The 54,577-nt window shown below is 42.7% G+C and overlaps 2 protein-coding genes across 3 annotated transcripts; both read right to left on the reverse strand.

Moving 5' to 3' along the window:
- Positions 1-258: 258 nt before the first annotated feature.
- Positions 259-21,039, reverse strand: LOC130267315 (ganglioside GM2 activator-like). The gene is made up of 4 exons (XM_056516856.1): positions 20,764-21,039; positions 16,522-16,674; positions 5,736-5,918; positions 259-3,137 (listed from the first exon to the last, which is right to left on the reverse strand). The coding sequence occupies exons 1-4, from the start codon at positions 20,866-20,868 to the stop codon at positions 2,976-2,978; spliced, it is 603 nt and encodes a 200-aa protein (XP_056372831.1). The 5' UTR covers positions 20,869-21,039; the 3' UTR covers positions 259-2,975.
- A 12,988-nt stretch (positions 21,040-34,027) lies between these two features.
- LOC130367089 (ganglioside GM2 activator-like) lies at positions 34,028-44,532 on the reverse strand. Of its 2 annotated transcripts, none has more exons than XM_056569476.1 (4): positions 44,413-44,532; positions 36,315-36,470; positions 36,024-36,206; positions 34,028-34,641 (listed from the first exon to the last, which is right to left on the reverse strand). In XM_056569476.1, the coding sequence occupies exons 1-4, from the start codon at positions 44,500-44,502 to the stop codon at positions 34,471-34,473; spliced, it is 600 nt and encodes a 199-aa protein (XP_056425451.1). In that variant the 5' UTR covers positions 44,503-44,532; the 3' UTR covers positions 34,028-34,470. The 2 variants fall into 2 exon arrangements, with proteins under 2 accessions (XP_056425451.1, XP_056425450.1); XM_056569475.1 differs by lacking the exon at positions 44,413-44,532 and adding an exon at positions 39,311-39,688 and having other exon boundaries at positions 34,029-34,641.
- Positions 44,533-54,577: the final 10,045 nt, after the last annotated feature.

Here is a 54,577-nt window from a genome sequence, read left to right on the forward strand (position 1 = left end):
TGGTGGTGCACCATCTTGCTGGAAAAACTCAGGGAACGTGCCAGCTTCAGTGCATAAAGAGGGAAATACATCATCATGTAGCAATTTCGCATATCCAGTGGCCTACATGATGATGTGTTTCCCTCTTTATATAGTTTTGGTAGCAGTAGGACTATAATTAAATGGTATTCAGGATTATCACACATCGAAATTTTATATTTTGTAGGGAACAGCTTACACGGTGGGGTCGGCAATGACAGTATTCTCAAAGACAGTAGGTTTCAAATGTCCAAGATGATGTTTATTTAAATGAATTTTAGGCACAAAGCATAGTGCAAACAAAACAACAACAAAAAAACTAAGCCTGTCTGGCTCTAACTAAACATCGGGATACCTCTCTATCCTACTGTGGGCCTAATGTCTGGCCCCAAGCAAACTCACAAAATGTCCGTAGAGGAAGGTTCAGACCTGGTAGGTTTCAGCTGCAGCTCTGGCTGTGGTTGTTTCTCCTCTGTCTCTCCAGCAATCAGCAGCCACCCAACCTCACCTGAGGACACCTTGAAATAGGGAAACCCATAGTGGACTAGGGGTGTGGACTGGAGCCCTCCCACATCCAACCTGTCCTCCAGTCCAGGAAATCCAGCCCATGACGTTTAAACAAAAGAGCCCTAGCAGACTAGTTCTGCTAAAGCAGCATATCCTTCTGGATTTCCTTTATTGTGCCTGGCTGGGGAAACCAGGCGAAATATACACCCCATCCACCACTTTCCCATACACTTTACCACAATATATATATACTCACAAGACTAGTCCTACTGCAGTCAGGCGCTTCAGCACAATGTAAGACAATGTAAGGTAGATGATCTTTTAAAAAGAAAGAAGCATCACATTCATAGTAGATCACATGAATGATCACAGAAAAGCATATGAGGAGATTTTATTACCATACAGGTTGGTGCCATATAAAAAGAATCCACCCTCCAGGCTTCTTCCCCTCTGCAAAAGTAATAAAATTATATTTTTCCAATGCTTTAAGGGATTGCATTTCTTCTCTCTTCCCTTACCAAAAAGTCATTAAATAGAACCTCTCATGATCCTGTTAAATTTTATAATCCTCACAGTTCACTGCTCCCATCATGATAAACCACCCCCTGCCTTTATTTTTTATTATATTTTAGTTTTCTACCTTGATATTGCTCTGTATTTTCTGCTCAGTCTCATTTTCAGTCTCAGATTCACAGACTGGGAAGGGGTGTTCCCCAACAGGCGTGACATCACCTGAAGCCATACAGGGGAGAACTCCCTCCCTCACTCTGCTACACACAGCCCAGAGAAGTTCAGTGTATGAGCTATGATTGGATAAGGCTGCACACACACCACCCTCAGCATTTCCTGCTTTTGGACTTCTGCCAGGCCAGCAGGAAAATGTGCTCTGGACAAGTAGGGAGACACCTAGTGGCAGATTTGAAAAACAAATAAAACATAGAAAACTTCATGTTTTTTAAACAAAGTACATTAGAAAGGTTTTTTATTTACCATAAGGAGTGCAATAGCAAAAATGAGTTTTAATGACCGTGCCCATTTAAGTTTTCCCAGATTCCTAAATGGTAATTTGGCATAGTTCTGACAATGAACAGATAGGCGTTATCTAGTCTGCTACAGTACTTCAATAGTAAGAGTAGTTGTGAAGCAAAAAACAAACCCACTACTGCGATGGAGTAAAAATGTAACTTGCATGTTAATATAAGTAGAATTCATCTCAGCCAGCCGGAGATTTTTTTTTAAATTTGAGTAAATAAAAAAGTAAGTAAATAAGTAAATTTCAACTTACAGAAAAACATAGGTTTAGATATTATCAAATTTACAATGTGTATAGATCCACAGTAGATAAAAAGATATTGGATGTTAAATCACATAGAATAATAGATTGCAATGGGGTGTATGGGGAAAAAGAATGTTTTATCGATTAAATATAATGTTTAGCTTGGAAATAAATTGAGATTTACCATTGAGAAAAGGGGAAAAATTAAAGGAGTTTGAAAATGTTCAGGCGATGAATTGGGACTTGATCATTAAAAATATGAACTTTTTTTAACACAAATTAGTCCATAAAACCCTTTACTCCCCATTGAGCTTGGTTAAGTTTCGTTATAGGAAGAATTCTGAAAGCTCTAGATGTCATCAAGATCAAGCGGGCCTAGTCCATATTATTTAGGGCTGTCAGGTTATCCAAGAATATTGGAAATATTCTGGGTGAATTGGATAGCCAGGGACAAACTGGAAATAAATAAATCTTTCTAAAAAAATTAATAAAAAAAGGGCTGTTATGTTTCAGGACCTCTGGAGAGGGAAAGACACTCTTTGTAGTTTCTTTAGCTAGTAGATGAAGGTCCTGTACCCCCCTCTATTAACACAGAATTTTCTAAGAATGAAAACTCCAGATATGGGTAATAAAAAGCATCCCATGTGTATTAGCCCCTGTCACTGTATATTTAGCATTTTTTTTTTTTATGCCACCAAATGGACCTTTTGAGCTTCCTCAACCTGACAAGGGCCTCTGTAGTAGCTGTGATGGCAACTATTCTGTAACTCAACTTTCTCAGAATCACAAAATAACTAGATAATGACAGAATTTGACATCTTATGGGCTGCAAAGACTTGACATGGCCAAAAGTGACTGGAATAGTATATTATTCTTAGTTTAATTCAACCCTAATTTGGTAATATTCTGCTTTCTGCTGTATAATCTCCTATTTTACAGATTATTACAATAAAAGTATCCAGAACACTTGGCATTGTGTCCATATTCTTTACACATACATAATAAAAGTTAAAAAACAGCAAGTTAATAACTTTAGGATAAAACATATGATATAAGTAGAATTATTTTGTTAGAATTAAGCCCTTGACACATCCTGTTCCATGTATAACATGGGATTGTTGCCAAAAGCAGGCATCACAGCGCTATGTCCATAGTTAACTGTCCCCAATTTCCTTCAGAGATAAGAACCGGCCAGAGAAAAGGTGATTTTGCCGCAACCAATTTCTTGGCCTTCATGGCTGACGACAACTTTTACGCGATAATTGCCTTTAGAGAACCAAGATGGGATCGACAGACTTGGAACTTCAAACATGGAGACAGGAAGATAGTAAGAACCCTTAAAAATAAGGAGGAAATATAATTAGATGTTACACTATTGCAGATCATAACATTGTACAATGAGGGCAAATACAATGTCGCAAAACCTCTGCACAGATAAGGCTCTTTTTGGAGCAAAAACAAAATGTATATTTTTATGTATTCTATCTAAGAAACTAGTTCAGAGGTGATAGTCAATATGGCTGCACTTCCTGGGTCATTTTTTCCCATGTAGTTTGCTTACCACCAGACCTACGCACTCAGAGACATTGCACCACGTGGTCGCAACGCCCAGCGGCCATAAACCTCTATGGAAGGAACCTCACTGCAGTGAATGGCGCTTAAGACTATAGACATAAACAATGCGGTAAAGTGATACAATGTCCATGGATACAACATCTCTGAGGCCTGTTGGGAGTGCCAGAGACTGGAGAGAAATATAAAGAGTAAACATTTTACAGATCTTTCTTTTTATGGTTCGAAAAAGGGAAAACATATCATATGTAGGGGTCATAGCTGTATTTTTCTGTTATAGTGCCTTTAATACCCTTCGTAACTTTACAAAGCCATGGAGCCAAAGGGATTGTTTGGGATTAAAATTATGTAATCCTCCGCCATTCCATGACCACTCCTTCAGTAGTCCCTGCTAGTGCTGTAGTAATAATGTAACTTACAATGTATCACTGCCACCATAATAACTGGCCCTAGCATTGGAGCTTGCAATGGTCAAGGGAATATTAGATGACATCATTGCTGCAAAACCACGGGTTGCCGCTTAGTGGTGTCTATAGGATGGCAGAATTTTATGATTTTAGCAGGTTTTTGGTGTATAAACTAAAGATATGGCTGTTTAGGACTTTTGACCCTATGCAAACCTTTGTTTTTATAATTGACCCCTCGAGCTCTGAGATCTCAGGCTTTTATATTTATATGCAAATTCTCCTCAGAAACATATAATGTGTCGGCAGATAAGAACCATTTGGTCCATCTAGTCTGCCCAATAATCTGAATCCTATCACTAGTCCCTGGCCCTATTTTATATGAAGGACAGCCTTATGCTTATCCCATGCATGTTTGAACTCCTTCATTGTACTTGGAGCGACCACTTCTGCAGGAAGGCTATTCCATGCATCCACTACTCTCCCAGTAAAGTAATACTTCCTGATATTATATATAAAACTATTATAATATAAAACTATGTCCTCTTGTGGTAGTTTTGCTTCTTTTAAATATTCTCTTCTCCTTTACCTTGTTGATTCCCTTTATGTATTTAAAATTATCTTTCATATCCCCTCTGTCTCCTCTTTCTTCTATACATGTTAAGGTCCTTTAACCCTTTCTGGTAAGTTTTATCCTGTAATCCATGTACTAGTTTAGTGATCTTTTCTGATCTCTTTAAAAATTTTTTATATCCTTCTGGAGATATGGCCTCCACACAATACTCCAAGTCATGTGTCACCAGTGCTCTGTACAGTGGCAGGAGCACTTTCCTCTCTTCTGCTAACACTTCTCCCTATACACATATGAGCACTTCCCTCTTTCTACAGCTGATACCTCTCCCTATACATCCAAGCATTCTGCTAGCATCTCCTGCTGCACTATTACATATTGTATACCTACCTTTATTGTATACCTACCTTTAAAGGGGTTCCCCAGAGGGAGGGACCTTTGGCCATTGCACAGTATATTAAAAAAACAAAACAAAAACACAAACCTTTACTTACCTCCAGCATTCCTGTGGTGCCTCTGGTGGCTGTGATTGTCCTCATGTTAGAAATTGTGACGCCTAGGCCTGGAGTAACTTCGGGGCTTAGAAAGTCATACTACTGCTCAGCCAATCACTGGTGAAGGGGATGTCCTGCTTTAATCAGTGATTGGCTATGGGGCAGTATGACACTCTGGTTCCCAATGTCACGATTTCTGACATAAAGAGGATCACAGCCAGAGAACGGAGCAGGACACTGTAAGCACCACAGGAATGCTGGAGGTAAGTAAAGTTTTTATTTTTATGTATATATATATATATATATATATATATATATATATATACACTGTGCAATGGACAAAGGTCCCTCCCGCAGGATAACCCCTTAAAGTCCTCTAAAATATTTTCTCCTAAATTCCTTTCCTTAGATAATGAGGTTAGGACTGTATCAAATATTCTATATTCTGACCTTGGGTTTTTACCCCCCTAGGTGCATTATCTTGCACTTATCCACATTAAATGTTAGTTTCTGACCATTGTTCTGACCATTTTTCTAGTTTACCTAAATTATTTGCCATTTGGTGTGTCTCTTCAAGAACATCAACCCTGGTGCAAATTTTGGAATCATCAGCAAAAATGTTCTTCCCATTCACTTGTTAGCAATGCCTCTTAGGCTCCATGTAACCTCCTCATAGAAGCATTGCTGATAAGTGGATGGGATGAACTAGTTAGTTTATACACCAAAAAGCTAGTGCCAGGTCTGCTTTTACTATGTCCTTGCACAATGTTCGCTGGCCAAAATAGTCAGTAATAAAAGATTGCATTAACAGATAGATAGATAGTCACACAAACAGACAACAGATAGATATTGTTCCAGTGTAACTCCATACAGCAGCTGCAGCTGGGACTTACCTCTTGGAATGGACAGTGACAAGGTAGCCCATACGTGTGCAGAGGTTCCGGACATGACTGCCCCGGCTGAATTAACTGATCCAGAAGATCACAAAAATCATCATAGGTGCAGCTTCCTACATTTTCCATGCAGGGGATCTTCAGCCACTCTCCCATGATTTCTTTCTCTGCAGTGACCACGATCTATGGAAAACAAGAAAACAAAAGCATTTACACATCTGTCACGTATTGTGTCATCTAGTGGCCAGATCTTCAGAAGGGTGCTAAGACTTGTGCCACTGAGTGACATCCTCAGCCCCGATCATTCACCAGACCGCAGTCATAGTGGTAACATTCTTCTGCTCAGAGACCGACATGTCCCTGAGCTAGGAAACGCTGTGGTATAGGCTGACAACCTATCTTCCTGGGATGCTGACATATACCACTGAAATTTACATTGAATAGGTGTGAACCCTAAGACTCTTTATACACGCTCGCCAGCACATATCATTGTAGGTGTAAGTGAAGCATTTATCATTGTAGGTGTAAGTGAAGCATTTATCATTGTAGGTGTAAGTGAAGCATTTTTCTACACTTTTTTGTGTGCTGGTGATGTGTAGGAGCGGCAAATTTATAAAATGGCTACAGGGCATTTAATACATTTTGTGCAGGTCACATTTTCTGAAATTTTACTCTTCACATACACCAAAAAGCTAAGCTAAATCTTGGCTGGTGTAGTTTTAGAGACTTTTCAGTGGCTTTGCGCCTTTTTTGCGCCTTTTTACAAAAAGGCTCAGTTGATAAAACCCTTCCATATCATATATATTGCCAAAATCAGTGGATTGCAACTCATAATCAGCAGAAATGTGTAAACAAAAAGGAGCAAAAGAGGTGCAAATAAACCCTGCTTGCTCCTTTTTTGTGCCTTTTGTAGACACAAAAAACAGTCTAAAGACAATGATAAATGTCGGCCCATATGTTTGGTGTAAATTTGCTATCTGCCTCTGTAAATCGTCCAACACATCTGGCAAATGCATCCATAGACCCCCCCCCCCCCCCCCCCAATTACCTAAAAGAGGCCAAAAGAGCGTGGCTTTGACTTCCACTTAAGTGTTTTTCATTAGGGTTTTTTTTTTTTTTTTAATCATTGGAGTCTATGTATTACAGAAGACAGTAAGTGGCATTTATCATATTTGCACATAGGTGGTATATGTAAGCCAACAGATTGTAGCCTGCCAAGAGTTTGCCAGTCAAGGACAAGAAATTTTAAATTCTCAGCAACCCTATGCGTGTATTACTAAAACGTATTATCTGTGAAGGAGAGAGCCTTTTATAATAAGACATTATACAGGGGATGGTAGACTCTGCTGCAGAAATCTCATGCAATCACGCAAGCTATTCAAGCACTTACATAATCCTTGAAGTGTTTACACAGTCCGCTACTTATCTTAAGAGTATAAAGAGCAGAGAAGAAATGAACAAGGAACAATTGGCATGAAATACAGTTTACTTGGGAAATAGGTTTACCACAATCTCTAGGGATTTTTCCATAACCTTAGATTGGGGATTCAAAGCCCCACTTCTAAGTTATCTGCTTTCAATTTGCCCTGTTAGAATAAAGTGGTCCCTCAAGTTACAATATTAATGGGTTCCAGGACAGCCATTGTATGTTGAAACCATTGTATGTTGAGACCATAACTCTATGGAAACCTGGTAATAGGTTCTAAAAGCACCAAAATGTCATCCATAATTAGGAAAAAGTGAGGGTTAAAGATAAATAAGTAGATAACTAATATAGATAAAACAAATCCTTACATATAAAAGTAATAAAGATCTGCTGGGAGCTGTAAATCACTGTCTATGTCAATGTTTCCCAAGCAGGGAGCCTCCAGCTGTTGTAAAACTACAATTTCCAGCATGCCCAGACAGCCAAAGGCTGTCAGGGCATGCTGAGAGTTGTAGTTTTACAACAGCTGGTGGTACCCTGCTTGGGAAACACTGGTCTATGTAGAGGACAGAAGCTTCTTCGGGATCCTGTACAGTACACAAAGTGTCCCAAAAAGTAACATGGAGCCGCCCTTACCTGGTGTCCAAAGGAGCAGGTAACCCTGGGACAGGTAAAGTGTACAGAACATGTAATACCACCCTGTACTGTAGGGGGCGCTACCAGACACCAGTCAGTGCATACACTTCAGTAATACAGGGGTTTTATCAGTGAATGCCCGTTCTGATTGGTCAGTTCTTCCGGCCATTGACACGTATCACAGATCTGGACTGTCTGTACATTGTATGTTGAGTCTGGTTTCAACTTACAATGGTCCAGAATAGACCATTGTATGTTGAAACTATTGTATGTTGAGGCCATTGTAAGTTGAGGGATCATTGTATATGGGCGTCATAAAGGGGTGTCAGGTGCTTGGGACCTCTTACTACGCTACATGGCTGCAATATGTAAACACAGACCAAGGGTGCATTCACACCACGTTTTGGGGATATGGCTCCCGGACTCGGCGGGAGAACTTAAAAACCGTCCGCTGCCCTATCCCTGCTGGTCGCGCGCCACACCCCATTCACCTGAATGAGCCAGACGGAGTCAGATCAGTTTTATTGCCAGACTAAAAACGGTGCCACGGTTTTCAGTCTGACATCAAAACCTGACATAGTCCAGAGTTGACCTGAGTCACTATCTGACTCCACCCGGATCATTCAAATGAATGGGGTGTGGCACGGGTCCGGCTGGGATATGGCATCTTCCAGCTTTTAAATTCTTCCGCGGGATCTCGCTGCTATATACCCAAATCATGGTGTGAATGAGCCCCAACAATGCATGGCATTAATGCACATGATAAGTCATTGTGCCTCCACAGCACGTGGGCTTCAAGGACCACCAAGAGTATGGACGATGAAAATCTAATAAATCATCAAGAAAAGCGTAATAAAAAGTCTTGTTCTTGAATGAAGGGGCTGAAGTGCTGGATGTAGTTGGCCTCTGGTCATGCTGCCCGCACTTTTTTGCAGCTGTATGCTACAGAGGAAATTCTTTTCTTTTTTAATTTATTTTTTTGTCTTGTCCACAGCGCTCTCTGTCAGTGTCAGGAACTGTCCAGAGCAGCATAGGTTTGCAATGGGGATTTTCTCCTGCTCTGGACAGTTCCTGATAAGGGCATCAGGTGTCAGCAGAGAGCACTGTGGACAAGACAAAAAAGAAATTCTAAAATAAAAGAATTTCCTCTGTAGCATACAGCTGCTAAAAAGTACCGGAATGGTAAAGATTTTTTAATAGAAGTGATTTACAAATCTGTTTAACTTTCTGGCACCAGTTGATTTAAAAAAAAAAATCTTTTCCACCGGAGTACCCCTTTAAGAGTCTTTCCTCATTTTCATTTTGATATAACGTGAGACCAGAAAATCATTTCAGGATATTTTGCATTACTTCAGCCGACTGCATGACACTAGATCCTCACAAAGACTTTTTTTTCTCTCGGCTTGGCCTACATTTTCACTGTGCCGGTGCAGTCAGCTGTGCGGGCAGCATGGCCAGATGCCAACTACATCCAGCACTTCAGCCCCTTCATTCAAGAACAAGACTTTTTATTATGCTTTTCTTGATGATTTATTAGATTTTCATCATTGAGAAACATATCTCTGTGTGAAATTGTTGTAATTTTTAGCAGCTGTATGCAACAGAGGAAATTCTTTTCTTTTTGAATTTCTTTTTTGTCTCGTCCACAGTGCTCTCTGCTGACACCTGATGCCCGTATCAGGAACTGTCCCAGAGCAGGAGAAAATCCCCATTGCAAACCTATGCTGCTCTGAACAGTTCCTGACACGGACAGAGGTGTCAGCAGAGAGCACTGTGGACAAGACAAAAAAAGAAATTCAAAAAGAAAAGAATATCCTCTGTAGCATACTAGTGTTGCTCGCGAATATTCGCAATTCGAATATTATTCGCGAATATCGCATATTCGCTAATTCGCGAATTTCGCGAATATAGCGCTATATATTCGTAATTACGAATATTCGTTTTTTTTTTTTTTTTTTTTCTTCACAGTACACATCACAGTGATCATCCCTCTCTGCTTCCAGCTTGTGCAGCTTGTGTGGTGTAAAGAAGGCTGTAATACTACTGTGTGAGACTGACGTGCGAAAATTTGCATATACGAAAATTAGCATATGCTAATTTTCGCATATGCGAATTTACGCGCGTGTTAATTTTGTATATGCCAATATTCACATATGTTAATTTTCGCATACGCGAATATACGCATATGCGAAAATAAAACGAGAATATAACGAATATGCGAATATTCGCGAATATATGACGAATATTCGTCCATATATTCGCGAATATTCGCGAATTCGAATATGGCCTATGCTGCTCAACACTATAGCATACAGCTGCTAAAAAGTACTGGAAGGGTAAAGATTTTTTTTAATAGAAGTCATTTACAAATCTGTTTAACTTTCTGGCACCAGTTGATTTAAAAAAAATGTTTTCCACTGGAGTACCCCTTTAAAGACAGTCCCATAACTATGTGCAGACTTGTCATCTGACAACCGGGAACTCAAGCACCCCCTCCTTCCTCGTTTGGGTTGCGTTACAGTTGGCTGAGGTTTAGCTGATTCACTTTGCAGAAGTAAAAAGAATTGTAATAATGAACTAAATCAGGAAGTAAAAAAAAAAAAAAATAAAGATAGAAAAAAAATCAGAAAATCCAGTTTATCAGGAAAATTCAGTTTATTTGATGTCGGTAAAAACATGTCTGTACTCCTGAATGTCCAGTCGTGTAGTAAGGTTCATAGGTCGGAGAAGCTTCTAGGGCACAACTTATAGTTATTGCCAACTATGTTATTGTCTATGAGAATGCTTCTTTCTGTCTTATGGCCACCTAAAAGACCTACCTTGTATCCCTTTGTCAGCCATATCCCTTCCTGCACAGACATGTATACTTAAATCTATGGCACTACAGTGACAAACATGATGGATATCAGTGACTAAAGCTTATCATACATCAGGGATGTGTCAGGCAGGCGAGCGGCCTCACCCTAATGCACGGTTTTCCAACTTGGGTGCCTTCAGTTGTTGCAAAACTACAACTCCCAGCATGCACGGACAGCCAACGGCTGTCCGGGCATGCTGGGAGTTGTATTTTTGCAACAGCGGGAGGCACCCTGGTTGGGAAACAAAGCCCAAATGTGTAGATTAGAGTTGTTTTATGTTTATCTTTAAATGGGGTACTCCGGTGGAAAACTTTTTTTTTTTTTTGTAAATTACTTCTATTAAAAAAAATCTTAATCCTTCCAGTACTTATCAGCTGCTGTATACCACAGAGGAAGTTGAGTTGTTCTTTTCTGCCTGACCATATACTTTTGCACAAACCCGCAGATTTTGGCGGAACCAGTTGACCTTCAAATGTGTATGGAGAGGCTCGATTCTCAGGGAAAAGAAGGATCAGGCAGCTGGATTTCAACACCTCTGATCCTCTTGTTTTCAGGAAAGACAGGCCGCCTCTAGAGGAGTCTGGCAGCAGCCCACTCCCCTCTCCCTATGCTTAAAGGGGTTGTCCAGGAATAAAAAAACAGCCTTTTTTTTCCTTCTAAAAACCTCTCCCTGTCTGTCACCACTTTGGGTGTGGTTTTACAACTTGACTCCATTCACTTCAATGGAACTGAGCTCCAGAACCACACCCAACCTGGAGACAGACAGGGAGGAGGTCTTTGAAAGAAATAAAGCATGTTTTTTTTATTCCTGGACAACCCCTTTAAACCATGCTAAAGTACAAGTTCATGGGGTGGCTATTTGAAGAGTATGGCCAGCTGAAGATTACCGGGAAACATTGATCCATGGGCAGAAGGGGAAGGCAGAACAGGCTTTTAGGGGGTACCTCTAAATGTATGTCCCCTCAATTGGGCACCATGTATGCATTTAAAACCACAGGTGCCAGCTAAGGTGAGAGCTTTTCTTTGGTGCACTGGGGAAACAACCTTTATACGGAGGAGGCCTAATGAGTATTAAAGGGGTACTTCCGTGTAAAAAAATTTTTTTTTTTATGAACTGGTGCCAGAAAGTTAAACAGATTTGTAAATCACTTCTATTAAAAAATCTTAGTCCGGGCTGTATACTAAAGAGAAATCCAAAAAAGAAATACATTTCCTCTGATGTCATGACCACAGTGCTCTCTGCTGACCTCTGCTGTCCATTTTAGGAACTGTCCAGAGCAGGAAAAAATCCCCATAGCAAACATATGCTGCTCTGGACAGTTCCTAAAATGGACAGCAGAGGTCAGCAGAGAGCACTGTGGTCATGACATCAGAGGAAATGCATTTCTTTCTTGGATTTCTCTTTGGTATACAGCCCTGTTACATTTCACTATCCAGTTATTCCCTCATTATCCCAAAACATTGGCTGATCATACATATTGTTTATATTATGTAATACGTCTGCGCTACGTATACATATAGATCACGTAATAAATATGACAGAGTGCAGGTTAAAGGTAATAAATAAGTCCAGGTTAAAGATCTGTTCCACATCTAGAAGCAGTAGTGTTTTATTCTGTAGAACGAATAAAGCAGTATAGGACGGTACACCAGAAATGTTAGTCTTACAATGTACACAACCCCCTGTGGGAACTTCTCACCCTTATGGGTTGTGCTCGAGCACCGACAACTATATAGGCCTTAATATTAGAATCCATGTGGTGCTGCCTTCAGGTATCGGATAGGATAATTTTATCCTCTGATGTAGTATAAGGGATTTAAACTGTAAAGCAAACGGAAAACAAAGAGAGGGGGAAAACCTAATTCTAAATACCCCTGGGTCAATTTCCCAGACGGCACACTGAACTGAGGTAGATTTACGGAGGAGGACTTGGGGAGGTACCAATGATATTTTATGCTAAATGTCATCTGAAGAAAAGGGTTATGTTTGGCCTAGAAACGCGTTATAATGATAGCAATGAAATACTAAATAAGAAACAAGAAAAACAGTATTGAGACTACAGTGGTTTGAGCAACAGATCCAGGTTTCCCCCCCCCCTTCCCACTTTCCTTTATTTTTTGCTTTACAGTTGAAACCACTTGTAAAAAGTAATGGCGCTTGTGTGTGTTGTATATGATGCATATCATTATTTACTGTAAGTGCAATGATGTCAGATTATTGGTCAGTACACTAAAAAGTGGATGTTACCCATTGCGTGTTCATGACTCGTAGCTGCTATTGCAATGTGAACAGGGAGTGCAGAAGATGCAACTGCAATGCCTGAGTGCCTTATTACATCGGGCAATTATCCCATCCGCATTGACCAGTATCACCCTGTGTAATAGGATCAACAATCAGCCAATGACCGAGCACATCTGGTTGGTTTTAACCTGTAAAAAAACATGGAATGATGGCAGCAAAGGGCAGAACGCATGAACCAACTATCATGACCGGTCAACGTTAAGCCATATAATGAGCTCTTTAAATGAGCATTGGCATGTGTAATAGGGCCCTATGCATCTGGTGAAACCCTACCAAAAAGAGAAGATCAGCAGAGTTAGGGTGCATTCACACCCCGTTTTGTACATACAGGTGCCGGATCTGGTGGGGGGAGGGGCAAACCGGGCGCTCCCGTACCCCGGCCGGATCAGCCCGTGACTCCATTTACTTTAATGATCCGACCAGAGTCAAATGGTGTCTCCGGTCGGCTCAGTTTTGACCCGTATGCAGTTTCCTGACCGGACCTAAAACCGTAGAATACTACGGTTTTAGGTCCGATCCAAAACTGCATACGGGTCAAAACTGAGCCGACCGGAGTCACTGTTTGACTCCAGTCGGATCATTAAAGTAAATGGAGTCACGGGCTGATCCGGCCGGGGTACGGGAGCGCCCGGTTTGCCCTTCCCCCCACCGGATCCGGCACCCGTATGTACAAAACGTGGTGTGAATGCAGCCTTATATGAATGATCACATCATTAGTTATGAGGCGCGGTATACCCTATGCTTTCTTCGGCCATTAGTGCAGATGTAGCAGAGCTAAATTAGTCATCTAAAGGGTATTTCCATGAATATACTGTCTCACATGAATGAGACAAGCTAAAAAGAACATCAGGGTTTCCATATGCTCCAGTTATTTTAATGGAATATTATGACCATTTTGTTTATTAGCCCCATAATTCCTTAATTTATATCACTATGCGGCTCCTAGAGCTTAGGTCTCCACCCATTGCTATCGCTTGTCTTTCATTTACTGGGGGCAAAGGTTCCATTTATTTCAACCAAGCTTTTGGTGCACCGCACCCCTGGCAGTCAGCACCCCTGGCAGTCAGCACCCCTGGCAGTCAGCACCCCTGGCAGTCAGCACCCCTGGCAGTCAGCACCCCTGGCAGTCAGTACCCCTGTTAACTTGAAGTCTTATGCAACAACAAAGTTAACAAACACATTGAAGTATTTCAAAACAGCAAACTCATATCTGCTATTGATATATGCCTTAAATTAACACATTTAAAACTGAAATATTAGTCAGACTTCTCTATGCTCCCGGATATAATTTTATATAATCAAAACCAATTTCCAAGAGAAATGACTGTGATAATATTAAATCTATAGCTGCCTATAGTCACATGCTAGAATACCATGTAAAAGTTTGAGACTACGCCTAGATCTGAAGGACGCGGCCAGATATATCCAGTGCTGAAGGTGATTTGTGTTGAGTAAGAATATTTTGTATACACAGGTATTGGGACATCAGCTGCTTGTGTTTGGAATCAGTATTATGCCACAGGGGGAACGTCGTTTCAGCAATGCTATTTCCAGGCAGGATAGTTTGCTTTCTGTGCGGCGGGAAAGCTGTCCGGGAGCCAAACCATTAGTAAAACTAATATTTCTTAAAGGACATGTCCACTTACTTATATAGCGATCTCAATGGCATCTCAACAAGTACAAAAGGATTGTGTTGCAACCATGTACAGACCACAATGACTTCTGGAGGCTATCAGCATACTGTATTGTAGCTCCAAAAAATGGAAATGAGTAGACAGCAATACACAGGTAACCATACTGTAGGCTGAACTACTAAAATAGGAGAATGTAACCTGTCACCTGAATGTTGTTGTGCTCAAGTGATTTGCATAGGGGTTCTATGATCTCTTTTGGTCACACAACATCCGTGGAATAATTGGGGGTTGCTATGACCTCATAGTTTTCCTATAAGCAAACCCCAAGAATTCTGATACCGTATACTAGTGCTGGGCGGTAAACCGGTTGATACCGAATACCGAAATTTTTGTGCTGCACGATATGAATTTTAACCCCTACCGCAATACCGGTTTGGTCCCTCCCCCTCGGGAATGAATTAATTTTCAGCCCAGCGCTTCCCCATCGGGGAACTAATCATATGTGACCCGCGAGCGCTGTTCTGCCCCCCCCCCCCCCAATTATCAGCCCAGCGCTGAGCTGTTCCCATCTGGGTACTACTCACATATCAACCGCAAGCGCTGCCCTCCTCGTCCTCCTGTTTGCTGCAGCCGCCGGCGCAGACACTCTATACTAGTGGTCTTCAACCTCCAGATGTTGCAAAACTACAACTCCCAGCATGCCTGGACAGCCGTTGGGCATGCTGGGAGTTGTAGTTTTGCAAAATCTGGAGGTCCGCAGGTTTAAGACCACTGCTCTATACTGTATCCCTATGCCCGGGCTGCAATAGGTAAACAAAATAAACTTTAACTCACCATCCCCGTCGGTCCGGGCCAGCTTCCTGGGGACAGGAACGTCGGACAGCCGTCAGCCTATCACCGGCCCCAGCGATGTTCCGCCTTGGCCAGTGATAGGCTGAGCGCACTGTCATGTATGATGCCGGCTTCTTACATGACAGTGGGCTCAGCCTATTACCGGCCGAGGTGAAACATCGCTGCGGCCAGTGATAGGCCGACGGCTGTCCGACGTTCACGTCCCCAGGAAGAGCGTAATGCCAATGTGGGAACATGCGTTAAAGTTTATTTTGTTTACCTTTTGCAGCCCGGGCATAGGGATACAGTATAGAGTGTCAGCGCCGGCAACCACAATAAACGGGGGAATACCGTTATATACCGTGGAACCGCCATAAGTTTCAAAAATACCGCAATACACATATTTGGCCATACCGCGCCCAGCCCTACCGTATACACTAAAATTCTTGCAAATGTCCCATGACTTTTCCTCCATACTGATACATTTCAGTCACAGTTTCGCTGTGACTGTAGTCAGGGAGTCCTTGCCAGCAGTAGTAGTAGTGGACTAAACTATGTAGAAATCCTGATGTTGACTTCTTCTCTCCTCCTTTTCCTTTCCTCCCCCTTTCTCTTCCCTTTTTCTCTCACTCTTTGCCCTACCCTAGGTGGCTGTTGCATGTTGTCCTTGTATGTCTAAAGTTAGTCTCCCCTCCCCCCTCTTTTGGTTTGTGGTTCTTGCAACCTTTATGCATGATATTGATGTTGCATGGGGTTACGTTGGCCCAGGCTGTTTTTTGACTACTATGGTGGTCCTAGTTGTCTCTTCTTTTGGCACCGGAGGCCTTCCATGAGCTTTAAACCTTTAGGGTCCTACCTTGGCCTTCCCTTATTCTTGTTCTCTCATTGTATTGTACTGATTACTACTGGGCCTCGGCCCCTGTGCATTTAATGTATTTTCCAGGTTGTGTTGGATAGCGGTCTTTGTGACTCCATTTTATTGTTTTTTTTTTACTTTGATTTTATGTTTCTGAAAAACCTTTAATAAACATTACAGTTTAAAAAAAAAAAAGAGAAATCCTGATGTACTTTCTATATATAGGAAGATAGAAGGACTTACCTTGACAGGAGCGGTCAGCGGTACACTTGTATTAAGGATGGTAGTCACTGTAATTTCCCCGGGAATCAATAAGGGGTCGGGTAGAATAGTAAGAGTCTTTATTTTGCCAGGGAGAGTCTCAGCATCACAGTTGGCCCATGAGAAACCATTAATCTGTAAAGGCATCAAAGATTAAATAAACATAAACATGCAAAAGGGAAGGGACCCAAAAAAATAAACCTACCCATATTTTTCGCCCTATATGACGCAAAATCTAAAAAAATAAAGATTCTGAACCCAACAGTGGTCTTCAACCTGCGGACCTCCAGATGTTGCAAAACTACAACTCCCAGCATGTCCGGACAGCCGTTGGCTGTCCGGGCATGCTGGGCGTTGTAGTTTTGCAACATCTGGAGGTCCGCAGGTTGAAGACCACTGGTATAGGAGGTAATACTCACGTGTCCCCGCCGCTCCGGACCATCACCGCTGCCCTGGATATCGCTCCATCGCTGTCGCCGCATCCCAGTGGTGTCCCCGACTCTCCGGATGTCTTCTTTTCCGGGATCCTCGCTCTCCGTCGCCGTCATCACGTCGCTACGCACGCCGCTCCTATTGGATGACGGGACGGCGTGCGCAACGACGTGATGACGTGGAAGGAGAGCGCCGGCCAAGCAGGGGATCCCGGCACGGAGCAGACACCGAGGAGGCAGGTAAGGTCCTGTAAGCTGTTCGGGATGCCGCGATTTCACCGCGGCGGTCCCGAACAGCCCGACTGAGCAGCCGGGTTAGTTTCACTTTCGCTTCAGACGCGGCGGTCAGCTTTGATCGCCGCTTCTGAAGGGTTAATACAGGGCATCACCGCGATCGGTGATGTCCTGTATTAGCCGCGGGTCCCGGCCGTTGATGGCCGCAGGGACCGACCCGATAGGTGTGTATTCGCCGCATAAGACGCACCAAATTTTCCCCCCCAGTTTTGGAGAAGAAAAAGTGCGTCTTATACGGCGAAAAATACGGTATATAAAGCTAAGTGCAAGTAGCACTTAGCACTCCTATGTGCATATGAAAAACAAAAAAGACAGAATGGAGCCACAAAATGATTCGAGAAATATCAACTAGGCATAGAAAAGGTGGCAATCCAAAGACAAAAAAAAAAAAAGAAAAATGGCGTACAAATGAACATCATAACGCAAAGGTGAAGAAGTAAAGAGGTGAAGTTTAATAAAACAACGGCATCCCAGGACTCACGCTATCTGTACTTACAGTGGTTGGTTATTTTTTGAGGATTTTGGTTGTCTACTCTATTTTCTATGCATGGTTTCTCCGGCTGCTGCACTTTGCATATTCTATTAGTACAGTTTTTGGGACATATACAGTATTGTGGCTGTGAGTCTCATTAATTAAGTACTATCGAGCTTCACCTCTTTACCACCCTCATATACACGTTATGGTGTTTATTTGTGCTCCATTGGGGAGATTTATCAAAACCTGTGCAGAGGAAGAGTGGTGTAGTTGCCCATAGCAACCAATCAGATTGCTTCTTTCATTTTCCACAGGCCTCTTTAGAGGCCTGTGGAAAATGAAAGAAGCAATCTGATTGGTTGCCATGGGCAACTGCACCACTCTTCCCTTGCACAGGTTTTGATATGTCTCCCGCCATGTGTTTTCCCAAGATTGCTACCTTTGCTCATTCCTCCTTTTTACAGGTTTTTATTGTGTATTGTGTTTTTATTGTGTAATAAAAAGTAATTTTTCTAACAAATTCCAGTAGTTATTAGTGGCTGTATACTACAGAGGAAATGCTTTTCTTTTTGGATTTCTCTTCTGTCACAACCACAGTGCTGTCTGCTGACCTCTGCTGTCCATTTTGGGAACTGTCCAGAGCAGGAGAAAATCCCCATAGCAAACATATTCTGCTCTGGACAGTTCCTAAAATGGACAGCAGAGGACATCAGAGGTCAGCAGAGAGCACTGTGCTCGTGACAGAAGAGAAATCCAAATAGAAAAGCATATAGTATACAGCCCCTAAAAAGTACTGGAAGGATTAAGATTTTTTTTTTATGGAAGTCATTTACAAATCTGTTTAACTTTCTGGCACCAGTTTATAAAAAAAAAAATATATATATATAGTTTTCCACCGGAGTACCCCTTTAAGGAGCCATTTTCTGCACATAAGCCAGTATACACTTGCAACCTGTCAAAATGGCATGCCAACATATACTTCGACATGTTCCTACTAGGGATTGACCGATATCGTTTTTTTACCGATACCGATAATCGGTGGAGGTTAGGGCCGATAGCCGATAACTTATACCGATATTCCGGTATAAGTTATCGGCTATTAATCCCCCCTCGACACCGCTCCAGATCATTGATTTAAAGCGGGCGGTTTAAATCAATGCACTGCGGTGGCTTTTGCGGTGCCGTAGGCCGCCACCGCCACCACCCGCTTCTCTCCCCCTACCTGTCAGGGTGGTCCGGGCCATCCATCCTCCCTTCCAGTAGTGTAGCGGCCTAGTACGCTGCATAGACGCCGCTGCGCAGTGATGCCCGTGCGCAGCGACGCACCTGACGTCACAGCGTAGCGGCGTCTATGCAGCGTACTAGGCCGGAGCCTGCCCGGAGTGGAGAAAAGGACCCCCGGAGAAGAAGGACAGCCCGGACCGGTTCACCCTCCACCCGGAATGCCGCCGGACACTACAGGATGGATGGCCCGGACCACCCCCATTGCGGGTAAGTTGCGGAGGGTGGGGGAGGGGCCCGACCGGTATAGCGGTATGGGCAAAAATCCATACCGGTATACCGCCCAGCACTACGGGGGGCGGTCGCAGTGCGGTGCAGCGGTCGCGGTGCGGTGGGGGCGGTGCGGGGTGCGGGGCATTATCGGCTTATCGGCAAGGTAATTGCCGATACCGATAATGCCCAAAATCGTGATTATCGGCCGATAATATCGGCCATACCGATAATCGGTCGATCCCTAGTTCCTACTAGACTAATTGACTTTGGAGAAAAAAAATGTTTTCAAATAAACTGGTGGCAGAAAGTTATACAGATTTGTAAATTACTTCTATTTGAAAATCTTAATCCTTCCAGTACTTATCAGCTGCTGTATACTACAGAGGAAGTTGTGTAGTTCTTTCCAGTCTGACCACAGTGCTCTCTGCTGACACCTCTGTCAGTGTCAGGGACTGTCTACATCCCCATAGCAATCAGCGATCAGACCCCTTCCAATCAGCATGTTAACATCTATCCTATGGATAAGGGATAGCTTATATTCTTGGGATAACCCCTTTAGAGCACCTGGGTTACGCACAGGCTTTTTCTACTTGAGGCATACATTTAAAAGCCACAATAAAAATATATATATATTTTTTAAAGTAACATTTTCTGACCATAATGTGACTGTTATGGGGTTAAAGGTTGTTTTTTTTTTTATATAAATAAAGTTTATTGAAAAGAAGTGTGCACACATAGGTCATGCTCTATACTTGTCCTGCAGCACTGTGACCTCAGGGACAGCTCTGCTTTGTTTACAAATGCTTGTTTCAATAAACCTTATTTATAAACAAAACAAAAAAACATAAACAAATAAAGAATCCCTTTACAAGTGTGTCACTTAAAAAAATCAATCGACAGCGAAACATTGTAACCATTTAAATTATTGTTTCCCAACCAGCGTGCCTCCAGCTGTTGCGAAACTACAACTCCCAGCATGCCCGGACAGCTTTTGGTTGTCCGGGCATGCTGGGAGTTTTAGTTTCGCAACAGCTGGAGGCACGCTGGTTGGGAAACAATAATTTAAAGGGTCTGATAAACTTACCGCTGTGATCCTTTTTTAAAACAGTGTTTCCCAACCAGCGTGCCTCCAGCTGTTGCAAAACTACAACGCCCAGCATGCCCGGACAGCCTTCGACAGCGAAACATTGTAACCATTTAAAGTAGTGTTTCCCAACCAGCGTGCCTCCAGCTGTTGCGAAACTACAACTCCCAGCATGCCCGGACAGCCTTTGGCTGTCCGGGCATGCTGGGAGTTGTAGTTTCTCAACAGCTGGAGGCACGCTGGTTGGGAAACAATAATTTAAAGGGTCTGATAAACTTACCGCTGTGATCCTTTTTTAAAACAGTGTTTCCCAACCAGCGTGCCTCCAGCGAAACTACAACTCCCAGCATGCCTTTGGCTGTCCGGGCATGCTGGGAGTTGTAGTTTTGCAACAGCTGGAGGCACGCTGATTGGGAAACACTGATCTAAAGGGTCTGATAACTTACCGCTGTGATCCTCCAGTGTAGTCGGTTCACTTGTATTCCTGAAGCTGTCACCAATGGCACTACAGCCAGGCAGGCAAAGACCAGACACTGATATATGAGTGCCATGGTGGAGGAATGCTGTGCCCAGTGCCAGAGGCTGCAGTGCAGGTGCCAGTTACCCTATAGGTGCTTCTCCTCCGCACAGTAAATACAGTCCTAAAATGCACCAGCCGAAAGAGGAAACGCTGCAGTAAACTCTCCCTCCTAGCCCTGAAGCTGACAGCAGGTCACATGACACAATGATAGGCTGCCTTGTGATGTGCTGTGTGACCAGCAGCATCATGGGAGGGACAGAGCCATGCAAATCCTAGGTGCTCTGCTGCCCTCTGCTGGTAGCAAATGCAAATGAACCTTCTAGTGAGCAGAGTGCATCAAAGCAGCAGAAAAAATACATACAATAGTTTCAACATGCAATGGTTTTCTAGACCACTGTAACTTGAAACCAGACTCAACATACAATGCTACAGACAGTCCAGATCCGTGAAAACATGTATTACTGAATTACTGTATTACTGAAGTGCATGCACTGACTGGTGTCTGGTACAGTGAAATCTCCCTTAGTGAACACCTCCCTATGTCAAGGATGGCTCGAGGAGAGGCTCTCAAGTGTGATTGACTGTGTTGTTATATACTGCTAAGTGTAAATACAAGAATTATACACCTAACAGGATGTTGGTATAAACTCTTTCTCAGCATACTCGCAGCTGCCCCAAAGGAGTTCTGTTTAATCCAGGAAGTACATTTAGTTTTTACATTTGACAAAGAAGGAGGTTTAGTCCTTATGTCAAAATCAGCATGTTACATTTTTATTGGTTGTTTGATTATTGTGTCCGTATATATTAGCATATATTGGGGGAGATTTATCATTGCTTTTAGAACATTTTTTTTTTGTCTATGTTTAGGCGCAGTTCAGGCGCAAGCAGCATATTTTGAGACTTTTCTGCACCTTTTGATATAGACAGTTTTACTCTTTTTGCCTACCCGTAGAACTTTTTCTTTTTGACCATGCAGTGGTCACGTATTTATCATTTGCGACTTTTGTCAAAAGTCGCTATTTTGTGCGCAAATGTACATATTTAGGCGCAAAGCTACACCACTTACCAGTAGGCGTGAGAATCACTTCTACCTTCCGCAATTCAACCTTTAACCCCTTCCCGCAGAATCCCGTCTATAGACGGCGAATTGCTCAGGTCCTTCGCGCATTCGCTGTCTATAGATGGCATTCAGTTAACCCGGTGATGCGCAAAATCGTACGGGTTAACTGGCCGAAGGCCAGCTGTTACCAGCCCGATAGCCGATAACTTATACCGATATTCCGTTATAAGTTATGGGCTATTTCTCCCCCCTCCCCCCCTCAGAAGCCGCTGCAGATCAATGATTTAAAGCGGGCGCTTTAAATCAATGAACTGCAGGGGCTTTAGCGGGGCCAGATAACGCCGCCGCCTGTTTCTCTCCCCCTGCCTGCCCTGGGGTCCTCCCTAGTCCAACCGCCGCCGCTGCCCCATTGCCTCCCCCATCCCCGGTTTTATAATTACCTGTTCCCGGGGCCCGGGTTCCGTGCTACTTCTTGCTCCGGCAGCGTCCTGAGCTGTCACTGAGCGCACTGACGGTGATGTCACGTTGAGGACGTCACTCATCATTGCGCAGCGTGCAGGATGATGCAGGAGCCAGAAGTCGCGCGGACCCCGGGAACAGGTAGTTATAAAACCGGGGATGGGGAGGCAATGGGGCAGCGGCGGCATCAGAGGCAGCAGTGAAGATTGTCACTAATCTTCGCTGCTGCTTCTAGGAGTTTCAAAACTACAACTCCCAGCATGCCCAGACAGCCTTTGGCTGTCTGGATATGCTGAGAGTTGTAGTTTTGCAACATCTGGAGGGCCACAGTTTGGAGACCACTGTGCAGTGGTCTCCAATCTCTGCTCTTCCAGATGTTGCAAAACTACAACTCTCAGCATGCCCAGACAGTCCAGGCATGCTGGGAGTTGTAGTTCAGTAACATCTGGCCCTGCAGATGTTGCCGAACTATAACTCCCAGCATGCCTAGGCAGTCTGGGCATGCTTGGAGTTGAAGTTTTGCAACATCTGGAGGGCTACAGTTTGGAGACCACTACACAGTGGTCCCCAATCTGTTCTCCTCCAGTTGTAGCAAAACTACAACTCCCAGCATGCCCTTCGGCTGTCTGGGCATACTGGGAGTTGTAGTTTTGCAACAACTGGAGGCACACTGTCTGGGAAACATTATTTGTTTTCTAACTCAGTGTTTCCCAACTCGTGTGCCTCCAGCTGTTGCAAAAGTATAACTCCCAGCATGCATTGACAGACCATGCATGCTGGGAGTTTTAGTTTTGCAAGAGCTGGAGGCATACGGGTTGGGAAACACTGAGTTATGTAACCAGTGCAACCAGTGTGCCTCCAGCTGTTGCATAACTACAAGTCCCAGCATGCCCTTCTGTCACTGCATGCTGAGAAGTGTAGTTTTGCAACAGCTGGAGGTTTGCCCGACTATGCGCTGACAAGTACTTGCCAGTGCATAGCCAGTATTTGTCGGCGCTTTCGCATACCAACGCTCAACCAGTGGTGTACCCCTATGGGTATGTGTACCATGGGTTGAGAACCCAGGCCTCTGGTTGTTGGTCTGACTCTTTTCTAGAAAAGGTGTAGGTTAGACAACTTTTCACACTAAAGGAGAGCTGCACCTTATTCATCATTATACTGCGCATTATTGATGAATAAGACGCACGCTAGTCAAAGTATAGACCAAAAAAAAGTGGAAATTTGATCTAAAATAAAAATTTCTTGCTAAATCTCCCCCATCGTGTCCATTCATTTCTTGGCAGAAGTTCCTCTACAGGGAAATTCCAGAGTTCTCTGTCCGTCAGATATTTTGTCTTTCACTTCTTATCTCGGCCGTTCCGGCGTCATGACAAGGCCTCCATCATAGTCACGAGCAGATTGCAAGCTGGTTTATTGGTTAAGGGGTAGGTAACAAATATATTTTCCCATCAGTAATGGCATATTAGGCTGCTTTCACACTACATGGGATTTTCTAACGGACGTATAGGATTTTGTTACTGCCGTTTTCAGCTGATTTTCACACGGATCTTCCAACGGATGTTTAAAAACGGAGGATTTTGTAGTGTGAAATGTGGTAGCCCTTGGGGGGTGTATGGTAGTTGGGGTGTTGTTTAGGTAGATGAGGGGTTAAGGTTAACCCTATAGTTCGTGACGCCAGGCTGAGGGCTAGTATGCTGAGGTAATTCTCCGGCCTATCGCCGCCCTTCCCAGTAACGATAGGTGCATACACAAAATGACTGAAGGTCCACAAGGTACTTGAACTTGGATAAACTTTACTGAAAGGCTTGCGGTATATCCAATGCACAATAACAGTCTCATGCAAACAGTCTCTATTTAGTTCAGTGACTGACAGTTGTTGCGGACCGTGAATAGTAAAACAAGTCTCTGAATTTAGGGTAATTTGCAAAGATCCGTCCGGATTTAGGGGATAGATAAGGTCCGGTGATCTTGCAGAGTGCTTAGGGATTGATACACTCACGATTCTGAATAGATCAGCCGTTGCCGCAAGGCTCGGGCCTAACTCACTGCGGAAGACAGCTGCGCAGATCCTACTCATTTGACAGCCCGGGAACAAGAGAGAGAAATCATGGCCGCCACTCCCTTATATGGGTAGGGGCGGGGTCGTTTCTATTGGTCCGAGTATCTGTCACTCACCGTCACAAAGCATGGTGGGTGCAATACGTCACAGGGACCTCCAAAGGTCCAAAAGCAAAAAACCATAGAGTTTACCTGATCACGTGACCCGCAGGTCCTGCTACGCTCCGGACAGGTAATTAACCAGTTATATACATTAGTACTATTATATTTACATAAATCCTGAATAAACTATTAGCTTAATGACTAGATGAGAGGTGACAAGGGGCAGACCAGACAAAAAAGGACCCGACGTCCTAGGGACTCAGGCTATGGGGACCTATATACACAGGTACCGGATAGGATGAGGTACCGGGACACCACAGAAAGAAGCCTTAGTATTAATATATTGATCAGTCATCAGAAACATAAGGGTCATCCCTATCACCTAGAGGGGACACCTCCCAATAGTGGACAGTTTTTTATTCCCTGGCAGATTCCCATAAGACTTAAAGTGTTTGCACCTTCTGAATAGGGGACATTCCCAATAGCGGACCCGGACACACCCGAAATGGGACAATAGGGGACAAAACACTCCCATTAGGGGAAAAAACACTCCCAATAGGGAACAATTGGGGATAAAACACTCTCAATAGGGGACAACCATTCTTATGTGCTGGCCCTTGTACATAGGACCGTCGTCAGGGTGTACAGCCAATACCCTAGTAAGATGCCCTGGCACCTGCTGCACCCCCTGCAGAAGCCCCAGCACAGAAGCTGAAGACCAGGGTTTAAACAGTTGTCCCCTGCTTCTATACGTCCGCCGACCACATCATTCATCCTTCTCCTTCCCTGATCCCCCTGTGCCACTTTATTTCCCCTGTGCCATATCCTCCCCCTTTTATTACCCCCTGTGCCACATCATTTCCTCTTGATCCCCCCCCCCCCCTGTACTATTTCATTCCCCCTTTATCCCCCCTGTGCCATTTCATAAAGGGGGGTGGGTGATGAATTTACACAGAGGTCATGAAGGGGGAATGAAATGGCACGGGGAGGGAGGGGGATCAAGGGGAAATTATGTGGCACAGGGGGTAAGGGGGGGGGGGACAATTTGGCACAAGGCACGGGGGAATAAGGTGGCACAGGGTATAAAGGAGGGTGAAATGATACAGGGGGAGGGATAAGGGGTAAATAAGCGGCACCAGGAGATTCTACTGTATTATTGCTTATTATCATGTTTTATAGGTAATTACACTCTGGAGTGAGTACAGGACAGAATTCCGTCATTTAGGAAGAATTTTGAGCTTTTTTCCCAGTAAGGGATATCTCTCAATAGCAAACACTTTTTTATTCCCTGTGAGTGTCCGCTATTGGGAGATTCTACTGTAGCGCCTCCCCACTGTACAGGGAGGTATTACACATTTCGTTCTACTCTTTACCTGTGCCAGGGTTAGCTGCTCCTTTGGACACCAGGTGAGGACGGCTCCATGTTACTTTTTTGGGACACTGTGTGTACTGTACAGGACCCTGAAGAAGTTCCTGTCCTCTAATAGGCAGTGATTACAGCTCCCAGCAGATTTTTCTTACTTTTATATGTAAGGATTTGCTTTATCTATATTAGTTATCTACTTGTTTTTCTTTAATCCTCACTTTTTCCTATTTTTGGAGGACATTTTGGGGCTTCAGTACCAATTACCAGGTTTCCATAGAGTTATGGTCTTAACATACAATGGTCGTCCTGGAACAAATTAATATTGTAACTTGAGGGACCACTGTATAAGTTTATCTTAGCATATATACAAAATTTATAAAATGACTTTAACCCCTTAAGGAGGCAGCCCTTTTTCGCAATTCTGACCACCGTCACGTTAAGCATTAATAACTCTAAAACGCTTTTACTGATTATTCTGATTCTGAGACAGTTTTTTCGTGACATATTCTACTTTATGTTAGTGGTAACTTTTTGTCATTACTTGCATCCTTTCTTGGTGAAAAATCCAAAAATGTAATGAAAATTTAGCATTTTTCTAACTTTGAAGCTCTCTGCTTGTAAGGAAAATGGATATAACAAATAAAAGTTATATTGATTGCCAAATACAATATGTCTACTTTATGTTGGCATCATAAAATGGACATATTTTTACTTTTTGAAAAAATGAGGAGGGCTTCAAAGTATAGCAGCAATTTTCAAAATTTTCATGAAAATTGCAAAATCTGAAGGGACAAATGTTACAGAACTACAACTCCCAGCATGCCTGGGCAGTCTAGGCATGCTGAGAGTTGTAGTTTGGCAACATCTGGAGGGCCACCATTTGGGCACCACTGTAATAGTGGTCGCCAAACTGTGACCCTCCAGATATTGCAAAACTTCAACTCCCAGCATGCCCAGACAGCCTTTGGCACCCATTAGAAGGGCAGCAGTAAAGATCGCTTTACTGCCCCCTTCTTGTCCGCCCCCCCCCCCCCCCCCACCGTCGCTTCCCTACCTGCGCCGCTGATCTCCGCAGTCTCCAACGATGATCGGCGGTCCCCACGTCATCTTCTGATCAGGTACCCGCCGCCATCTTCTCCCCCGTTCTGCCCGACATCCAGGGGTGGGCAGAGCGGGGGTTTCCATGGCAACCCCCTGTTGTGCGCTGCCATTGGTCAGAATTCATTTCTGACTAATGGCAGGGGATAGGAGGAGATTGCAGCGCTGCAATCTCGCTCCTATCCCTTAGGATGATCGGGGCTGTCACTGACAGCTCCGATGATCCCTATTTTCCGGGCGATCGGGTCACCAGAGACCCGATCAGCCCGGAATAGCAGATAATCGCATGTCTGAATTGACATGCGATTTTCTGCGATCGCCGACATGGGGGGTGCCGGCGAAGTGCCGGGATGCCTGCTGAATGATTTCAGCAGGCATCCCGGTCCTGTCCCCAACCGGGGATCGGAATTCCCACAGGCGTATGCATACGCCCTACGTCCTTAAGGACTCGGGATGTAGGGCGTATGCATACGCCCTAGGTCCTGAAAAGGATAAAGAGGCACTGTCATTATGAAAAACGTTTTATATTTTTGTAGTACTACTGATAAGATGACTTTTTTAAATATACATTTATAAAAAAAAAATTATTTTACTAAAAAATCTAAAATAAAAATAGCTGCCACTAGGGGTCATCTTTTTTAATAGGACAGACTACTCTGTATTTTGCAACATACTGAATACCGGCCATAACGTGTGCTGGTATCCGGTATAGGAGATCACCTTTGCACCACTACTGCCTTCAGCTCTTCCATGATGGGAGTTGTAGCTTTGCAACAGCTGGGGTACAATCTTTGTAAAACTATGTCTGTAGTTTGTTTTAGAGCTGTTTAACCTCCAGCTCTTGCAAGAGTTTTACAAAGATGTCACCCCCAGCTGTTGCAAAACTGCAACTCCCAGCATGCCCAAACATCCTTTGCCTATAGTTTTGCAAGATCTGGAGGCTAAACAGCTCTAAAACAAAGGATGTGTGGGCATGCTGGGAGTTGTAGTTTTGCAACAGCTAAAGGCAAAACTGCTCTAACTGCTTTATAAACACTGCAGCTCCAGCTGTTGCAAAACTACAACTCCCAGCATGCTTTGAACAGCCAAAGCTTTCTCTAAATCCTGAAGGGGAAAAAAAAAAAGCTGAACAGACATTCAGGAGTCTGTGAAAGCTGAATGACACACATATTGACAGCTATGTTGATTGGCATCCAGCTTTACTAGGAACAGATAGAAAATGTATGCATTAAAACTACTGGGCAGTGATTTGCAGACTGCCAGGCTGCTCCCAGACTCAGAGCCGATGAGTCATCACAGTGAGGGAGAGAGATGGACACGCCCCCTTCATAAGGCAAGAACACAAAGCAAGTGAGCAACATAAATGCTATTTGTTAGGGATATATAGCTCTTTTTTGACAGGTACGCTTTGCAAAAAAAAGAGAAAAAAAAGGAGCAATATTTGTGCAAGTTGACACCAGTTTGCAGCAGACTTACCTTATCACTTTTTTTTTTTTTATAGTTTAGGTGCATATAAGTACCTGTGACAAACTCTTTAATGTGCTATAAAGCAAGCAGAAAACAGGCGCTTTGAGATACATGATGGGTGTCATAAATACTAGAGATGATAAATTCCTTCTGATGCTAAACAGTGCAGTGGCTTATGGAGCTAAAAAGGAGCCCAGAAGGTAAGAATTATCAGCTGTTATCTTTTACAGATCAAAATTAAAATAAATGTAGGGCAGTGGTCTAGGACCTTGTTCACACAGCAAAATTTTTAGGGTGGACTCTGGTGGAAAAATTCTGCTCGGAAATTTCGTTGCAGCAGAGTCCCATTGTTTTCAATGGGATTCTGCTTCTCCGTGCACACGGCTGAATTTCCGTGGTGGAAGCATCTGCCGCAGAAATTTCAGCCCAATTCTTTCTCCGGAATCCTCTCAGAAGTGCATTGCTGTGTATGGAGACTCCGCATTTCCGAGCGGTCTTAGCTGTGCTTCCGGGCAGATATTCTGCCATGTGACCATAGCCTAGGAAAGGAAATTCTACTCATCCTCTTTACTACCCTACTAAGGGTATTTCCACACTATGGAACCCTATGGCCGCAGCTGAATTTTAGCAGTATGCACAATGCTGCAGAAACATAAAAAAAAAAAGACGACGGAATTTCCGAATGGGAATGTAGCCTAAATCTACAGCTGAAGGCACTTATAGTCATGTAACTTTATATGGTGGAAAAAAAAATACGTAGCTGCTGCTGGTATAATGTGGCCTGAATTCCCCCCTTTGGTTGCACCCACATGGGGCAGAACAGCTGCAAAATTTACCAGCAGATTTGCATCCGCAGCCACTTATTATGTTGTGGACTTGTAAATAATTGAGATCTATGGTGACTCGTCTGTAATTCTTGCATTTAAAAAAAAAATAATTGGCTGCATATTTGGACAGATCTAGAGTACATGAAAAAAAATCTCTGCAGCATCGCAATTTCCAAGTGAAATTTCAAAAGGGGCACCCAGCCTAATGGGGTGCATTAAGGAGTGTCTAGCAGTGGTGTACTTAAGCTTTGGTGAACCTGTCTACCTCCACACGCATGGGGGGGATCACAGGCTGCCAAACATATGTGTCCACCCTGCTGCATTAATGTTGCTATAGCAAACAGGGGACATGCCGACACAGGCGGCCACTCATTAATAGGGATCCAGGACACTTGCCCCAGATCCCCAGACAAACGAGCAGCACTTTCAGCTGTATGTGCACACACGCATACAGGTAAATGCTTCCTCTCAGTATTATCCCCAGGACTTGTGGCCTACACTGACAGGAGACCATGACCTCTGGGGATGGGGGGGGGGGGGATGGGTGAATACCTAGCTGGATAGCTTCTTGGCCACCAACTGGGCTACCTACTTACATAGCTACCTACCTATATGGCTGACTACCTACCTACTTTACTACATAGCTACTTACCTACCTACCTACTTACGTGTCAAGGAGGGAAGACATCACTAGTCCCTGCTCTTATGCCCGTGACCATCCGCATAACCAGTCCAGATACAGAACATCCAAGTGGTATAGGTCACAGCAAAAAGTATGCAGACTCCCAATTTCAAAAAGGCTGTGGTCTTTATTTAGGTCATCAGCAGTGCAACATTTCGGCTATAGTGTAGCCTGACAAAGGCTACACTATAGCCGAAACGTTGCACTGCTGATGACCTAAATAAAGACCACAGCCTTTTTGAAATTGGGAGTCTGCATACTTTTTGCTGTGACCTATACCATTTGGATACCTGCCTACTTAGATAGCTTCCTGGCTACCTACCTACTGGGCTACCTACCTAAATTGGAAGAGCAGCACATTCACCGTATTAAACTCCAAAGATAAATGTTTACAGATTCTGAGGCTTTGGTTTGAAGAACACACATTTAAGCAAAATAGATCTCTATGGAACACTTCAAAATCATGAAAAAAGGGGTTTATTCCGTCCCCCCAAAAAAGTGTCTCTTACCAAGGCAATGTCCCAATGGCTCAACCCAGTCATTCTCAAGCAATGTGCAATGATCAGTGCATAGCATATAACGGGGTATCAGTCATACACCATAAAGTGCATCAATCAATTTATAAATATTAGTAAATTCATATGTGTGTTAGTATAGAAAGTGCATGAATAAGACTACATAAAACCTCAATCCATGTGCACCTAGTAATAAGTATAAGGGGTGAGGAATGTTTTCTTCCCAGATGACGTAAATTATTCATAACGCCTGTAACCAGGCTAGTGTGGCATATCATGAATGGCCCATGCCCCAGTACTTTGGGATCACTCAGGGCAGTAGGAGAGTCTGGGCTAACAGAATTGCTCACAATGAGTTACCGTAACTAGAGCCAATCAAGTTGCTAGCATTGTCGCTGTTATGGGAACCCCAAAAGTCTCTTCCATAAGAGTACCCCTTTTAGATCTCAACAGCATCACTATCCTGTGAATGAGGCCCATATATGATCTGGTCCTTATATCTAGGCAACAAGGGTGCCTCCAGATATGGCAAAACTACAACCCCCAGTATGCCTTATATACATTAAAAACAAAGAGACTGACATATTTAAGTAACAGGTTTATTGGTTGTGATTGAATATGGATCAGAAGCAGGTGGGTTTATATAGGTTGGTACAGAAATAGAGCTTGTGTTTACCAAGGCGTCGCTTTAAGACTAAGTTTCCAAAAAAACGCCAAGAAAAACGCCAATTCTGCCGCATGGCGTATTTTCAGCCAAAAAACGCTGCATCCAGATGTTAGCTGTAAATCAATGAGAAATCGCTAAATTCTTTTTCCACTTTGCGTTTTTCAATTTGGTGGTTTTTTTTTTATTTTTTTATCCTTTTGACGTTTTTTCACTCTTTTTTCGTTTTTCAGCTCCTTGGCAGTTTTGCAAAGTCGCAGCATGTTGAGCCTTTGAAAAACGACATGTGGGTTTTAACTTTAACATTTTTTCAGGTGGTTTTTATTCTTTTTTGGACTTTAGTTATCCAAAAAAGTGATGGAGATACCTTTTTTTAAAGTAAAATTTCATAGGGTACCATTAAAAAAAAATAAAAAAAGATACAGTAGTGATGGAAAAAATTTATTTAACAAAATGTATTTTTATTATAACGAAATTTTTATTCATCTTTAAACAGGTATCAATTTATGTGTGCAGGCAGGGCACTAAAAATAGAGCCAACAATAATAAAAATGTAGTCTGTGTGTTTTTGATTTATTTATTTATTTTTAACATTTTTTAGGAAGTACTATACTCCCAGCATGGAACACACTGTTCCATGATGGGAGTAGTAGTACCTATACTAAATGACAGATCGCCCCAGGTGTCACTTCTGACACCCTTTGTGATCTTTCTGTATAATATATAGATGCGGCCGGCCGCTCTTCTATTGTCCCCTGCACTGCCGTATATATACACCTATTCATATTTCCGCAGAGAGGTGTGATTGGCCAGATGGTTCCAGCCTATCACAGCTCTAGGAATATGTGTATATATATACGGCAGTGCAGGGGACCATAGAAGACCGGCCGCCCGGCATCTATACATTATACAGGAGGATCACATAGGGTGTCAGGAGTGATACTTGCTGCTATCAGTCTATGAATGCAGGCACTACATCTCCCAGCATGGAACAGAGTGTGCTGCATGTTGGGAGAAGTAGTACCTGCAGTTAAGGACAGATCACAGCGGGTGTCACTTTTGTCACTCCTGACACCCTGTGCTCGCATCTCTGCTCTGTACTCCGACCGGCCACTCACTCACTGAGAGTGGGGATTGACTGCCACCACCAGGCCAATCCCTACTCTGGGCGGAAGATATGAATGAGTGATGTGAGTTTCTATTCACATCACTGGCCGGCCCGGAGTATAGTGCAGAGATTCCAGCACTGTATAGAGCTGCTCCGCATCTCTGCTATATTACGGATAAAGAGAAAAAAAATGAAAAACACAAAACACACACACACACTACATTTTTATTATTGTCGGCTACATTTTTAGTGCCCTGCCTGCCCACATACATTGATCCCTATTTAAAAATTAATTAAAATTTTGTTATAAAAAATATAAATTTCGTTAAAGGAGTACTCCGGCGTGCACTTTTTTCCTTTTATTCCGTCCGGGCTGCAAAATAAAAGAAAACACACTTTCTCTTACCTGCCAACTAGCCCCCGGAGCTCCGGTACAGGTGTTCGGTCCCTGGGCTGTATTCTTCTTACTTCCTGTTAGCCCGGCACGTCACACGGAGCTTCAGCCTATCACCGTCCGAGGCAGGACATCGCTGCGGCCGGTGATAGGCTGAAGCTCCGTGTGACATGCCGGGCTAACAGGAAGAAAGAAGAATACAGCCCGGGGACTGAACAGCTGTACCGGAGCTCCGGGGGCTTGTTGGCAGGTAAGAGAAAGTGTGTTTTCTTTTATTTTGCAGCCCGGACAGGATAAAAGGAAAAAAGTGCGCGCCGGAGTACTTTTTTAAATACATTCTTTTCCATCACTACTGCATCCTTATTTTTTTTTATATATATATTTATTTAGTTATTTTTGTTGGTACCCAAGAAATTTAGAAAAAATTTTTTTTAAAAATTAAAAGGGGCCAATAATGCAATTTCCGCTCGAAGGCACAAAACGCCAGACAAAAAAAAACAAAGAAAAAAATGCTGTCATGTTTTTTCTGGCATTATTTTCTTTCGTGTTTTTGGCCACAAAAAAAAAAAAAACAAGTCGAAAGTTAGCCTAATGCCGACATGGGGAACTACAATGAGAGATCCTGGGGAGACAACTGAAATCCTAATGTTTATTCTAACGATAGGTCACCAGCTTTATTTACTGTGCTAGTGATGGTGGACACTTGGTTCTAGGTTGTTCTCTCTTCTAATGCATGGTCACAATTAGCCTTACTCACGGATGTAGCAGAACTGAATTTGTTATTTTGAGTGGTGCGTCATTTGTATCTTACATGACAAACTGAACTCTGCTCCATCTGTATAGTGTGAGAAGGTGAAAGGTAAGGTGGTCGATGGGCGCTATGTGTCACCAAGGCTTCTGGCCTTGTTCAAATGAGAGCTGGTATTATTCAGTGTCTGTGCTGCGAGGCAGTCTGACACTAAGACGGTAGTATGGCTTTAAGGCCAATCCGGGACGGGTCTTACTGGGAATCACCAAGTGCAGGGTGGCGGTCATTCCCCACAATCCAGGCTGGCTTTTGTTGGCCATGAATCTAGGCTGTTTCACCAGCTGAGGGGGATTTGCTATTTGCAGCTCACAGTGCAAGAGAAAGATTTGTCTGGAGTTCTTTCCTCTGTTTTGCTCCAAGTGTGGAAGCTGCTGAACAGAGATGAGCTAACTTACAGTAAATTCGATTCGTCACAAACTTCTCGGCTCGGCAGTTGATGACTTTTCCTGCATAAATTAGTTCAGCTTTCAGGTGCTCCCGTGGGCTGGAAAAGGTGGATACAGTCCTAGGAGACTCTTTCCTAGGACTGTATCCACCTTTTCCAGCCCACCGGAGCACCTGAAAGCTGAACTAATTTACGCATGATAAGTCATCAACTGCCGAGCCGAGAAGTTCGTGACGAATCAAATTTACTGTAAGTTCGCTCATCTCTACTGCTGAACAGCCTAGCTGGTGGCTAGGAAAAGACTTTGCTTAGTGCAGCACAGCATGATCTCAGGTGTGAACAAACACCAAGGAATTACAGGTGGACTCTGTTATGTTTTCCTTTCGTTCCACGTTAAAGACTGTTTGCTGAATGCTAAAATGTGAATAAAACACTGGACTTTGATTTAAAAACGCTGTCTCCTTACCTCTATACTGCAACCGCACCTATGTACAAGAGCGAGGCATCACAATAGACAAAGACTTCTGTCTTTATATCAATATATTTATTTATCCAAAGAAGCTGATGGTGGCATCAGTGCCGTATAGGGAAATTATTTGGGAAAATTGAATTCATTCCTTAGTCACTTAGGGTCTTCTCCTTACCACCACCAGGAGGAGGCAGATGACAGAGAGAAAGTAAATTTAGCACATCCGATCTCCTTATTGTTGTGGGTCAGAACTCCGGTTACTCTGTAACTCCCATCAGCCATCCAGGAGGGGAGAGACAGGTTTGGGATCTTGAAAGTGGTGGTGGGAAGAGCGTAGGAACCCTGAAAAAGTACAATAGTAGAATTAATATGCTGTTCAATGGAAAAAGTGATGGCTTATTGAGTTAAAAAGTGGTTTATGTATCACGATTGCTAATGTCTTTATGTGTCTTTTGTCCCAGCAGTTGGCAAGTAGGGGTTAAATTCCAAAGTTGGTTAGAAGGATATGGGTCTGCCAGATTACTGTAATATTCTGGGTGGTCTCCCTGACTTTTGGGCTCTAAAGAATGGAACACCTATGTGTACAATTACATGACACCTGCAATTTGTTATGATGCCCATGAATAGGAAGTGATAGTTGGGAAGAAATAGATTGAGTGGTAGATTGTCTAAAAATAAATGGCGACCTCTCAGCTCTCCACCAATAGATGATGACAGTGGAGAGAAGGGATGGGCATTTTAGCATTTCACCACCTGACCCTTGTTCTGGGAGCATAGGCTGGCGGCAGAGCAGTCGGGCTATCCCTTCTATTACCTATAGTAGAATCATGATTGTTCGTCCATGCTGAACGTTCATGTGTATGGGAAGTTGGCCGATAGTTATTAAAAAGATATGGCCACCTTTATGCTCCTAGACAGTGCAAGGAGTTATGTGGGATGTGCTTGATAAGACATGTCACATATGAGGCCTATTTCTGAAAGAGCAACCAGATAAAAAAAATAACCAGATAAAAACATATGTAAGGGTGGGTACACACCACCATTTTGCTATACGGTTTCGGCATACGGTTTCATAAAAAACACATACACAACCACACAGAAAACCGTGCCCATAGACTTCCCATTCAAAACCCTATGCACCATATTGTATACGGTTGTCTTCGTTTTTCAACCACACGGTTTTTTACTTTTTTTCTGGGGAAAAACCGTTTTAAGCCGTATACGTTTTTTTTTTTACATGGGAGTCAATGGGAACCGTACAGAACCGTATGTGCGTACGGTTCCATCCAGTTTTCACCATACGGTTTTTGACTTTCCACATTTTTTATTCTTGAAATTTCAATCAAGTGAAACTTTATTCATAATGGAGTGAAAAGTTCAAAACGTATATATTTTTTTTCTTAAAAAACGGATGCAACCGGACATCATTTTTCAAACCGTATACAGATAAAAATTTGTACACACGTTATGCTACAGTTTAGTCAGGTTTTGAGGAATCCGTTTTTTTTTCTATCAAAAACCTGATACAGGAACTGTATAGCAAAATCGGGGTGTGAACCCACCCTAAGTTTACTTTTGAACTAGTTATGGTTTTCTTGTTTGATCATAGGAAAAGAAAGCCAAAAATAAAAGCAGTGCCAGATTCCTTATATGCCAGACACCAATGCCACTTAGTGGTAATTTCCCATTGATCAACACTGCAAGAATGTGTAATGGATACTTACAGCCTTAAAGGGACAGTGGCAGGGAAGGCCATAGGTAGCCAAGGGCCCTGGGCATTGCTGTCCTGGCTTGAAGAAAGAGTCCAGCAATTCACAAATATCAGTGTAGGTGCAGCTGCCAAATTTATCGACGCAGGGAACCGTCAGCCACTCGCCCAACAATTCCTTCTCAGCTGTGATCTTAATCTAGAATAGAGAGGAAAATATGACAATTCTATCCATAAGGAAGCTGCATCAATGGGCCTACAACCATAGAACACCTCATGACGCGTATGAAATGTTTAGGATGCTCACCTGGAGGGGGGAACTTAAGGACACATCAGTGTTCAGGACTAAAGAGACGGTCACATCTCCAGGCATAGAGACGGGGTCAGGGCTAATAGAAAGGCTTTTGATTGTTCCAGGAAGATCTCCTGAATCACAATTTTCCCATGTAATACTCTTCACATCCTGTATGAAACAAAAAACTAAAAAAATGAATATATCCAATACTCTGACTTTCTTGAAGTCCACCTTCCTTTATCATTTTTTATAAAATGTATAGAATAGTTGATCCAACGTTTTTAAAGTTGCATTGTTCTGAGAATAAAAGCTAATACAGTCCCACGATGCAGCACTCACCTGTTTCTGCTTCCGGCAGCGCTGGAGGTTCTGGCTCCCGACCACGGGAACGGAAGATCGTGACGTCACGATCTTCCGTTCCCGGGGTCGGGAGCCAGAACCTCCAGCGCTGCCGGAAGCAGAAACAGGTGAGTGCTGCATGCTATATTGCGGGGGTCCCCAGCGGCGGGTCCCCCCGCGATCAGACATCTTATCCCCTATCCTTTGAATAGGGGATAAGATGTCTAGGGGTGGATTACCCCTTTAACATCATGTTTCCAGGTTCCACTGTTGGTATATAATAGGATATCTTCAAAACGGGTAAACTAACATTCAGCCCAGCGCAGCCATAGACAAAACCAGATTTAAAGGGGTACTCTGGTGAAATCCTTTTTTCTTTTAAATCAACTGGTGGCAGAAAGTTAAACATATTTGTAAATTACTTTTATTAAAAAATCTTAATCCTTCCTGTACTTATTAGCTGCTGAATACCACAGAGGAAATTCTTTTCTTTTTGGAACACTGATGACATCACGAGCACAGTTCTCTCTGCTGACATTACTATAATAATAATACTTTATTTATTGTTGTCCTTAGTGGGATTTGAACCCAAGTCCCCAGCACTGCAAGGCAGCAGTGCTAACCACTGAGCCACCATGCTGCCCTTAGCATACATCTGCTATGCATGGTTGCTAAAATGGACAGAGATGTCAGCAGAGAGCCCTGTGTTCGTGATGTCATCAGTGTTCCAAAAAGAAAGGAATTTCCTCTGTAGCATTCAGCAGCTAATAAGTACTGGAAGGATTAAGATTTTTTTAATAGAAGTAATTTACAAATATGTTTAACTTTCTGCCACCAGTTGATTTAAAAGAAAAAAGGTTTTTACCGGAGTACCCCTTTGAATAAACCAAACTAGTTTATTAGTGGTTGTTTGTCATGTGACTTTGTGTATCTTTCATGAACATGCTTGAGTCCTGTGAATGGAATTCCAAAGACTAAATGTGATTGGAATACTTCCTTTCAAGGATTATCATATGCATTTTAGGTTAATTTAAAGGGGTACTCCGGTGCAAACATTTTTTTTAATCATCTAATGTCAGCTGGTCACAGACCATTTTGGTTATGAGAACCCAAAAATGTTATGTCTATGGAGACGGGTTGACCGACCCCCAAAATCTCAGCGGTATCAGAGATATCAGTTAATGGTACTATATTGCAGTGGTGATGTGATGCAATACCACAGCCCACGTACAAAAAATATCCCCTTCAGGTCAATGATGCTGAAATGCAATTCTAGATACAGACTGTATACCAAAAGTGGCACTGTTCTTAAGGAAAAAAAAGCGCTTCTTTTTTATATTGTACAGGCCCTTTAAAAAGGTCCATGAGCATTTATAATTGTCTTCTTAAAGGGGTACGCCGTGGGAAACAATTTTTTTTTTTTTTAAATCAACTGGTGCCAGAAAGTTATACAGAGTTGTAAATGACTTCTGTTTAAAAATCTTAATCCTTCCAGTACTTATCAGCTGCTGTATACTAGAGAGGAAGTTCTTTTCTTTTTGAATTTATTTTCTGTCTGACCACAGTGCTCTCTGCTGACACATCTGTCCAGGGCAGGAAAGGTTTGCTAAGGGGATTTGCTCCTACTCTGGACAGTTCCTGATATGGACAGAGGTGTCAGCAGAGAGCACTGTGGTCAGACAGAAAAGAAGTTCAAAAAGATAAGAACTTCCTTGGTTGGATACAGCAGCTGATACATACTGGAAGGATTAAGATTTTTAAATAGAAGTAATTTACAAATCTGTATAGCTTTCTGGCACCAGTTGATTTAAAAAAAATTGTTTTCCACTGGAGTACCCCTTTAAGAAGACAATTATAAATGCTCATGGACCTTTTTAGAGGGGCTGAACAAAGTAAAAAAAAAATGCTCTTTTTTTTTGCCCTAAAGAACAGTGACACTTTTGGTATACAGTCTGTATCTAGAATTGCATTTCAGCATCATTGACCTGAAGGGGATATTTTTTGTACGTTGGCTGTGGTATTGCATCATATCACCGCTGCAATATAGTACCATTAACTGATATCTCTAGAGATGAGCGAACTTACAGTAAATTCGATTAGTCACGAACTTCTCGGCTCGGCAGTTGATGACTTATCCTGTGTAAATTAGTTCAGCTTTCAGGTGCTCCCGTGGGCTAGAAAAGGTGGATTCAGTTCTAGGAGACTCTTTCCTAGGACTGTATCCACCTTTTCCAGCCCACCGGAGCACCTGAAGGCTGAACTAATTTACGCAGGATAAGTCATCAACTGCCGAGCCGAGAAGTTCGTGACGAATCGAACTTACTGTAAATTCGCTCATCTCTATCTCTGATACCGCTGAGATTTTGAGGGGCGGTCATCCTGTCTCCATAGACGTAGAACATTTTGGTTATGAGAACCCCAAAAATCTTGTCTGTGACCAGCTGACATTAGGCTGCAAGTAAACCTATTGCATTATCTTAACAAGTCTGTGTGGCAAGATGAAAAGACATAAGGACAAACCCAGCTCTGCTACATTTGTATGTAAAATAAATAATAATAGGATAAAAGAGAAATTCTAGACAGGCAGTAATGAAATGGTATTGGAACAGAATGTAAGCGATGCACAATATTGATCCCCCTCCTCCCCATTGCATTACGTCAGCTCTTACCGTAGCGAGTCTCCACCATGGAATTATTATTATGCCTTCAGATAGATGTCCTAAAGCTGCCAAGACAACCAGGACACAGGATGCAAGCTTTGCCATAGCTGCTATACCCTGAAGCGGCGATCAGCGAAATGTAGCTAGAACCTGCTCTGCAGTCTGATCCTACATCTGCTTCTCCTTATAACCCTCCAAGGAGAATAGATCAGTACAGCAAACACTGCAGCTGCTTAGCTTCAGATACAACCATTCAAGGCAGATGTTAAAAAATAAGAATTAAAGCATAAACAACACAATCGTATTGTCCAATCGTTCGGTTTCAGCATCTCGTCCTCTAAATGAAGAATAGCCGGAAATGTCACCTTTCCCACAGCTTGCTATGTATTAAGATGCATCTGGGAGGGCAGACTGCTCTCTAGTGGTTAAAGGGGTTATCCAGGAAATTTTTATATATATATATATATATATATATATATATATATATATATATATATATATATATATCAACTGGTTCCAGAAAGTTAAACAGATTTGTAAATTACTTCTATTAAAAAATCTTAATCCTTTCAGTACTTATGAGCTTCTGAAATTAAGGTTGTTCTTTTCTGTCTAAGTAATCTCTAATGACACGTGTCTCGGGAAACGCCCAGTTTAGAAGCAAATTCCCATAGCAAACCTCTTCTAAACTGGGCGGTTCCCGAGACACGTGTCATCAGAGATTACTTAGACAGAAGAGAACAACCTAAACTTCAGAAGCTCATAAGTACTGAAAGGATTAAGATTTTTTAATAGAAGTAATTTACAAATCTGTTTAACTTTCTCGAGCCAGTTGATATATATATAAAAAAAAGTTTTTTCCTGGATAACCCCTTTAAATATCATTATCAGTATTGAAATACAGTGGTCCCTCAAGTTACAATATTAATTGGTTCCGGGACGACCATTGTATGTAGAGATGAGCGAACTTACAGTAAGTTCGATTCGTCACGAACTTCTCGGCTCGGCGGTTGCTGACTTTTCCTGCATAAATTAGTTCAGCTTTCCGGTGCTCCGGTGGGCTGGAAAAGGTTGATACAGTCCTAGGAAAGAGTCTCCTAGGACTGTATCCACCTTTTCCAGCCCACGGGAGAACCTGAAAGCTGAACTAATTTATGCAGGAAAAGTCAGCAACCGCCGAGCTGAGAAGTTCGTGACGAATTGAATTTACTGTAAGTTCGCTCATCTCTAATTGTATGTTGAAACCATTGTATGTTGAGACCAGAACTCTATGGAAACCTGGTAATTGGTTCTAAAGGCACCAAAATGTCATCCAAAAAAATAGGAAAAAGTGAGAATTAAAGAAAAATAAGTAGATAACTAATATAGATAAAGAAAATCCTTACATATAAAAGTAAGAAAGATCTGCTGGGAGCTGTAAATCACTGTCTATGTCAGTGTTTCACAAGCATGGAGCCCCCAGCTGTTGCAAAACTACAACTCCCAGCATGCCTTCGGCTGTCCGGGCATGCTGGGAGTTGTAGTTTTGCAACAGCTGGGGCACCCTGCTTGGGAAACACTGGTCTATGTAGAGGACAGGAGCTTCTTCAGGGTCCTGTACAGTACACACAGTGTCCTAAAAAAGTAACATGGAGTCGCCTTTACTTGGTGTCCAGAGGAGCAGGTAACCCTGGTACAGGTAAAGAGTACAGAACATGTAATACCTTCCTGTACTGTAGGGGGCGCTACTAGACATGAGTCAGTGCATACGCTTCAGTAATACAGGGGTTTTACCAGTGAATGCCTATTCTGATTGGTCAGTTCTTCCAGCCATTGACAGGTATCACAGATCTGGACTGTCTGTAGCATTGTATGTTGAGTCTGGTTTCAACTTACAATGGTCCAGAAAAGACCATTGTATGTTGAAATTATTGTATGTTGAGGCCATTGTAAGTTGAGGGATCACTGTATAGTAATACACTTCCTCTAGCACTCCAGTTTTAGTAAACACTTATTCCTCCTGGTAATGTATGAATACATTTTGTATTACTTTGCCCCCGTTTTTATAAATTAGTGACAATGTACCCAAGGGTCAAGCCCTGGGGGAAAAAAGTTCTTGAAGTCATCCAAGAATTACACCCAAGAGGTGGTCCTGAAGGACTACTGCTAATGGGAACAATGTTACTGCTGTGGGAAAAGTGCAAGAACTGGTTCCTGTAGGACTGGAGCCCTGAATGTACCAAACATACTTATTTTAAGGAACATTACAACAAAAATCACCAATCCCCCATCCACAGGATATGTTATAAATGTCAAATCATGGAGGGTTCAACCAGTAGGACCCCTCAATCTCCTGTGGGAATGGAGCCTACTCCATTCATTGTCTTTGGAAGCGCTGGAGATAGCCTCTTCGGCAGCTCCTATAGACAGGGAATGTAGTAGGGAATGTAGTAGCAGTGCACATGGGCAACTCACCGCTCCATTTCATGGTGTGACTCAGGTTTCCATGCTCAAAGGGTTACTCCATTGCCCCAGCATTTGCAACATTTTGTTCTAAACGTTGGGAGCGGGCTGCAGGGGTCCTGACGTAGAGCTGGGCGGTATGACCAAAAATGTGTATCACGTTATTTTAGTGACAAAAGTTATGGCAATGTAAGATATGGCGGTTCCAGGGTAACTAACGGTATTTTCCATCCCCCCCCCCAATCATGTGACCCATGGGCGCTGCTTCTCCCGCTCCCCCGGTTTATCAGCCCAGCGCTGCGCTGTCCCCCACATCGGGGAACTAATCATATGTCACCCGCGAGCACTGCTACTCTCCCCCCACACAAATAATTATCAGGTGCTGTACTGTACTATCCTGTGCCCGGGCTGCAAAAATAAACTAAATAAACTTTAACTCACCTTCCGACATTCCCCGTTACCGGCCTCACGGTCCCTCCGCTGTGGTCCTTGGGATGGGAACGTCACAGAGCCGTCAGCCTGTCACTGGCCGCAGTGATGTCCCACCTCGGCCGGTGATAGGCTGAGCCCACTGTCATGTAAGGAGCCGGCTGGCTTCTTACATGACAATGCGCTCAGCCTATCACCGGCCAAGGCGGGACATCACTGCGGCCAGTGACAGGCTGACGGCTCTGTGACGTTCCCATCCCAAGGACCGCAGCGGAGGGACCGTGAGGCCGGTAACGGGGAACGTCGGAAGGTGAGTTAAAGTTTATCTTGTTTGTTTTTGCAGCCCGGGCACAGGATAGTACAGCACAGCACAGCGGCTGATAATTGTTTGAGGGGGGGGGGGGGGTAGAGAAGCAGCCCTCGCGGGTGACATATGGGGGACAGCCGCTGCAGCTGATAATTCATTAATTCGAGGGGAAGGGGCCCAACAGGTATTGCGGTATGGGAAAAAATTTTATCGTGCAGGAAAAAAATTTCGGTATTCGTTATGAACGGGTATACCGCCCAGCACTATCGTGACGTCACCCCACGCCCCCTCAATGCAAGTCCATGGGAGGGGGTGTCCCAACTGTCAGACCACGCATGATCTGATCAGATACTTGTTCCCTATCCTGGGATAATTGTTTTAGGTTAGAATACCCCTTTAACTATAACTGCATGCCTTTTCAGAATCTGCATTAACCCCTTACAAAAAGCTACTTATTTAGGTCTTAGGCAAGGTTTCCACTTGGTTTTTTTTATGGCAGTTTTTGGAGAACTGCCAATGCAGTTTTTGAGCCGAATTCAGAAGTGGATCCATCAGGGAGGAGAAGTGTAAGTCCTTTCTTTATATGTCCTATTCCTTTTGAATACATTTCTGGTTTTTGGCTCAAAAACTGCAGTGGCAGTTTTCCAAAAACTGCCAGAAAAAAATACTGCTGCACCAGTTACAACGCATCATTGTCTCCTGCTAGTTTCTTTTTTTATCTTTACATTCTGAAAGCCAAAGCTTTTTTATTTAGCTTGTTGGCTATGGGTTTTTATTTGGAAGATTTCTTAAATTATTATTTTTTGCACCATTTTAGGGGTGCCTATAACATATTGCTTAAGTTCATTCCCCTTCTAGAGTGAAATCAGAAAAAAATGGTTTTAATTTCTGCTTATGGAATTCACTGTGCAGGATAAATATCATGTTAACGATATAGTATATGGTTCATTACAAATACAGCAATACCAATATTGCATAGATTCGTTTTTTTCTATAGTAGAACATCCATACATGGCAGACTTAGAGGCAATTGTTAGGCTTCCAGCTCCCAAGAGCAACCCATTGGCACCCCGAGATCATGCCACGTGGGTGCCGTGGGTGCTGATGGGGCCACTTAGATGATGCGATCACTGATCTTAGATGTTGTAGCAGAGTGACTGCTGACATCCACTGTCAGTGGCATAGACCCAACTCCAAGTAAATGTGCGGCAATCTGCATTAAAGCCTATTTACCCATGACGTACATGCACATCATGGAACTGGATGGGATTAATGTTGGTTTCTCTCTTATACAATGCACTGCCTCTCCATATGATGCAGCCTTCAACTCACAACAAGAAACATGACAACTAGATTGAAGAAGAAATAAACCAGCTACAGGATGACAACATGCAAGACAAGGGGGCAAAGCATAGAAACAGTTTTACAGTGGACTTCAGTGTTGATCGGACCCGAACCAATTGGCTTGTCCATATGGGCAGCTGTGCCTGTTACTGCAGCTCAGTCCCATTCAAATGACTGACTGACCTGGGATTGACATGCAGTACTAGGCACAACCACATCTGTGTATAAGGCGATCTCCCTGTGTAAACAAAAAAGGGGATGTTTAATTTTTAACATGGAAACCCCTTTATAGTTATTTTTCTGAGGTGATGCTTAGCAAAAAGAGATTTACTAGGTTTTGTCCAATTGTCTGGCATCTGACCCACTGATGATGACCATGGACCCCTTACTTATTTCCCTTCAGTCCATAGAAAATCTTGTAATAAACAGATATAGCTGGTCTATGAAGGTAAGAGCTAGCCTCTCCGGCTTATGGACTGGGACTCTTGAAAAGGACCAACCTTCTGGTATTTGCATAAGTAATATGTACAATACTGACTCCCCTCCCCAAACTTCTATACATTTCCACATTATATTATTTAGTTCTTACCGTTGCCAATCTCCATGGAACCGTTAAAGCTTCGGTAAGTTGTCCGACCGCTGCAAAAGCGACCAGAAAGCAAAATGCTAGGTTTGCCATGGCTGCTACACCAGCGTAGAAATGAGTCAGTGTCAGAAATAAGAATGTCACTTTGATACTTTTGTCCTACATCTACTTCTCCTTATATACGTGTTCTTAGGTTAATTCCTAATACAGCAACAGCAAACACTAGAGCGGCTTATCTTTAGATTAATCCATTAACAGCAGATATTAAATCAACAAGATAAAGAGATTACAATCACAATGTATAAAAATATTTCCAACATCTCACCCTCCAGGGCAAAGAATATGGAATCCCCACACTGAGGATGGTTACCTGGCTTTTTAACTTTATAACAAATAAATAACTTTATGACACAAAACAATGATTAATAGTTGAACATTCTGGCTTTGTGAAACGTCCAACAAACATAAAAAATTACATTATTTTAATAAATGTCAAATGTTTTTCAAGATCAGGTAAAGGAAAAGGTTATGGAATCATGTTGCAAATTAACGCTTCCAAAGAAAACATCGGAACAAGCCTAAAAATGTAAATGAGACTGCATGTAAATGGAGAAATTGGGGTACTTAGTGGGACTCAATAGGGGAGCTGTCTATTAATGGAAAGGATTATAAAAAAAAAAAAAAAAAAAAGATATAGATGGAAGTAAGTCATAGAGCCTTGCAAAAGATGTTGGTTGTTCCCCATCAGCTTTAAGATAAATTTGGTACAAGAATAACCAAAATGGGAAGGTTATACATGAATAAATATGAGTAGGTCAAGGAAGGCATATCCGTATCAGAATAGAAAACCCACAACAATATGCCTAACAAAAAAAAAATTTGAAAATACTCAACGATACAAATAAAAACCAAATGAAGGGAAAGGGGGATTAATGTTTGTGACAAAAGTGTATAAAAAACTACTGAATTAAATGGGATTTAGCTTTATATAAAGAAAAAATCCAGCATTGGAAGCAAGACAGGAGCAGAAGAGAAATCATGAAGTGTAAGGAATTGGATGACAGTGATATCACTAATCAATCACCAGTCTGCATTGACCAAGGAGATGATGCCGGAGCTTCTGTCTGGTTCCATTCTTACGAAATGTGTAAAGATGATGACTAAAGAAAACTATTATGTTTCCATCATTTAAAATATGGGGTTATTAGGTGGGAGTCTTGAGTAGACAATAAAGAGACAAGCTCAATAGGTGACCAAGACAATGGCTTCAGAATTTGATCCCCCTCTGTGCCTGATGTTCACCATGGTACAGCTAAATATATACCAAAGGGGAACAAATATAAACGATTAAAACTAAATCCTACATGGCTGACAAATGATGTTAAAAGAGCAATAAACAACAAAAAAATAGCTTTCAAAAAATTCAAATCTGATGGGTCAGCTATAACATTTAAACAGTACAAGGAGCTTAATAAAATCTGTAAAAATGTAATAAAAACAGAAAAAATTCAAAATGAGATACAAGTGGCCGAAGAAAGCAAAACTAATCCTAAATATTTTTTTTTTAGATATATAAATACAAAAAAACCAAGGACAGAGCATGTAGGACCCCTTAATAATGATAATGGTGAGGTTGTCACGGGCGATAAAGAGAAAGCGGAGCTACTGAATGGGTTCTTTAGTTCTGCATATACTAAAGAAGAAGGAGCTGACATTGGCCAGGTCAGTGCTGGTAACACATCATGTAATGTACTGAACTGGCTTAATGTAGAGATGGTACAAGGTAAGTTAAGTAATATAAACGTAAGCAAATCTCCAGGGCCAGATGGATTGCACCCAAGAGTTCTTAGAGAGGTAAGTTCAGTAATATCTGTACCCCTGTTCATGATATTTAGAGATTCACTGGTGTCTGGTATTGTGCCAAGGGACTGGCGCAAGGCGAATGTGGTGCCAATCTTCAAAAAGGGCTCTAGGTCTTCGCCAGGCAATTATAGACCGGTAAGTCTAACGTGCATTGTGGGTAAATTGTTTGAAGGACTTATAAGGGATTACATACAGGAATACATAGGGGATAATTGTATTATAAGTGATAGCCAGCATGGGTTTACTAAGGATAGAAGTTGTCAAACCAATCTAATTTGCTTTTATGAAGAGGTGAGTAGAAGCCTTGACAGAGGAATGGCTGTGGATATAGTGTTTCTGGATTTTGCTAAAGCGTTTGATACTGTCCCTCATAGACGTCTGACAGGTAAGTTAAAGTCTTTGGGTTTGGAAACTTTAGTTTGTAACTGGATTGAACACTGGCTCATGGATCGTACCCAGAGAGTGGTGGTCAATGATTCGTACTCTGATTGGTCCCCGGTTATTAGTGGTGTACCCCAAGGTTCAGTACTGGGACCGCTGTTGTTTAATTTATTTATCAATGATATAGAGGATGGCATTAACAGCTCTGTTTCTATCTTTGCAGATGACACCAAGCTTTGTAGCACGGTACAGTCTATAGAGGATGTGCATAAGTTACAAGATGACTTGGATAGACTAAGTGTCTGGGCATCCACTTGGCAAATGAGGTTCAATGTGGATAAATGTAAAGTTATGCATCTGGGTACTAATAACCTGCATGCATCGTGTGTCTTAGGGGGGATTAAACTGGCAGAGTCACTGGTAGAGAAGGATTTGGGTGTACTTGTAGATCACAGACTACAGAATAGCATGCAATGTCAGGCTGCTGCTTCCAAGGCCGGCAGGATATTGTCATGTATCAAAAGAGGCATGGACTCAAGGGACAGGGACATAATACTCCCCCTTTATAAATCATTGGTACGGCCTTACCTGGAATATGCTGTTCAGTTTTGGGCACCAGTCCATAAAAGGGACACTGTGGAGCTGGAAAGGGTGCAGAGACGCGCGACTAAACTAATATGGGGCATGGAACATCTTAGTTATGAGGAGCGATTAAAGGAGTTACAATTGTTTAGTCTTGAGAAGAGACATTTAAGGGGGGATATGATAAACGTATGTAAGTATATTAATGGCCCATACAAAAAATATGGAGAAAAACTGTTCCAGGTTAAACCCCCCCAAAGGACGAGGGGGCACTCCCTCCGTCTGGAGAAGAAAAGGTTTAGTCTCAAGGGGTGACATGCCTTCTTTACCATAAGAACTGTGAACTTATGGAACAGTCTACCTCAGGAACTGGTCACAGCAGGAAAATTTAACAGCTTTAAAACAGGGTTAGATACATTCCTGGAACACAATAACATTGATGCTTATGAAGAAATATAAAATCCCATCCCTTCCCCAATATCGCGCCACACCCCTACCCTTCAATTCCCTGGTTGAACTTGATGGACGTATGTCTTTTTTCAACCGTACTAACTATGTAACTATGTAATTTTCATATTTAAAGGGGTACTCCGGCCCTAAGACATCTTATCCCCTATCCAAAGGAGTAGTTTACTTTCACTTTAGACTTGGTGATCAACTTTGAATGCCGCATCTAAAGGGTTAATAGCGCGTGACACTGTGCGCTATTAGCCACGGGTCCCTGTCGTTGTTAGAGGCCGGGCCCAACCCGCTATGGTGCGGGGCCCCACATTATAGAAAGGGAGCAGACTCAGGGTGTACAGGTACGCCCTGAGTCCTTAAGGGGTTAAAGGGGTACTCCAGTGGAAAACATAAATCAACTGGTGCCAGAAAGTTAAACAGATTTGTAAATTACTTCTATTAAAAAATCTTTACCCTTCCAGTACTTTTTAGCAGCTGTATGCTACAGAGAAAATTATTTTCTTTTTTTTTTTTATTCGTTTTTGTCTTGTCCACAGTGCTCTCTGCTGATACCTGATGCCCATATCAGGAATTGTCCAGAGCAGGAGAAAATCCCCATTGCCAACCTATGCTTCTCTGGACAGTTCCTGACACGGACAGAGGTGTCAGCAGAGATCACTGTGGACAAGACAAAAAAGAATTTCAAAAAGAAAAGAATTTCCTCTGTTTCATACAGCCGCTAAAAAGTACTGGAAGGGTAACATTTTTTAATAGAAGTCATTTACAAATCTGTAAAACTTTATGGCACCAGTTGATTTAAAAAAAAAAAATTTCCACCAGAGTAGCCCTTTAAGCCCTTTATATGGTGCAGATTGGTTTTAGTGGCCATGAGTGCCTTTTGACAGTTAAAAGATATATATATATATATATATATATATATATATATACACACTTTTGCAACACCAAGAGGGACAAGCTGTAAGGTTTTCCAAATCAAGGAAGTAGTAGGTGTCGCCATTATCTGCAAATTATCTAATTTTCAGGGTGCTCTTACACTTGCAGTTTCTGTTGCAGCTTTGATGCCAAAACCAAATCATCATGAATTACTTAGAAATGATATAAAAAATAAAAATATGTGCTACACATACTCATTTTTTTAATCCTTTCCTGGAGTAGCCTCTTTTTTAATATGTGGCATGTTGGAGGGGCATCAATGGTATAAAAGGCAGATTAATAGCAATTTTTTCAGCCACATGAAACCTCAGAAATCAGATCAAGTCCCTATAGTATGATTGTGCGATGTCTCCTGTTCGCCCACTTGCCAGTTATCACCACTATCACAAATTGGGCAGGACAGACTCCTTGAACTGAGTTTATCGCTACACACGAAGACCAAGATGTAAGCAAGATGGGAGACCAACACGATCAGATTGTCGGATTAGATGAATGGCTTAGTTATCCATTCTGTACTGTAAACTGTCTAATACCAAGCCTGGGGCGTTGAACAGCATCTACACAAACCATCAGAATGTGTTTGCTCGACATCAGGCAACAAACTAGAAATCCAACTAAAGGTGATCCACTGACCTCAAAAGCTATCATGGTGCAGAGCAAAACAACAATGGAGGATGGAATAGAGGTCTATCCTCTTCAGTGATGAGTCCCACTTTTATCTCAGAGGGAAGGATGGATTGAGATACGTCTGAAGACCATATGGGAAATGCGATGAAGAGGCCTTCATGTCACAAGGGTCCTACATCTGGGATTATGGTGTGGGGTGGCACAGAATAAAATCAATGAATATACAGCTGAACATACATATTATGAACAATATACAAAGACTTTGAGATGTAACATATGATGTGCAGTAATGCAGCTAACATGTACACAGTTGCCATGCAACAGAATTATAAAGTGCAATACCTTTCATTCTTGACCCCAACACCCCAGTGCTGTTTAAAGGGGTACTCCGCCCCTAGACATCTTATCCCCCTATCCAAAGGATAGGGGATTAGATGTCTGATCGCAGGTGGGGGTCCCTTCGCTGGGGACCCCCGCGATCTCTTTGCTGCACCCAGCGTTCATTTAGAGCGCTGGGTGCATCGCCGGAGGCTGTGACATCATGGCCACGCCCCATCAATGCAAATCTATGGGAGGGGGTGTGACATCCGTCACGCCCCCTCCCATAGACTTGCAACGAGGGGGAGTGGCTGTGACATCACGAGCGGGGCAGACGTCACGAGCCTCCATCGCTGCACCCACTGCTCTAAATGAACGCCGGGTGCAGCACGGAGATTGCGGGGGTCCCCAGTGGCGGGACCCCCGCGATCAGACATCTGATTCCCTATCCTTTGGATAGGGGATAAGATGTCTAGGGGAGGAGTACCCCTTTAAAGAGCTTCGTCAGGGGAATGTTATCTGCATTACAGCACATTATATTACAAAGGCTTTGTACATCTTTTTTGATATGTATGAATAGCTGTATGCTATACATAAGTATGTAGCCTCTTGCTAGACCCATCCTTAGGTATAGCACTCCCAGATTTTTTAACCTCCATAACTTTCTTGTTCCAGTATATTTCCTCCATTTTTTTATCCCAAGACTTCCTGATTCCTCAGTCTCACAAGTTTTCTGTTTCCTTAAAGAAAAGGGACCTAAACGAAGCCTATACATCATGACTATCTCCATGAAGCTTCACGTTAACCATAACATGCGAGGTACAGAAGCGTGGATTTACACATAGTAGGGTTATTCACATTTTATTTTTTGTGGATATATCTGCAAGTTAATTTTTTTTCCATAAATCTCGGATTGTTTCGGTGGCAAGAATGTGGATTTCTGCAAATTCCTTTCAGATGGAACAGTAACAGATCACAACAAAATCTACTATGTGTAAATCCACCCTTAATCTTTTCAAAGTCATGTGGGGTAGGATTTTGTTTTAGTTCATATAGAGTAGCTGAATGCTACATATTTATTTTGGCTTTACCTTATCTATGGGCCCAAAGCCCAGGGTAACATGGCTCAATCACAGAATTTATGGTGGTCAAATGAAGGGCGTTAGCTCCCATCTGGCCTTACTTTATTTCCTTTTATGTATCTATCTTATGTTTTTGAACTAACCTATAACTCTCAGATGCTTGTAAGACATATTGTAGCATTTTTACTAGATAGGTATTGTGGGAGATTAGCTCCATAGAGCCAGGCAAATAACAGCAAAACCAGTCAGAGATATGGAAGTAAAGTTTAAACAGGTTTTCTCCTGTTTTTATTTTTCAGCATGACAGAAATAACACTTTTACATTTAGGGTACGTTCACACTGCGGAATTCCGTGAGTAGAATTCCGCACAGTGAACAGTACCATCAGTGTGAATGGGTTTTCCGCGAGACCCATTCACATTGCAGAATTTCAGTGGCAGACACTTCTGCCGCTGAAATTGTTCCGTTCAAAGAAAGAACATGTTCATTCTTTGCGCGGAATTCTACGAGTACTGCATAGCCATCAATGGTGAAGGCGGAGTGCCCTTCGGTCCTACCACCAAAGTATTTTCAGCAGCGGCCGCCTGATGGAATCTCTGCTCACGGAATTCCCCAGTGTGAACATACACTTAGGTGGAAAATATACAGGGAGGGTCTGGCGACAGCCACGGCAAAATCCCTTCCCACCGGAGTTCTCGGTTGTCTCTTGTACTTGTGAAAGTGACATCACTACAGGGATTTGCAAAGGACAAAACACATCCAAAGCTTTTCAGAAGCTAAACGGCTTCCTTCATCTCCTTCATCAGGGATGCAGGGTTCCGTCTGGACTCCAACTTCCATCAATCATCAACTTCCAGCCTAGGTCTGCAGACTAAGTTACACCTTGTTTTAAAGTCTATTAACCAGCTGTCTTTAGCGCCTGTTCTGATTGTGCGCCACACTGAAAACCTGGACTGGCCAGCATGAGAATAAAAGACCCCACTATCAATCTGCATTTCATTTAATAAAAATCCAAGCCTGAAAACATACTTTACTAAAGGTTCCATAGCAGCTATGGTCTGCTAGGGATTTCACACTAATCCTGGATTTCCCATTTATCATGGATGAGAGATGTGTTTACTGAAACCTAGTAGATACATCTGATAGGTACCTTAGGGAAATATAGCAATCTCCAAGCACCATCCTGTCGCTGTCTCACAGTATATATTGGCAATTTTGAGATCATCTCGGTCTTCATACCTTTTAATTTAAAGACAACATAAAAGAATAGCTTCTTATTGGAAAAGTCATACCTCACCTTATGTGCCTACTGTGTAAGGAGTTTTTTTTAAGAATCCCATGAAATATAATAATATTACCAGTTTATGACTCTCAATTCAAAACTGTGAAAAGCTTCATCGATAATCTCAATAAATAGACAGCGATTTCACAGGAGGTTTCTGATGTAATCAATAAATCGATATCTGTGGAAGATGTCACTCATGGCATCTATTTATTGGATTGATTTTAAAACACAGACATGATACATTTTGTCACACAGACAAGCCAACAGATTTAGTGTTAAGCAGTAGTCCGGAGTTTCTTGCAGTCGTGGAATTGACAAAGCTCTTGGAAGAGTTGGGCCTCGAAGGCCATTCCATGGTCCGTTAGGACAGACTCCGGACACCCAAGGGTTTGCACCCAATTGGGCCGCTGTCTTGGCTGTGAGATCTTTGATGGGGACAGTGACAACAGTGATCCACCATGGTGAGAGTATACGTGTACCCGGACTGGGTCGGAGACAACTATACATGGTCTAGTGCAACCAACTGGTTAGGCCTTTCACTCTGGATGGAATGGAGGGGTGCTCTTGCATCCTTGCGCACATTGGTGACGTTACAGAAAGCACATTCACTGCACCATTTCTCAATGTTGCTCCGCATTCTGATCCAATAGAATCTTCACCTGACAGTAGCTTCGGTCTTGTGGACTCCAAAGTGTCCCGACTGATCATGGTATGTGTTGGGGACCATTGACACATCTCTTCGGGGGACCAGAATCTGATAAAGTCGATCACTAGAGACCGGATCCAAAGAATTTTGGTACAACAGTCCTTTGTGCACAAACAGTCGCTTCCTCTGTCCCCAAAATAAACGAAAAAAATTTACTGGGGTATGACTTACAGACTAAATTGCAATTTATTGGGTTATTCCGTTAAAACACACATAACTCCATTAGACAAAAACTATTCTGATGTGACCGCAAAGGAAAAAATATATTCACAGAGAATCAGATACCAAACAATAATATCCACCACCACAAATTATTGCATATCACATATTGCACTAGTAGGTAACACTTCAGTGGTTGCCTGATAGTGTTATATATTGCACTGATATAATAGCCACTAATTAATCTCGCTTCAGTGGCCAATGATATTGCACATTTTCCAGGCTAAAGATACATGTCAGAATATGTTATGGGGACCTGCTAAGGGAATCCAAGTAAATATAGCAGGGAAGACTAATGTATGCTATCCCTGCACTCCCTATTAGTCCCTAACGTGTAGTGCCCCTATTCACACCTTACCCTTACTGTGTGGCATGTAACTGGGGCCCTCGTCCTAATAAGGATGACCCCCATGCCTCAGGAGCCTGTCCCTACGCTGATCAGAATAATACCCAGTCACAGGGAGTATATGGTGCACATGTGCGAGTGCAAACATACATATATATATATATATATATATATATATATATATATATATATATACATATATACAAAGGAATGCCACAGACGTTTCAGCTCATAGTCACACTGGGCCCGGCATAGACGGATTGATACCTTTTTGCCAGAAGGTAGTCCAACAGATCCCCCATGACTCGACTTTCGTCCTAAAGAGTCCCAGGTGTATAGGTCTTTAACCTTTTCGGGCCTGGGTTCACCGTCCATGAGGGCGGTCAGAACATTCTGGTTCACGAACCGTTGGTAGAATGGGGGCACATCTTCCCACACATTTTCAACAGGGGATTCTTCACTGGGGGTCATCTTAGACAATATGTCGGCATTGAGATTTGGCTTGCTGCTTCTGTACTTGGTGGTAAAACAGTAATTGGCTAATCTTGAAGCAAAACGTTGCGAATGCCATAGGCAATTACTCGCTCTTGCCCTTACTGGACTTGGAACAGGATAGCTCCCAGACCTTCAAAACTGTCCTCAGTATACAGCCGGAAAGGCGGGCGCGTCCCGCTATGCGAATCGAATCCCCGCCGGCAATGTCAGTGCAGCGCTCCCGGTCAGCGGGTCTGACCAGGGCGCTGCAGAGAGAGGAACGCCGCGAGCGCTCCGGGGAGGAGCAGGGACCCAGAGCGCTCGGCGTAACAGGTATGCTGCGGCTTTCAATCCGGTCAGAAAACCGGATACGGGGCAAAAATGAACCGACCGGTGTCACTGTTTGACTCCGGTCGACTCATTCAAATGAATGAGAAGGGGGCTGGGATCCGGTGCTCGTACTAAGAAAACGTGATGTGAACCCACCCTTTGACCCCTATGTTTAGTGCATGTCAGCAAAAACGTGTCAATAGGGGTCCACTGTCAGTGTCCTTTTGGCCTCCACCTGGCCAAGCAGAAGGTGAGGGCTGTGAAGAGGGTTTCCCTGAGTCAGATACTACAAAAACAATTACATTTTTAATACCCAAAACTTTTTAGGGGTTAGGTTAGTAAAGACTTAGCAAACACTTGAAGCTTAGGCTCCTTAACATTGGCAAAGGCATACGTTTACGAGGAGGTCAAATGTATTTTGTTTTCCATAAGTTTATATTTAACATTCGCTGGAAACTTTTGTCCTAAAATATTAACATAGCTTTAGTTTAGTTTAAAATTTCCGAATTTCTGGCAAGCCCATACATGCATAATCTTTCTATGAAGGTAAACACACTATT

This window comes from Hyla sarda, chromosome 4 (assembly GCF_029499605.1).
Source record: "Hyla sarda isolate aHylSar1 chromosome 4, aHylSar1.hap1, whole genome shotgun sequence".
Lineage (NCBI taxonomy): Eukaryota > Metazoa > Chordata > Amphibia > Anura > Hylidae > Hyla > Hyla sarda.

What these genes read in the sequence shown, in the direction of transcription:
- LOC130367089 (XM_056569475.1), bottom strand. Translation starts at nt 39,406, where the DNA reads ATGGCAAAGCTTGCATCCTGTGTCCTGGTTGTCTTGGCAGCTTTAGGA. An exon ending in CATGGTGGAGACTCGCTACG is followed by an intron (nt 36,471 to 39,310) that starts GTAAGAGCTGAC and finishes TGTTTCATACAG; the next exon opens with GATGTGAAGAGTATTACATG. An exon ending in CCTTAAGTTCCCCCCTCCAG is followed by an intron (nt 36,207 to 36,314) that starts GTGAGCATCCTA and finishes TCTCTATTCTAG; the next exon opens with ATTAAGATCACAGCTGAGAA.
- LOC130267315 (XM_056516856.1), bottom strand. Translation starts at nt 20,868, where the DNA reads ATGGCACTCATATATCAGTGTCTGGTCTTTGCCTGCCTGGCTGTAGTG. An exon ending in TACACTGGAGGATCACAGCG is followed by an intron (nt 16,675 to 20,763) that starts GTAAGTTATCAG and finishes ATGCCTTTACAG; the next exon opens with ATTAATGGTTTCTCATGGGC. An exon ending in CGCTGACCGCTCCTGTCAAG is followed by an intron (nt 5,919 to 16,521) that starts GTAAGTCCTTCT and finishes TGTTTTCCATAG; the next exon opens with ATCGTGGTCACTGCAGAGAA.